General features: G+C 34.3%; 1 protein-coding gene across 1 annotated transcript; it reads right to left on the bottom strand.

Moving 5' to 3' along the window:
• Window positions 1-21,778: 21,778 nt before the first annotated feature.
• On the bottom strand, window positions 21,779-49,351 carry kel (kelch protein). The gene is made up of 13 exons (XM_069843630.1): window positions 49,163-49,351; window positions 48,607-48,753; window positions 48,290-48,515; window positions 46,723-46,898; window positions 43,559-43,655; window positions 41,519-41,675; window positions 41,319-41,428; window positions 38,159-38,271; window positions 34,223-34,400; window positions 32,967-33,107; window positions 26,909-27,023; window positions 25,124-25,264; window positions 21,779-22,421 (listed from the first exon to the last, which is right to left on the bottom strand). Exons 1-13 carry the CDS (start codon window positions 49,246-49,248, stop codon window positions 22,249-22,251), a joined length of 1,860 nt encoding a protein of 619 aa, XP_069699731.1. The 5' UTR covers window positions 49,249-49,351; the 3' UTR covers window positions 21,779-22,248.
• Window positions 49,352-72,089: the final 22,738 nt, after the last annotated feature.

Here is a 72,089-nt window from a genome sequence, read left to right as displayed (position 1 = left end):
CTGTATTGGGTTAATATACAAGCATTTGCTCATTGAATTGAATTATTCGCAACTGAAACTGTAGGCATAATATGTAGCTCAGTATCTTCATCAGAACTCTTATTACTGTGCGTCAACTATGAATAATAAATTAAATAATCATTAAGATAAAAATATCTAAACCAAAATAAAAATAATAAATAAACCAAAAACCTCCTTAAACATAAATACTATGTATAGAATAAATCTACATTCAAAGATTCTAAATCATTCCAAAAAATGCTGATAACCTTTCTGTTACATTTGTAATAAAGGTACTATAACAGTAATAAAAAATTCGTGAGCACGTGAGATTTACGTTTATGTAATGATATACAAAAACTCGTATTTATTTTCTTGTTACATGACATCTGATTGCAATTTCTTTATATACATACAGTCCTTTGGTGTTCATGTTACAAACTTTCCAAGGCTGGTTGAAAGAATCAAAAAAGCAATTTTAAAATAGCAACCCAGGTCCGAAAATATTTGGACTTTAAATTATAACTAGTAACAGGCAAAATATGAAATTTTATATTCTAAACCAGAATTTCTACGGTACTTCGTCTTGCCATTCATCTCTTCTTCATCATCACTACCCCAGAGGGAAGAGTTGGACCTTGCCATGCAAGCACTGTAGTAACATAGTCTCCGGTACATAACAGAGATTTCATCCTGGATCAATCACTTGAGCAGAAAATAATTAAAAGAGAAAAATAATTGTATTTTAAAATTTAAAGGAGCATACTTTTATTTTAAGTCTAATAAATGGTAACATTCTAGAAAGGGTTAATGAATTCAATTATCTTGGTTTCAAGCTTTCCTTTCTACCTAATCTAGATATCTCACAAAAAAATTTTAAATTCAATAAATCTGCAGGCATTATCAACAGTGTAATGAAACCTTCTTTAGTCCAGAAACATACCCGCACTCGTATGTACAAGACCTTAGCAAGACCTGTCCTTTGGTACAGCAGCGAAGCTTGAACCTTACGAAAATGCGATGAAAATAGAATTACTACCAGTGAAATGAGGTTTATGCGCCGAATAGCAGGGTACACTAAATGGGATCATAAAAGAAATGAAGACATCCTACAAGAACTGAGAATGGAACCTGTACTGCAGTATATTCATATCAAGACAACTGGCTTCACCATGTCAAGCGTATGCCTAGAACAAGGATTCCTCGAGCGATCTTGAACTACAGACCAACAGGGAAAAGATCACTGGGTCGCCTTGTGAAGAGATGGCGGGAAAAACTTTTGCAGATTGTAAAAGTCCTTCTAGGACTATCACCTGTTAGAAAGATGATGATGATAATTTAAAAAGAAAGTGTCCTTTTTGGGTGCTTTAAATACTGCAGCCCTCGAAGGCCTATTGTGTCCAATATTTTTATTTTTACTCTCCTTTATGGGATACTGTCACGTGGAGAAATTTGCAGTTTCAATTAACATACCAATATAGAAGACATCTAGTCTTAATTGATACAATGGGATGCTAAGACACTGTTCGAAAAGAAAAGAAATTTAGTAAGCAAGGAGTAGTTGGCCGGTACCAGTTGGGCCTAGTAAATATGTGATAGGATCTCTTGACTTAGCTTTCTCTGGAAAGAAAGCAATGCTAGAAATTTTTAATGCCCATTGGCTGGGTTAGTACTTGGAAACTTAGAATTCAATGGTAAACATGGCTACGATCAGATCACAGAGGATGAGTGAATTGTCTTATGCCTGTATTTTTTAAATTAATTACAATAAAAACATTGAGGTCATATAATCGCCATACTGTTTTCACTCATACTCTTTTCCGCCTAGGTACCTTTCTTGCCAAATAAGTAGGAAAAAATTCATTTATTAATTTTACATTAATACAAACATCACAAACCCAGAGTGACCTTGAAGACACTATCATTCATTTACTCTCCAGTTGTCAGAGCTGCCAACTTAGACACAAATCCTTAATAAAGAGATTACAACCTATATTTAATATTATATACAAACATAAGCTTCAATATAGCTAGTTACAAAAGAAAATTAGTGTCTCTATCTACTACTTTAAAGCATGAAATCAGATCTAATTTTAATCTACTCTTAAACTTAGTAGTTAATAACCTTGATAATAACATAACATTAACATACATTGTTAATATCAATTACATTTCTGATATTTATTTTATCATTTTTCTCACAGACTGGCAGTTACACTTCAACTGTGTCTTCATCAACTCATCCAGTATGAGTAAGTAGATAATTTGATATTTACAGAACACTGCAACACATAATGTATATTTCAACGGATTTTGTGGATCATAATTCTTTTTGCTATGTTAATAGGAATGTTTTAAGTTAATGCATCGACCAGCTGACTAAATTATCAAATGCTGGTATCACTTTTAAAGAAAAGACTTGCAAGGAATGCTGTACTATAAGAACTGGGGTTTAATTAACATTACTCGAAACTTTTCCTTGTAATTTCAGTTCAGTTTTGATATCAATACACTTTATAAAATACTGGTACCAAAAACACTTGAAAGTATCATCATTTTTTATTAGTACAAGATTCTATACAGAGTGTTTCAAGGAGAACAGTAAATATTTTAGGAGGTGATAGTATGGAATATTTGCGTAAGAAGTGTAATTATATAAACATGTGTCCAGTTTTCAATGGGTGTGGAGATACAGAACGAAGCTATGCAGCAAGGACTTTTTTTCAAAACCTGGGAAAGTGAAAAATATGCGTTGATCAAGATGGTGACTTCATGGAGAAGTACAGAAAAGTAACAAGTTTCTGTCATAACTTTGGTATGCCTCTGAAGATAGGAATTTTCTTTATATTGATATTATTTATAGTCACCTTAACTGCAAGTTCGTCTCACGATTGCTGATCTTGTTGTTACATTGAATTTCTGCAATCTATTGGCATGTCTGTGAACCATATACAACCAGTAGGGATTAAAGTTTTCCCGAAACATTACCTACAGGTTTCTAGCGGAAATGGAAGCCAATTCGGTATTTATCTTTTTAAAGGGAACCATTAAAACCTCGATCACATTGGCCACCTCTGGGATCTGAACCCAGGAATTCCCAAATGCAAATGCAGTGTTTTACCACTCTGCCACCTTGCTCGGTAGTAAAAGTTTTTAACAGTACCAGAAGGAGAAAACTGCATTAGTGGACAAGATTTGCAATTTCAATATTCCAGCAACAAATTTGCAACTTCAAGAATGAGAGAAATGATTAGTAATGCCTTGCATTTTACTTTTCGTCAACTAAATTAGAGTTCAATACCAGACGTTTAAATATACATGTATTACAATTTCCATTAATTAATTTTGAGTGGAAGGTCCCTGATTAAGATATCAGATGGTCAGATTGACAGCATAAAAATATTATGAAAAATATATTTGCAGCAAACATTGTGTACCCCATTAAATACGGAGACAGCATGTATTACGAAAATACAACTAAATATATTTACACGTTTTCATCACAATATAATTACCTCTAAGCTCGCTAATATTGTTTATACAGATCCTCAAATGCTTGCAATGAAACTCTTTGGTCAGTCATACAACATTGGGTGTCACAAATATTAGTACTTAAGTTTTCCAATCAAGATAATTTTGGAAATAAAAAAATGTCTGTGCCAAATATGGCGAGTGAAATGGGGAGATAGATCATACAGATCAATTTAAGCCACTGACAAAGGTCAGGAGTAAGAAGCTGATATCCAGAACTGCGCCTAAACATGAGTTTAATCCTTGCTTGGGCTGATTACTGGTTGGGTTTTTGTTTATGGTTCTCCCCAACTGTAAGGCGAATGTCGGGTAATTTATGGCGAATACTCGGCCTCATCTCGCCAAATACCATTTCACTATCACCAATTTTTTTTTTGTTTCTAATCACCTGGGAAATACTGTGATTGGCAAAAAGAAACTATAAGCTTTGATAACAAGGGTTGCTGTGTTCTGGGATAATAGGTAACATCACAAACACAGGTCCTTAAAATGCAGTTTCAAAAGAAGAGCACCTAATAGAGAATATAAAGTTACGTACATTATACATACAAACCTATTCTTTAACTTGCACTCTGACTCCCTCAGTAAAATGGGGCATAACATGTTTATGTTGGTTAAGGTCATATTCCTATGATTTACTTCAATATCTCGAATAGCTTCATTTGTAGTGAATCACAGGACGCAGTGCTTGGATAAAAGTACCGATACTTAAACCTGTATAACCATGTTGAGCCCCATTTGACTAGGGAGATAAAATTATAAGTCAGAGAGTAGGTTCCTATATTGAATTTACATAACATGACCATCTCTGTCACGTGCTGTTCTTCTGAGACTGCATTTTAAGAACACGCTATAAATATTAATCTTAGAATATGGGCTTTCATGGCTGGTGTCATTAGGATTGGTATTATCCGGGGTAGAGGGCCGTGGTCTGTCGGTAATGTAACCAAACGTTTTGTCTGCTACTCCAGTGAATAGCTTCAGTGGCATGGTACACTGGAGCGGAGAGATCTGCTGTGTGTATGGTTTTCCTCCCATATTAGACAAGTTACAGACTGTATCAGCAAGATACAGCACAGCATAGCTTCAAGATCCGAATCACCGAGCATAGAAGGAACTGCCGTCTAGGTCACGTGGATAGGTCAGTTGTAGCTGAGCATGCATTTAAAGAGGGGGATCACATCAGGTTCGAGGACACCGACATCCTAAGCGGTATGCCACACTTCTATGCCAGGTTACATCGGGAGGCTATTGATATATGCAAACACAAAAACAACTTTAATCGTAAGGAAGAAGGACTCAAGGTCAACAAAGCATGGTATCTGGTCCTGAGAGGCATACACACCAAACCCTTTCTCTGACAATTGAACACTACACTAGTCAATCAGAATGCTGAAGCCATCAGTGTGAACCATGGCGACGATAAGCCACAACCCTTAAATATTTACATGCTACCAGTCCCACTACCAGTCGTCCTTAGTACACACAGCAGATCTCTTTGCTCCCATGTACCACACCACTGAAGATGTCCACTGGAGTAGTGGATGAAACGTTTGGCTGCATTACCAACACACCACGGCACTCTAGCCCGGATAATACCAATCCTAACACTATGTATTGCTGTTGCACTCACACACGAAGAAGCTTCCTTTGCTCACAAAGATTACCTTCCATACTCTGATATCTCTGCAACGTGCTGGAGGGATAAGGGGACAGACTCATTTATTGGGTACATGCTTAATACTTTTACATCATAACCTTCAAGTATCAGCAAAATTTCTTTCAACTCTGCAGTATTTTCTCTTGATACCTCACATATAAGAAAGTAACATTATTATATCCGAATTTCATAAGTGATATACAGTAAAACTTCTTTTATACGTTTCACACTTGCACTTTTTTTCTGAAGTCCCGAAAAAATCCTTTTCACGTTAATTTATTTCAGTTATGTATTTTTCCTGTATATGTTTTTACACTTATAAGATTGCATTTTAAATCCCCGGAGATATGAAACGTCACTTACGCGTTCTAAATATATTTTGTTCGAAAATAGGTTTGCCGTGAAAATGTAAGAACGCAAAAATTCAATACATGTTCATTGTTAAGCTGCGGCCCACTTTGAAATTCGTGAAAATTCGATGCTGTCCATACTTGCTTCAAACAATCTTGTCTCCTGTAATGACACTGTTACTGCTTTAGAAACAGTGAAACATTTCGTAACACACCATGATGTAACTGAACAAATTATGGAAGAATTATCACAATTCGAGGACATGTTTATTCTTAGGAACAAGCAGTCCAAAACAACTGACTACTTTTTTGTAAAATAATCACATGTTATTAAATGAAGACTACACTGGAAGATCAAGGTAAGTCAATGTAGTAAATTCTCTAAATTGGAGTTTGAAATGTAATATATCAGCCAGCTTTGGCTCTAAACAGCTAAGATTTTTTTACAAATAATCTTATATTGTTCAAAATTATGTGTTATAAATTTGAGGACTGCATTATAGACTCAAAGATGGCGTAACTGTTAAGTTCTAAATTTTTCTCGTGAAAATTTTACTAACCTGACTTAACTTGTTCTCCCATATAGTTTTGAAATGCTATTTCAGATGTTATTAAATGTCATTTAAGTTATATGTATTTTTTCACTTATGGGTTTCTTCCTTCAGACCCCCAAAAAATGTATAAAGTAAGTTTTACTGTACTAGGAACATATCAGTAATATAATCAGCCAAGTGGGAAATGCAGAGGCAGAAACGAGTGGCTTTGAGCACTCTGGTAGTAAAAAATGCACATAGAGAAATGTAATATTGTCCACTCCTTAACTATTTCGTGTCAGAGAATAATTTGCGAAGAGGGACAGTAAAGTTCATTACACATTACATAAACATCAATAAAGTTTTTAATCTATCTTTACAAATATTCTCCGGGAAGAATTAATTGGACATAGTAATGTTTATTGCTGACATTCTGGTCCTTTTGACCAGCGAAGCACTGCCATTATCCTATTCAAATCCACATACAACCTTAAAGTGAAAGTCAAATGCATATGTTAAATATTCTAAGAAATTTTCATTCAAAAATACTTATAATCAAACCATTCAAGAATTACTAATTACACAACAGAGGAGTTACCATTTAAGAAATGGTACATTACTCTATAAAACATACCACACTTCATGTCATAGCGCAATTGCCAACTAAACACCAGATGACAAAACCGCAATTAACATTACACTATTATTAATAGGTACATTTCAGTTTCAATTTGGTGAGATATGAACAAATTTACAAGGACAGAATTACATAAACTGGACACAATTTACAGTAATACATACATACAAATTACACAGGAAAATTATGTCCCAAAAATGGACTTAAAAACACGTATAACACATGAGGCAACTAATTGTGCACACCTTCTATGGAATGTTTTCACTAATACAATGTACTTCATATCTTTCGTAAAAAATAAACTACTCGATAATTTATAAGTTTAAGTTTTTTGACAAGTATAACATGAGTACAGCTGAATCATGAATTTTTAAATATTATTGGTTCTTAAAAGAGAGATTAATTTTTTATTCAGAAGTAATCCGAAATGATTAATAATATCAGTGAATAATTTCTGTTTACGATGAATTTACTGTGGAAACTAGGAACTGGGATGATATCAATTTTGCAGCAGAAACAAGCATGACAGAATTTTCACACATTTATTTTGTTTCATTTTAAAATTCTGAAATACTTGATGAATTACAGTAGTGCAATAATGATTGAAGAGGCTGATAGGAACATATGTTTTTCGGTACTCTGCAGAATGAACAAATTCAACAGAGGCAATTCTCCTCAAAATATATGATTGGTTTTCAGATAATAAATTAGTATTACATTGTAACAAAACTAACATAATCCAATTTAAATCCTGCCCAAATTCAATCTCGCAAATTTCAAGCGTAATAATTAACTATAGGTCCCTAACAGAAAGAACAACAACCAAATTTCTTGGCTTAAAGAAAATACTCCCAAACTAAATTCAGCATGTTTTGCTATTACATCTATGCAAGAGGTAGTAAATACGAATACCTTAAAAACAATATACTTTACATATTCCCACTCTGTAATGAGTTTTGAAATATTCTGGGGAAATTCTACAGATAGTAACAGTACAGTGAAACCTCTCACGGACACCTTCAAGATACGGACACTCCTCATATACGGACAGATTTTTATGTCCCAACTGAAATAATATAGAAATAATGATACATTTAACTCTCGTTTACGGACATTCTAAGATACAGACAGCTGTTTCACAGTCCTCACACTTGCTTTACCTCCTGACTGCGGACAGAACTTGGATTTCAAGTCCTAATGTGTTACAAAAATGGAAAATTTAGTTTTGAGAATTATACAGAAATTCCTTAATATGAAAGTCTTAAAATTTAACTTGTTTGATGAGTCCAAGTTTTCCGCGATTGTGAAATTGTATTCGACACATGATAGGGTTAGTAGGATTATTCTCTTCACTTCAATCAGTTGTTCTGTTTCGAGAGACATGGCACCTGAACATAAAGGTTAAGTTGAAAACTGTAAATTACAGTATTGCATAACTGTAGACCTAGAATAGTACAGTGCTGTATATTCCTTTTTCGGTCTTATCTACTGTAGTTCAAAGTGCAAAGAATTCACTGTAGTATAGGCTACTGTATTTAGAATTAAATTACAGTAATATATTTCATTTAAAGCGTGAAGGGATACATAATGCATATTATAAATTTACTGTTAGATTGGAGAGCCTCCCTCCCAATAAAGGACACCTCCCAGATGCGGACAGATTGTTACTTCCCTTCGATGTCCGTAAATGAGAAGTTTTACTGTATATTCCTAAGACAAAAAGAGTAGCTAATTAGAATACCTATAGCAGGTGCGAAATCTGGGGAATTGTGTAGGACCATTTTTAAAAACTAAAAATAATGCCCATGGCTTGTCAGTATATTTGTTCATTAATAAACTTCCTCGTATGCAATCGTGAAAACTTTGTAACTAATTCAACAGTTCACAGCACAAATACTCGTCAAAAAAATAACTTTCATACTCCATCGGCAAATCTATCGTGCTGTCAAAAAGGAGTGCATTATAAGGCAATAAACACTTTTAATAGTCTTCCTATGGATATAAAAAATGAAACTCTAAACATAAGATTATTTAGGGCCAAATTAAAGAAGTGCCTAATTTCTCACGCCTTCTATTCTGTAGGTGAATTTATGACATTCAACAACAGTGCATGAATATTCCTGTTTTGTATTAAGTATCGATACTAACCCCTTGTGTTGTACTAGTATACTGTAAAACCCTTCTGTATATATTTCAACTAGACTGTGACTATGAATTAAGATTTTGTAGTACTATTAAATTTTTTTTACATGTTTCATATTCAAGATGTAAACATGGAATGTAAATAAATACAGTACAATACAACAGTGCTGTAAATCTAACAGACTCCAAAGCTGTAATTCAATCAGTTGCAATGAATCGATCAAGACAAAGAATATCATGGAAACGGGCGCCATCATTCAAAATTCTACGGAATGGATTACAGTTCACAGAGGAAATGAAATGAAATTGCTGACAAACTTGTTAAGAAAAGCATTTGCGTAGTGCAAAACCAAATTTATCTAATTCAATTAAAAAGGTAAATTTATACTAATTACAGATTTAATAAGTTCATTTTAATAAAGTTGTCATCATCCAAGTTTCCGCAGTAACTTCATTTTGTAAAATAACTTATTAAGACAACCATCAAATACTGCAATTATTAAAGTATCACACAAATATTGTCCTCCATATAGTAACGTGATGAAATCTTATACAATATTCTGGTAGCCTATACAAGTCATTGGGTGTTTGAAAAATATTTTTGAATCCAGAAGAACAGTTAAATGCCTTATTAATAAAATATAAAAAAATCTTAATTATAACTCAGTAAAAATTTCTAACCAAATGCATTGTAATATTTCAATCGTTTAGTATTTAAAGGTAAAACCTAAAAAGGTAAGTGCAAACGACATTGCCCTAATTTTCATTGGAATCCATAATAATACATATTTAATTTCTTTTAAAAATTCAACAATACCACTTGTATTAGAATATTGTCAAATTTTAATGCATTTTCTACATAATATTTTTACATGAAGTTTATATCTTCAAAAATTCAATTACAAAATGTCAGTCTAAGTAACTGTAATATTATATGTTAGAATTTCATATTTCCTTAGAATGAGTTTATCTTTAACGTAACAGTTTCTATTCAGATACAACTTAAACAGTGAGATTCAATAATTACTATAATTTAATTTAAACACAGACATGTGACCTCGATAGTTCGATACAATTAATGTACAAATGATTTGAAAGAAACATTCTTGAATATTAGATTTTGAACTGTGGGACAAAAACAATAAAAGTCAATAATTTTACAGTTTTATCCTTAGTTGTAATAAATAATAATAATAATAATAATAATAATAATAATAATAATAATAATAATAATAGGCTAATTTTATCAAAACCTATTCCAATTACCAGTAACTTATACTTGTAGTAGTGCTATTTTGTTTTAAAGTTTGTTATTAATAACATAAAAGTTTAAAGTATAAATAATGATACAAATATTCATTTTAAATTTCTTAATGTGAAACGATAATTATTTCTCTAAAATATATTTTGAATAGTATGCAAAATTTCGTCAAAATTACGATTTTTTTTCAAAGTGGATTACCGGTACCGGTATGTAAAGCGTGCCTATAGGTATCTTCTTACAATAATAAATGAAGTTGTAGGCAATAATAACGTTCGTTTTTTTCTACAAAAAGACGTTGAGACTTAATTTTTATGTTAAAGAATTTTTAAATATTTCGTGACAATTTCCATCTCAAATTGACGACAATTTTCAGTTTGGTAAATGCAAAACTTAATTACCACTCTGTATCAATTTTGGTTGGAATGTTACATAATTTGTAATAAATTCAAATACCTTCAGAGAAACTGAAAAAAATTATAATCTTTGATTTAATCCCTATCACAGTAGGTGTACTAAATTTAAATGCAATGAATTATGCTGATAATAGAAATTTTTGCTTATTCAAGCATATTAGTAAACATGTACGATTCTAACCTCACTCTCCATGAGACATATTAATTGCATTTCAATACATTATTAAAATAAAAGCATGTAAGCTACTAAAAAAAAAAGCCTACACATTTGTCCAGTTGAGCCCGGATTTATATGTAAAACGCACAGTCTACATGGTATGTTTTAAAAGTAATATTCTTTAAAAATTAAACTTCTGTCATCTATTTTACATCCTCTGGATTTTGTGTATAAATATACATTTCGGTAAGAATGTTTGACACGTACATGTTCTTTCTACAAGAAAAAGCACGCTTTTACTAATATTTGTATTGGCTATATGAAGAAAAACATACATAATAATATTAGTCTTAATTTTTTCTGTAAATATGACAATTTTAATCTTTTTTATATTTCTGTAAAGTACAGTCCTGTAAGGAAGGAAAAACCTTTTCATTACACAAAACATTCTTCAGTAACAAATCTTGTATTTCGAAGAGAACAATTTTAGAATATTTTCCATTACATATTGCAACAATAGCTGCAGTATAAGATAAATTAATGATTTCTATCCTATTATCAAAGATAAATTAAGTATTTCTCTCCTATTATCAATCATTATTAGCTTTCTGCCATTTATCGGATCTAGAGGCATATTATGATCTCGAATCATCGTTTTTAAGTTCTATCATTCTATTAGCTAGTAGGCTGTCATTTGTCTTGATACCAGTACTCCATATTATGTTCTCATTCTCATAATGTGCCAATGCCACATAAGTCAATATTTTCTTAGATATTATTGGATTAATTCCGGTTCTAATTCTTCCACTATGACTTTGTACCTTTCCTTATCCCATGAAATATAGGCAGTTATTTTTTTGATGACTCTAAGCCTCATTGCCACAGTCAAAGTTGATCTTCCTACAATTTTAGTACAGCCTTACTCTAGTACTCTGAATAACAATGCCTTTAAAATTGAATGTGTAATACTGGTTGCTTTTAAGACTGAATGTGTAATACTGGTTACTTTTACAAGATTTAAAGTTTTCGTTAAGTTTTTCCTCCCATATAAGACAAGCGGTTAAGACAAACTGTAATCTAAATATTTAAATTTATTTATTTGGATTTACAATTTATTTTAAACACTATTATAATTATTGTAAATTATAATCACAAATTAATAGCGCACATTTTAGGAATTGTTTATCCATATTTATGTGTTTGCTTTGCATACATATCTGGGCTCTATTTATCAGGCTAATGTACCATCTGTCATAAAGTAGAAGAAAACTATACATCTTTCAGATGAGAAGCAGTATTACCTTAACAAGCCTCTCATCACCATCCAACCAGAAGCTTCCAACATTGCCATATTTATTTCCCGCTGTAAATGCTTATTATTGTGGAAAGAAGTCCTGATTTTATAAATGTCACTGGTGCCACGTCGAAACGATTTTATTTCATATGAATTTTTTAAATTTATTTTTAGCTAGTAAGCAAAATGAGTACAAATTGAAAAATATACAACAATTATTTTATAAGGCAGCAAAATTCTGAACACGTATATCCAAGCTATATTTTTTTAGCTTTCGTACTTTTTATAGTGTGCAATTTTTTTATTATAATGGTGGGTACTTAACTGTTCGTCATTCATCCATATGAAGCCAGTTGTGTAGACTAATTTACCAACAGAGTCGTTGCTCAAGGTATGTCATAGGAGACTGGTCTAAACTACACTCGCAATAAGATGAGATGATGATAGAAATTTGTTGGGATGCCACAGGGAAACTGGAGCACCTGGAAGAACTCCTGTGTTGTCTGCGCCACAGGGTTGATCAATACAAATTATAAATTGTGATTATGCGAGCGATCGAACCTGGGTCCACAGGATTAAAAGTCCGTTATAACTCGTTTTGTTACCTATCATAGCTTTCGAAGTTCATCATGATGTTGGGTGGGCACAAGTCCCGTACAATGGCAGAAATTTCATGAGAAAATTCCTTGCCCCTTGAGGACTTAAACCAGTGCACATTCCATAATGCAAGTCCAGACAAGATGCCTTCGACCACAATGCTACAGTGCAGGACTAAAAAGAGGAATTAACTTATACGGAAGTTGGATAAATAAAAATCACACATTAAAATAAATCTGGCAAGACTCTTAACAATGATAGACTGAAGGTATGTGTTGAAAACAGAGGCAGACTTACAGTTTGCCAAGTAGAGTCCGCAAAACCAGGTTTCGTACCTGAAAGCAAATCGAGAAACAGACAATATGGCATAAAAAGATTAAGAAAACCTACATACAATAGAATTTATGTAGGACGACATTTTAGAACCTATGGAGCTAAATGACAGTTGTGAGCACTATGGGATGAAAATAAATGCAAACAAGACGAAGACCATGGTCACAGGAAGAAAAATAAAGAAATTAAACTTGCGAATTCTAAATGAGGCAGTAGAGCAAGTGGACAGCTTCAAATACTTGGAGTGTACTGTAAGCAGTAACATGAGCTGCTGCCAGAAAGTCAATAAGAGGACAGCAATGGCAAAGGAAGCTTTTAATAGAAAAAGGAGAATCTTCTGCGGACATCTGGAGAAAGAACTAAGGAAGAGACTAGTGAAGTGCTTTGTGTGGCATTTTATGGACAGAAACATGGACATTGCGACGAAGTGAAGAGAAACGACTAGAAGTATTTGAAATGTGGATATGTAGAAGAATGGAGTGAGTGAAATGGACAGACAATAAGAAACGAAGCTATGCTAGAAAGAAAGGGTGAAGAAAGAATGATGGTGAAACTGATCATGAAGAGAGAAAGGAATTGGCTGGGTCACTGGCTGAGAAGAAACTACATACTGAAGGATATAATGGAAGGAATGGTGAACGGGAGAAGAGTTTTGGGTGGAATAAAATATTAGAATATAGACAACATTAAGATATATGGATCATATGCGGAGACTAAAAGGAAGGTAGGAAAATAGGAAATATTGAAGAATGCTGGGTTTGCAGTGAAAGACCTGTCCTTGGGCAGAACACTATGAATGAAATGGATAATAAATTTACAAGACTATGATTACGAGGGTAATGATAACAGTGATTAAAATATCAGATAATTAACATAATTTATTTTGAAAAGAGGTGTGCGTTTAGAAAATTGTCATTGTGACACGTTTCACACTGCGCTTGCTGCCAATGGAAATGTGAGACAAAAACATGAAGTGAAAATATTGCAAAAGTATTTGCGTTTAATTGGCTGTTATGAAAACTGCTTCCCAACTGAAAAAGATTGTAGAAATATAACTTTCTACATTATTAATTCAATCTGCCATCTGTGATTGACAGCACTACTATTCAAACATTCATAGAAACATTCGATGTTTACATGAAATTCTTAAAGAATTATGAGCTACATTTCTTTCCTGAGAAAAGAATTTTGAAATTTATCAAATTCCTTCCGCATTTAAATCTTAAGTTAACAACACTTTTCTGACATATAAAACACGTTTAGAACACATCTTTACATTAATATTATCACACATGCACATACATTCAAATGTACTCATATGGCGGGTTAAATAATATTTAGGCATCAATTCTCCTTTCACAGGTCCCTTCGAAAATACGTGTAATGCAATGTGCATTCATTCAATCATACATGAACTGCCCCTCTATGAGTCTTAAATTTCGTAGATAATTACAGTCGTCATTTACAAAATAATGGCATATCGTATATAGCTAAAACAGTCTTCTAATTCCCAACAAACACGGCATAATTTATGAGATTTTGGGCTTTTACACTGTTTCAGTTGTGAAGAATCTGGGTTTTTCAATCATGTCATTTCAGAACTACTTAAAGACTTCACTATCGTGATCGAATCACTAAAACTTGATCTGTTATGCTTGGCTAGCTCAAATAATTGGACGAAGAACCAGCCAGAATAGTTCTTTGTAGAAGTATGGTTGCACGCATGCATTTAGTGTTAAAATCTGAGTACAGCCTAGAATTCTGTAGTGCTTGTAATTTGCCATAATGATGCGTCATGGGCAGCATTCATCTTGGTCACCCAATTGTCGTACTTATTTTTACACTTACATGACGTAAGTTTTATAATAAGATACATCGGAAATATATTAGAGGTGAAATTATACCAACAAACAGCAAGAAGAAACAAAGTATATCTGTTGCTGTTAACTAATGTTGAGTTTTTGGCAATAAAGCCATTAACTCTCTTGCTCTCCAATATTTCTAACATCCAGTAGATATAGAGAAAGGGCTGGACATTGCAGAAAATGATTCTGATTCATTTCTTTCTGAAGACTTGCACAATAGATAAAGTGATGAAGAAATAATTCCAGTCTTGTTCATATGTTTTGACAAAAAGTCATGCCCTGTAAATAACGGAAATAATGCAACGGCACTTTTTCTTGGAGACTCAAGAATTAAATTTTGTTATATTTTGTACATTGAGACATTCCTATCTTTTATTACTTCAAATTTCATGGAAAGGGTATGATATTACATCTTAATATTTTGAATTCATTAATCTTTTAACTGTTGGGAATGATAAAGTTGACATGAGGTTTTGTAAGGTATAATTTCCTTTCTTGGCAAGGTGGTCAGCAGCTACATTATCAGATAATCCACAATGTGCCAGTATCCATTGAAAAGTCGACCTGATTGGCGAGTTGGTATAACGCTGGACTTCTATGCCCAAGGTTGCGAGTTCGATCCCGGGCCATGTCAATGGCATTTAAGTGTGCTTAAATGCGACAGGCTCATGTCAGTAGATTTACTGGCATGTGAAAGAATTCCTGCAGGACAAAATTCCGACACATCCGGTGACACTGATATAACCTCTGCAGTTGCAAGCATCATTAAATAAAACATAACATTTAACATTCCATTGAAGAACTACCCTTTTGTTAAGCTCCATCAGATGGTGTATAATTTCCAACAATCAGGGTTTTCTTTTCGGGGGGGGGGGGACACATTGGCTGTTATTGGCTATTATAGCAATAATAGGTCCCCTATAACAGCTTGTTGAAAATAAGAGATCCAGTACAGCAAATTTTGAAGCATTTAAGAATTTAGTTATGATAACAACTTCCAGGTGTTAAAATGAAAACTAAGTGGTAAATTACCTTAGTTGACTACTTTCGCCTTCATATCAGTTATCTTCAGAACTAGTGAGGTCCTTGCTTCTTCAGCTGTGTTTGGTAGCGTGATGTCAAATAGGATGTGTGTTGTGATATTCAGTTGTATATTGAGAATGTGTTGTGAGTGGTTTTGTGTATCTATATATTTCGTATTGTTCTAGTGTATTTAATTTCTGGACTAGAACAGTATGAAATATATACACACACAAAAACACGCTCGCAACTCATCCTCAACATACAAATGAATTTCAGAACACATACCCTATTTGACTTCACACTACTGAACACAAACACACTCACAGCAAAACAACTGAAGAAATGGAAGAAGCAAGGACCTCATTAGTTCTGAGGATGACTGACATGAAGTCGAAACTAGTCAACTAAGTCAATTTAGACTTAGTTTTCATTTCAATACCTGAGAGTTTTGTTATAACTAAATTCTTAAGCGATACAAGGTGTGAAAAGTGTGTAATCAAGATGTATAAAATTTTGAAATCTCAAATAGATGACTTCGACTTCTCCATCAAGATTTGTAACTTCATAACAAATGGATTTATAAAACGGAAAAAGTAAACATGTACCGGTAGCACCAGCACCTGTTCTTCATTTTGGTTGAACAGTAGGAATTCATCAGCAAAAATATGAAGTCATACTTTGTTAGGGAATCTTCTATGAACAGTTTCGAATTTTAGAATATCTTTTTGGAGTGTCACTTTTCTTGGTATCTTCAACCGGGTTCAGATACAGTAATACTCTATTTCTATTGCTTGTGTACGGTTAGTTTAATTAATTTAGAATTTCTTTACTTGTTGGGAGATTTATCTTCTTAATTTCATGAGATTTACAGTTAACTATAAAGTTTCTTTGCTCCCAATTGCTAAATGGAAATCTGATCAATTTTTCGTATTGAATAATAGCATATCAATGGGCATCATTAATAGAGTTTTAAAACCTTCATTAGTACAAAAATCAACTCGTACTCATCTTTATCAAATAATAGCTCGACCAGTCTTATGTTATGGGAGTGAAGCGTGGAAAGGACAAAAGATGAAAGCAGACTAACAGCTTGCGAGATGAGATTCATGCACTGAACAGCTGGCTACACTAAATGAGATCGAAAGAAAAATGAAGATATCCTTCAAGAACTTAATGTGTCATCAATACTGGACTATATCTCCAGATATCAGTTAAACTGGAAGGAACACGTCTCAAGAATGGTTTCATCCAGGATCCCTAAGGCAATAATGAAGTATCGTCCAATTGGGAAATGGTCACTTGGTCGACCTATGAAAAGATGGCAAGCAAATCGTTTTTTCAGGCCGTAACAGTTCTTTTGGGACCAGCACTTAACAGGAGGATGATGATGATGATGATGATGATGATGAATAATAGCATCTTTTTTTAGTTCACATTCAATAAGAGAGAAATGAGCTATTAGTTGCATTGCAGGTATGGAAGTAGATTTGACAGCTCCTGTAATTAATCGGAGAAACAAAGGAGATAAAGAAATATGCCAAATCAACATACTGTATCATTATCATTAGGATAATAACGAGAGAAGTAAAATCTATTGTCATAGCATTACATGCAGCTACAAAAGCACTATTCTACACTGGAAGATGAGCACAACTTACAGACTGTGCAACTGTACGAAAAGTTAGCCACTTATAAACAAAATCATATGTCGTTTCAAAGAAAAAAAAAATGATGTATTTCAAAACCAAAGCAGATAAATAGTTAACAAAACATTAAAGTAGAGGAAAAGTTCAGTGACACCCTCTACAAACACAAGAGACTACATAGGTATGAAAACAAACATCAAATTAACAGAAGAGATCTCAAAATCAATGAATCTACCTGAGTTAATACTTCAGCAATAACTTAAGACTATAAACATCAGATATCCAAAAGAAACATGGATTAGAGTATACGCAGATGGATCTGCAACAAACCTCAAGAGAGGAGGAGGAATAGGACTTGACAGTGAAATATTTGCACTGTATCTAGCACTTGACTCCACAAGATCCACTATCTTTAAAACATCTCTTATATCGACAAGCCTTAAAAAATAAAATAGTTTATACTGGTGGACTCAAAATCATTACCAGAAACTAAAAATAATTATGACAAGAAACCAGAAAAATTTAGAAGTATAAAATGAGGGGCTCGGGCGTAAAATATGGTAACTGACATTTTGGTAAAAAAAAAAAAATGATATATGTAGCGTATAATATGGTATCTTACATTCTGCATCTAATGCAGTAGTTAGTTTTCCAGCATCTCAACAGATGGCACAAGTATACAGATTTTACTTTCCTGGTAACTATGCAAACTGTTGCATGTATAAATGTTTACCTACTTAATAACTTCAAAACATTAAAAGTCACTTACCATGTTTTACCCCCAAACCCCTCAAATATTAACTTCATAGAGCAGGAAAGTAATTACACAATGGATCCCCTCTCACACTGAAATATATGGGAATCAGTACGTAAATAGTTTGGCGAAAAAAGGCACAAAAGCCACAACAACAAATAACTGTAGAAAAAAGATTTTTGGAATTAAAATAGGGCATTAACAAAGAAAGACAACAAAACAAGAAAGTTCTACATGGAAATAAATAGAGTAACATCGAAAACTACACAAAATCAATAATATTACAAGCACAGAAGTCATTTACAGCATTATTTGGATTAGAAACTGGTTAAAATTGTCTCAACAAGTATCTGAATGAAATAGGAATTGGCACAAGTTATGCACCAATTGCCATAATACGAAAATCATGAATAAAGATCACTTACTACACTGTAGACAGATAAAAGCAAACGTCGACCTGGTTGGCGAGTTGGTATAACGCTGACCTTCTATGCCCAAGGTTGCGGGTTCAATCCTGGGCCAGGTCAATGGCATTTAAGTGTGCTTAAATGCGACAGGCTCATGTCAGTAGATTTACTGGCATGTAAAAGAACTCCTGCGGGACAAAATTCTGGCACATCCGGCGACGCTGATATAACCTCTGGAGTTGCAAGCGTCGTTAAATAAAACATAACATTAACATTAAAAGCAAACCTTCCAGGACTCCGTAGGAAAGCAAGACAGTTATTGCTGCAAACCAATACCTAACCACTGGAAACTAACTAGATTTCTTAGGTTAATAACTTTGCAGAGATATTACTTTCAGCATTACGTTTTTTACATTGTCATTTTCATAATTATTATAGATGTTTGTTTATATGACCTGAGTTGTAAACTATATTAAAATAGTCGCATCTCTATAAAGAAAGATTCCAGTCACTCCTTTGTCCGTTAGTTTGGGCTAGTCGAATAAGCAATCATTCCATGTTTTGAGTGATGCAACTATCATGATGGAACAAAATGTCAGAGTAATTGAAGCTTAATACATAACTGAAAAACCCAAACTCCTCTTCACATGGCATAATTTATAAACGTAGATTACTGAGTCATAATTTGTAATCTTATTTCCACATTCAATCCACTTTTCATACAATCTGATAAATGTAATATTTTTAATTACTTTTAAGTATATTTATAAGTCAGCTGCATGCAGTTGCATAGTGATATGAAAGCAAGCAGGTTGTTTCTGAGCTTGAATAACTGAAAATCTGTATGTGTGAATTTCGTCATCTGATATTGCATAACATTTAAATTTTCCACTAGGACAGCATAGTGATGATCTAAAATCTTATCTTCAGAAAAGAGAAAATAAAATTTCCTGTTCCTATATAAGCTTCTTGACCAGTACATCATAAGTCACAACCCACTAGGTTGTGTTTTCCTTTCACATTAGGCTAATTATTAATTTAAAATTTGTTTTCCTACGTTTACTTCAGGTTGCTGGCTTAGAAGAATTGTTCATTTTCTTATTTTTATGTTTTATTCAGATTAAAAAAGTTTAATTTCTGTCTACAGTAAAACCCCATTTTAACATTCCTGTTTTTTAAGGAATAATCTGTTTAGTCCCAGGCAAATTACATAAGAATGTAATTCCCGTTTTTAAGGAAACCAGTTTAAGGAAAATCCCGCTTTTAAAGAATACTTTTCGAGTGGATTTTGTGATAATGAAGCCCGAAATATCGACTCTACTTTCAATAATCAGTAGTAACATCAAATTTAATAGTGAATATCAATCAATAGTAATGCAGCACCATGCAGCAGCGTTATTCTATATCGTTCTTTATGGTCTAGCTTTGCGCGTTGCTTACACAGAGTGGTTACCGGTACTTTGCTTGCTTTATTCTCACGAGTTGTGTGGATCCTGTTCAAAGTTTATTTTGTTAGTTTATGCTGTTAATGCATCGTTATAATGGTGACTAAACAGAAGAAATTAATTATCGGACAGAAAGTGAAAATAATAAAAGATGTTGAGATTAATCCTTAAATGACACTATCGCATATGGTAAAAAAAGGGCATGGTTTGCCAACTACTGCAATATGGGGAATAATAAAGAAGAAAGAAGAAATTTTCAGTGGCGAGTTTCAGTGTGGTTTGGGTTCAACCAAACAGAAAAACATTTGTGCCTCACCATTTGAAGAGTTAGAAAATATTATAATGAAATTTATTGTAAATAATAATTGTAGGCCTAATTAAATGATTATAATATTTGGTACATAACACACATGTTAGTATTAGTTATTTTAGACTTTCAGATTCGTTAAAAAGGGATTCTACTGTAAAAGTCATATTTTTTTCTTGTAATCTGTTTTAATCTACATCTACTACCACTCTCCAGAACTTCATTTCAGTTGCTTGCATAAGAATTGAAGGGTTCAGAACAATAGTGGGCCAAGCGCCATTTACTAAAACCATAGAAAACAAGGGTTAAAATGAAGTTATTACCATAATTTGATGGAAACATATAACAAGTAATATAAAGTATACACATTAAAACTAAATGATATGTCAATCTTCATTAAACTAAGGCATTCACTTAACTTTAACCCTTGCTTTCTCCGTTTTTAATAAATGACGCTTGGCCCACTATGGCTCTGAACCCTTCAATTATGGCCATTCCAACATTTGATAGTTAGAAATTCTAGATACTGACAGGAAAATAAGAAAAAGTTGAAGCATTAGAAATGAAGTTTTAAAGAAGTATAGTAGGACACACACTTATAGATAAAAAGAACATTATTAAAACTAATTTTGAGATACAAATCTACTGAGAGGTAGATGTACACAGGTCAAGAAAGCAACAGTCAATCAGCATTGCTGATATTATCATTTCCTGCTGGCCAAAAATAGCAACTAAAAATGAGCAACAAATACAGTGTTCTACATGTTTTTAACGAAGTACTTCCGAACTTTTTCTCGTATTAACTATATTATTTTTAGAAGTTCTTTCTGAAACCATTCACAATGAATAGGCCTAACTAGTTACCGATATATAAGTTTTGTCGTTTTTTAATCTCTCTCTCATCACCATTATAGCCATGAAAATGGAATTTATTTAACACCATTGTCATTAATATCTTGAGATATCTAAAGAAATTGAACTCTTATTAGCAAATGAACATGCACTGATTTACACAATCGTAGTTCATTACTGTTTATATGCACGAAATTTAAAATCAATTTAACAATACAATCAAAACTGAAACCTTAGTTATCCAAAAATATCATACATCTTCATTCTATGTAAATTTCAGTCTCTTTAGCAACATATGTTTCTGTGGACCCTTTCGTCGATAAATTCTTGTGTGCCAAGAACAAACCAGTTTTAAAATATGTTTCCCTTTTTACATTTATATACGCATTCTAGAAACTTAACAAAAAATGAGATGAAATGCATTAAAAAGACAGTGTGTGCTAGTAACTGTGTTGCAACTGACTTGTACAGCATTACGTGACATATTTTTCAGACAAGATTTCTTCATTAACAATATTTAATTAAGAAGTCTCCACAATTATTGAATTTTTCTTTGGAGTGTTATTCCTGGGTAAGACATCAGATGTTAATTTTAACAGTTTAATTTACAATATATTTTTTTCCTTATAAGAAAATGAAAAGTATGTGTTTCCATCATATATTATGCTTATAACCATCTGAGTAAAACGTCCCAGAGTTTTCATCCTTATACATAATTAAACATACACTTGCAAAGCCTGTGTATGTAGGAACCATCAACAATATCTAAATTTACTATTTCCCTTCAATGCTTTTCAATTCATATTAATGCCCAAGAAAATGGGACAGTACTCCATTGAGCGACTACAAAGCTATTTATAATTCCCAATGAGATGGCAATAAGTACCCACGACGCAACAGCATGTCCAGTATCTGTCTTTCTCTTACACCCCCAGCATTGGTCGACCAAAGTGGAAGAAGCTTGTTGACCAGCAGCCAGCGTAGCGTCACCCCACCGGGCACTCCTCTGGATGCCTCTGTCCCAGGCTGGGCTGATCTTCACATAGGCTTGTCAATTATAGCTACCCCTGCATAGCTGCGACCGATGCCCATGGAGGAAGGCAGCATTGACCACGAATCTGTCTTGGGGTTATACACTTCAACAGACGCTAGATTGGATGTACCATCGTCTCCTCCGACCACATACAGCATACAATTAAGAGCAACAACACCTGCAAGAGGATTGGCAAGAACGTGATTACCAGTATTAATATGTGTTTGACAAAAAATGAAGCTGCTTGCTAGATGTATCATACCTCGGAGTTTATTGCAGAAGTTGTGACAGAGTGATCAGACATCCCAATTTTGGATGCTTTGTCCCAGTGTCCCAAAAACATTCTCAGTACACACAAATGTCCTGATTTTTAATATTGATGACTTGCTTATTATGATAATGACTCTACTGGGTGTTCAGTTCAAAGTGTGTCATGGCTCGCTGTATGCTGTCATGTGGCTAGTCGATGAGCCTAGAGAATTCAATCTTCCTACACTTCCGCAAAGGTGTATTACCTACAGTGCCAGAGAAGTTACCTAGAAAGTACGGCGTTCATTCTAAAGAGTACTGCCAGTAGTGGCAGGAATGTGAACTGTTTCGAAACACGTACTGAGGTGAGTTTTTTTTTTCTTACTGTCGAGATATGGGGAGAGGGTTAAGACGATTACTTACGTATTTGTTGACATTAATTTCGACGGTCAACATGGACACAGAGCATTTGATTTGTATTGTGGAATGTTGCCGTACACAACCGATGATAACAAATATCCTGCGTACGACTTGCCCGCGCAAAACACAGTTCGAAAAAGGTTATGATATTACACAGACCATACAGACCGCCATCTGTTGCTACGACATTCAAGTTATACCGTGCATGTTCTCAAGTTCAGATTGAATGCCTTGAATAATAGGCAACATAAAAGCTGAAACTCGCTTCAAATCGCTGACTCATCAACAGTGACGTCATGACACACTTTGAAATGAACACCCAGTAGTAGTTGTTGCTGGTGCAACAATAACGAAGAAGATTTGGAACATATCCTCTTAAACTGCCCTGTCACAAACATCCATAGAACTAATCTAAAATCTGCAATCCCTGTAACCTTGGACAATTCTCTCCAATACATATTGAATGCGCCTCATCTTTGGAATGTGCCTGCTGAAATATACAACAAGCATCGTGCTTTTTACCCATCATTTGTAAGAGGAAATTCATAGTGGAACACGTGTTGTCAGCAAATAGCTGGATACACTACGAAGATAGATTATTATGAGAGTAGTTGGATTTGCGCCGAATTTACAGGTATACCAACCTCCTTCGAAAAGTCAACTCCTTTCTGATTAGTAAGACCAAGAGTAAGTTAAAATAATCACATTTTAATCTAAATGTTGGCTGTTCTATGTCCAGCACTTACAGTGATGAGAATATAATCAGCAAAGTTTGTGAGCAGATAATTTCAGGTTTGGTCATTTGGTGCTATGTCTTGGTAGCATGTGCTTCTTATTCCAGTATATTTGCGAGTATAATAATTGTGAGTTTTCATTAATATACCAAAAAGAAAGTGTTCATTGAATGATAAATTTCAATAATTGTCTGTACCTTTCGAAATTAAAGTGCAAAGACAAAATAGACATTGCGTAACTCGATATTTTATATCACGGGGTGGGAGATCAGACATCAATTGACCACATAAACAAAAAGAAGCATAAAAATGAAACTTTACCATCATAGTGTAATAAAATGACGTTTTTTCAAGCCAATGGTCGCAGGAAAGTAGAATTAAAATTTGCAGCAGAAGAAGACAACTGTGCTATGTTTTGTTCTCTGATGTGTCGATTAGGATCTATGCTACCAAAAGAGTCAGAGAGGATCACTTGAAATGTATAATTTTCAAAAAATAATAACTAGGGCTAGGATTCTTAGGTAAATAAATATTTTATTTGCATAGAAACTCGTAATTGTGTTTTAAGTTTCGGACAAGGTCACCTGAGCATATATTTTAAATTTTATTTCACATAAAACAAATATTTTGAATTTTTAAATGTAAATATAAATTTTCAAATATTCACATAAAAACAAGTTTTCATCAAATAATTTTCGATAAAAACCTCATTTCAGATTAATCATCACCCAAATGTTCAATGCAGTTGCTTAGATGTGACAGTTGGCAACTCTTTCAAGAAATTGCTCTCTTACCACAAGCAATAAGAGCTACCACCACTAAAAATTATACTGTAACTAACACACATAAACACTGATATGTCATTTAGGAGTGCTTTATAAGTTATCATAACGCTGACTCATGACGCAATTATAATTTCATAAACATCAGCTGTTTCTGTTTTCGTTTCCAATCATAATCATGTCTCTAGGGAATGTATGTAGTTTCTCAATGGCCAGGGCACTCTTTTTCCCAGTACAAGCCAGTTTTATGCGATAATCGTCAGTCATTTGTGATGGACAACTTGATGAATCTCATTGTGTACTGTAATTTTTCAGCAGTTGGCGAGACAGCAAAATTTATACTGATGAATACTGCATATTGTTTATATTCACATAAAATAATTGGAACATAATTAAATATTTTTTTTCTTTTTTGTCACATATTTTCCCGATTTTTAGATCATAAAATTAAATACTTTCTCGACTTTTAGCACCTAAAAATCTCACCCCTAATAATAACATACCAATAAATTGCATTGTTCAAGCTATATCCTGTGTTATTTTGGTATTTCTAAACCTTACAGTCACTCTAAAAGAGCATGATAAAATTCGTCAGAAACAATTGCTAGACTCTGTATATAAAAAAAATCCAAAAGTAAAATAAAAAGGCAGAAATGACTTAGTGCCAGTGAAAGATAAAAGTTCACTTTACTTACCAGCATTTCTCCTGCATAAAGCCATATCTGCGACTGGTGTCCAAGTTTTATTCTCTGGGTTGTATGATTCTACACTCTTGCGGACCAAGGGTCCATCATGACCACCTACTGCGTACAAAATACCATCCAAGACACCAACTCCTACAAAAAGGAAGTTTATTAAAAATTAAAAACTAAGTATTCAAATAAATATTGCATGACATTACAGAGCTAATTCCAGAGCAAAACTTTAAAATGTTTCTCACAATATGGCAGAAAGAATATGGATCTACACAACACTACTTTAAAAGAACTTCAACTTCAGTTTCAAGTACAGCACAGTGGAGGTTTGGCTGTCATTCTTAATATTCGTTCCACAAGACTGCGGCAATTATTAAACTAATGATAATTGAAGAAATTGAAGAGGATGGGGGGAGATTTACTACTATATCTGCAATTTCATCATTATCATCATCCAACCATCTCTTTTGAGGTTGGCCAAGGGATTTTTCCCCAACAGGATTGTCTTTGGGAATCTACTGTTGGTCCTTCTGTCCATACAATTTATCCAATTTTGTTGATACTGCCAAATGTGTCCATTACAGGTTCCATATGAAGTTCCATCATGAAGTTCATTTCTCTTGTGATTAACTTTGATGTAATCTACAGCCCCTCTCATGAATCTCATTTCACAAGTTGTTATTCTGCTTACAGCCTGTTTTTTTCTTAAATCCAAGCATCATTTTCATGTGAGAGGACAGGTCTCGAGGGAATGTTGTAGAGGCATAAGCAAGATTGTTTTTGAACATGTGAAGACTTGAATACATTGTTGATAATACCAGTTGTTTTTGTGTAGTTATTAATTCTTTTTTGAAATATCACTTTCGCCTTTAAAGGCCAGATTATATCCCAAATAATTAAATTCATTCACCCTTACTAGAATTTTGTCATCTAGATAAATCTTGCTTTGACTGGGTTCTTTACCACAAAATGACATGATTTTTTTTTCAGATGAAATTTACATATTATATTGGCTACTAACTTTATGGAGATTATAAACGAAGTGTTGTAAGTTATATTCTGAAGGTGCCAGTAATGCTAGATTATTCGCAAAAAGTAAAACATTAACTTTATAACTTCTTACTGCCCTAATATGAGGAATTTACCTGGCTGACTAGTTTCGAAGTGATATTCTTCATTGTCTGAAGCCCTGTGAAGGTCTTGTGCTAACTTTTGGTTTTCTGTTGTGGTGAGGTGTGTGCTTTGAAACTGAATTGAGTGTTCAGGATGTGTTGTGAATGTGTTTTTGTATGTTTGTAAATTTCATATTGTTCTAGAATGTCAAGTTTCTGGTTTTTTGGTTGAATGTGTAGTATTTTCATGTCAGTGTCTACAGTATGTTGCTATAGTTGTAATTGGGGTTTGAGATGTGTTCTGCATAGATTGAATTGTTGTGTAGTTTGGTTATGGCTGCGATATGTTCTTTGTAATGTGTTTGAAATGATCTTCCAGTCTGTCCAATGTAGAAGTCGTTGCAACTATTGCATGATAGTTGGTATATGCCTGTTAAGTTGTATTTATTTGTGTGTCTCGTCTGTATGTTAAGATGTGTTTGTAGTGTGTTTTGTGTTCTGTATGCAATGTAATATTTATATTAATTCGTATACTGCCATATATCTACAACTTAAAATATCAAACAGAACTGTTTCACGCAACGTGAGTCTTATATCGAACTATTGGCTATGATAGATAAAAGATACAAGCAGTGAAATGCCAAGCATTTGTTTCCATTGAATTAGCCCTTACCAGCACCACTTCGCCTTGCAGACATTTCTGTTACAGGTGACCACGAATCTGTCTCTGGATTGTAACACTCCACAGAACTCAAACATTGTCTTGATGCACCATCATACCCACCAACCTAAAATAAATAATAAACAATGAAATATCTTTCTTAGTTAATTCAAATTATCATCAACATTAGCAGTAACAGTTTGAACACTAGAACGAATTGATCGATTCAAAATTGGTCATTTCAACGTCTTTTTAAATATTCTGGTACCACTGTAGTTGGATGTTCTGTATTTGCGACAAGTGGTCTGATCAATAATTATTCTTGCATTTGTGAATGATTCTGATTAGATTGTCAATGTTTAATTCTTGTTTAATTACATTGTATTTCGTCTCTTATTTAAAAGTTAGCAGAATGATACTTACTGTTTGTAAGAATACATTTCTATTATCATTTAGTATTTTTCCGTGTGCTTTATTTACTGATATACATTATAATTTTACAAAAAATTTTCTTAAATCTATGTATTATAGTTAGTGACAATATGGCGGATAGTCAGTAACAGCATACAAACCGCTCCTAGTTTAGACGTTGTTAAGAAGGTGAATATCTAGTGTTAAGTGTTAGAATAGTGCTCATCCAGTTTATAAAGTGTTACAGAATTATTGTGCTTATATACTTTGCAATCATGCCTCCGAAAATGTTAAAGTCTGAAGAAATCGAGGCTACAGTGCAGCGAGTGGTTAAAGAAACGTTTCTAGCCATGATGCAGGAGTCTGGCGCGCTGCAAACGTTAGCCAACCTTATAAAAGATGCGGTAGTGTCGGAGCTGCAGCGTAGCATAGACTTCAACTCCGAAGTTATCCAGGACCTGAAGCAGACTATTGAGCAACGGGACCGTAAAATTGGTGAACTGGAAAGAAAAGTGGACGATCTCGAACAATATCAGAGAAGACAATGTGTCAGGATCTTCGGGATCGAGGAGGAGGTTGGCGAGAATACCGACAAGCTCGTGGTGGAACTGGCAACGAACATAGGAGTGGAACTGAAGGTAGAAGATATCGACAGAAGCCACCGGGTAGGCCGCACGACTAGCGACGGTAGACCGAGGCCTATTATTGTCAAATTCTGTAGTTACAGGAAGAGAAGTGAAGTTTTTTTTAACAAAAAGAGGCTGAAGGGCTCCGGAATGACCCTGAGGGAAGATCTGACCAAGGTAAGGCATGGCCTGTTACGGGAAGCGATAGGCAAATTTGGTGTGTCTAGTGTCTGGACTATAGACGGCGTAATATTCGTTAAAGTAGGTAATGTAAAGCACCGGATAACTTGTGCTGCAGATTTGAACTTCTGAACTGTGAGCTGTTGTGCAATGTTACTTTTATTCTTCCTACTTTTTAATTTTCTTTAGTGTTAGTTTCCCAAGACTATATTATTATTATTATTATTATTATTATTATTATTATTATTATTATTATTATTTAATTATACTTTTTAATTCTTAGTCTAGGTTAGATCTACTAGCTTTTCAACTGGGTTTATATTTAGCTAAGTTAGCTAAGTTATTAATTAATAGGAAATCTTTACTTGTAGCAACTTCATATTTTTATATAACTTTTTTTTTCTTTTAAGTTGGATACCCTGATTTTTGACAGCAATAATCCGGTTGTCTCTGACAGAACATTGTACAATGACCTTCACTCACACCATTCCCCTATACCTGCTGACCAGAACCCTCTCTCTCACCCTGAAGCATTCAACATTTTAACAACAGCATTTTCCAAGAACTCTTCATCCCTTCACGTAGCCCATATTAACGCTCAGAGTTTGGTTGCACACTTTGACGAAATTCAATCCATATTCTCGAATCAGAATTTGCATGCTCTTCTCATCTCTGAATCTTGGCTCAAACCTACATTATCCTCAGCGACATTACACATAGATGGTTATACGCTATTGAGAAATGATCGTTTAAATAAACAAGGGGGCGGCGTTGCTGCATATGTCAGATCAGATCTCAATCCCAGAATAATACACACATCTCCTGGCGAGTATGCCGGAAAACCTGAAATGCTATTTGTAGAAGTATTGACAAGCTTTCAGAAATGCCTTATTTGTGTAATTTACCAACCCCCGAAGATTAACGATATTGCAGAGATCGAGAGATCGTTATTGGAATTCATCACAGATTATGAACACGTCTTAATAATGGGTGATCTTAACACAAATTTGTTAGCCTCTGATTCGAACTACACTAGACATCTATTGACCATGTTCCAGGCTCTTGATCTAGCAGTCCTTCCCCTTGAACCAACCCACCATACCCAATCTTCCGAATCCCTATTAGACTTAATTATTACGAAGAATGCAGACAAAGTACAAAAACATGGACAATGTGCGGCTTCGGGAATTTCGTACCACGATATTATTTATCTAGTATATTCTTTGAAGTGTCCCAAGCCCACACCTAAACTCATAAAGTATCGTGACTTGAAACGTATTGATGAAACCCAACTACTTGAAGACGCAATAAAGATTCCCTGGGACTCAATATGGACCTTACATACTGTTGACGAGAAACTTGTTAAACTAAATGAGTATATTATAAATTTATATGACAAGCATGCTCCTATCAAATCTAAACGCGTAAAAAGAACACCAGCACCATGGATGACTGCTGACATACGTAGTATGATTACGGACAGAAACACTGCATACAAAACGTTTAAACATGACAAGACAGAAATCTCTTATAATTATTATAAACTCTTACGTAACAGAACTACTCAAGCCATTAGAAACGCAAAACTGAGACATTTTCATAACATCTTGAAGGGGGGAGCTGACCCTTCCAAACTGTGGAGAAACTTACGGACAATTGGCTTAGGAAATCCCAGGACTCAGGTAGACAGTGTGCCAGTTTCTCTTGACGAACTAAATGACCATTTTGCAACGGTACAGTCAATAACCTTGGATACGGTCGACAAACAGCAGACAGTTAACGAATTACAAATGACTCCAATTCCGGATAGAGAAATATTTTTCTTCACTTATGTCACAGAAACTGAAGTGAGAGCGGCAATAAAACGTATTACTTCTAAAGCTGAAGGTGTGGATAATATTAGTATAATATTATTGAAGAAAATATTGGACATAATACTGCCGACATTAACACATATATTCAACGCCTCACTCATAACTTCTACCTACCCGAACCTCTGGAAGAAAGCCTTTATCCGTCCGATCCCTAAAATTAAAACCCCATTATGTGCAAATGATTTCCGTCCAATTAGTATCCTACCTGCCCTATCAAAAGCTCTGGAACGTATTGTTCACAAACAACTAATGAACTATCTAACCGAACATGCCTTACTGGACGAATACCAATCCGGGTTCAGAAATGGACATAGTACGACTACAGCACTACTAAAAGTGAATGAGGATATACGTGAAGCCACAGATGAACGTAAATTAACATTACTGACATTACTTGACTTCAGTAAGGCATTTGATACAGTTGACACGGACCTTCTATTATGTAAATTAAGACTTCTGCATCTTTCTGAAAGTTCTGTTACTTGGTTTGAATCCTACCTTCGCGAACGTCAACAATGTGTCATTGCATGCGATTATTCTTCAAGATGGTGTGTCGTGAAATCTGGAATTCAACAAGGATCAGTTCTCGGACCTTTACTCTTCATGATTTATATTAATGACGTGACTAAAATGATAAAACACTGCAAATACCATATGTATGCTGACGACTTGCAAATTTATTTGCATTTCCACCCTGATGAGACTAGTGACGCAGTAAATAAAATAAACGAAGACTTAAATTCGATTTCACTGTGGTCACACAAATTTGGATTAAGGTTAAATCCAGAGAAATCGCAAGCAATCGTAATGGGACATAATCGTCTACGAAGTACTCTTGATAGTGGTACTATACCACATATAACATTGAATGGGATTATTGTTAAATACAGTGAAACAGTTAAAAATCTTGGCATTTTTATGGATAGCGATCTAAATTGGAACACCCAAGTAACACACACTTGCAAAAAAATATTTTCTCAACTTCACTCTTTGCTTCATATGAAAGAATTTCTACCACTTAGTCTAAAAAAGAATCTTATTCAGACGCTTGTAATGCCCCATTTTGATTATTGCGATTCCTTACTAACTAATGTAAGTTCACTCTTAGCTGAGAGACTACAACGTGTTCATAATGTGTGCATACGATTCATCTGCAATACTCGTAAATTTGACCATATAACACCTTCCCTCCAGTTACTTTCATGGGTGCGTCTGAAGGAACGAAGAACAATACATTCACTGTCTCTTCTATTTAGAATCATGCATACTTCTACTCCGAATTATCTCTTATCGCGCTTTCAATTTCTTACAACTCTTCGAAACCGACATCAAGCACTTCTTTCTATCCCTCATCATAGAACGTCTCTATACTCATCCTCGTACACTGTAGAAATACCTCGTCTCTGGAATTCGCTACCTAATGATGTCAGGGACTGCCGGACTTTATCACAATTCAAAATTAAATTGGAAAATTTTGTCTTGTTTAATGCTTTTTAGATATTGCTAGAAGTGTCGATTTGTGTTTTTTTTTTTACTCCAGATTAAAATCGCAAGTTTCTTGTTTATGTTAGTTAATTAGGATACAATTAATTATACTTAATCACTCATTTAAAGTTTGTGTGACTGCAACCTGTGTATATTTTTGTGTGACTTTACTTCGTTTATAGTGTTTTTTTTTTCCTTTTTATTTCTGTTATTGTATTTGTATTCCTGGTGTTGTGGAAGAGAAGGCCTGATGGCCTTAACTACACCAGAATAAATAAATAAATAAATAAATAAATAAATAAATATTATAAAGTAAACATTTTTTATCAATTGTGTAAAAAGATCTCGCATCATAAATAATTTAAAGAAACAGTTTATTCAATTGCAATGTATCTGTTGCTCATTTGTTCACTTAAATAAACAAAAAAAAAAAATCAACATATTTTATAGCACTTTTCAGTTTAACTATAATCCTGTCAGGCTTTACATAAAACCGTATTTGCACTTTTCTTAGTTGCATTAGATACATGGATGGACTCCCATGTCGTGGAGTGGGCATTACCTACAATAATGCAAGATAATATATTATCAATGTGACACATGTTTAATTTGTTTAATTAAGTTACACTGAGATGGTGTAATTTTGTGATATCATAACAAAGTTTCAAATAAGTATTGTCTGAAATATTCAAGACGATTAAATTCTGTACTATCGTACTTGTTCCATATATCAATTTATTTTGGAGACGATATGATCCCTGACATTTACTATCGAAAATATTCGCATAATATTAGTCTCAATTTTCAGAGTATGGTGTTAAAGTCGTCTGTTTTCTGGCAATCAAACAGAATAATAGCATAGCTGTTCGTATTCATGAAAGAATATTGGGAAATTGTAGAAATGTCGACGAGAAATTGAAATCAAGTCTCTTATAGTCAACAACAAGGAAGCCATATGATTGTTCGAAAATCTTTCGGTGAACAGTTAATTTGTAGTTGTGAAGTCCCTGTGAACTAAGCAAGTATTTCTAGATAGCTATGTAATTATTTTTCACAATGCAACATGATATTCATAATGAATTTATTACATTTTTTATACTTTAATGTATCTATTCGAAGTTCTGAATTCAAATCAAGTAACTTTGGTAGCGTGAACACATATTCTATAAAAAACTGAAGGGGTGAAAATAAAATAGTCCAAAGCCACACTTTTCATAAATGTTTTCTTTTTTTTTTTTTGTGCAAGTTCATTTCTTACACATATGGGGAAGCTACTAGTAAAACAGTGTAAAAATCACTCAACAAATGTAAGTATATGCCAAAGAAATTATGATACCGCATTGCACTATAAACCATTAATATGCTCTCCTGTAAAATTTTGTCTGTGTGGCTTAGGACTATATCATTCTCACTCCTCCAATTCTTTCTTTTGTTTGATTACAGTCTATAAAGAAATACCCTACTGTTACGATATAATATAGTACATAGGCTTACAGCATAAAGAAGTCCATTCACAACACCCACACCCACACTACTTCTCCTGGTGGACATAGGGGCAATCATTCTCCATTCATGAGTTCGTGGATCATACATTTCAGCCGAGTTTAGACCTGTTGATCCATCAAATCCTCCCACCTGAAAAACGTTAATTACCAGTTACATTACATTATTCCTAAATAACAATTCAAGAAGTCCACACATTACGACATTTTAGTCACCACTAAAAATGTCGACTCATAACATAGGATTATGATGTTTTTTTTCTATTAACAATTAATTTAGTAGATGCCACTACAATACTCTCGTCAAGTGCTTAATAACTCAAACTTGCATTTTTGGACTATGGTTCTTTTTAAAAAACAAACCTTCAATTATATACCCAGGTCCTATTAATGAAATTAACAAGAAAGTTGTTCTAATAATTGTTCATATTATATAGTTCTGAATGTACAGTTTATATAATAATTGTTTATGGTAATAATAATAATGCAATTTCTATAAGTATAATGGAAGGTATATTGAGTTTATTATTTATGGCTATTGTAAGTGGTAGTTTTTATTTAAAAAAAAAAGCAAACACTGAATGCATTGCCATCGAGAATACAACAACGGACCTACTTTTAGGCTATGAGTTGACATAGTCAGAGGGGTAGATTCACATAATTGTATTGTGAATAAAAATGCTAACAACAATTCAGGAATTAAGAAAAAAAAACAGCTCTAGGAAAACAACCAATCAAGACAGTTACACAATGTATTTTGGAATAAATAAAAATGTTAGGAAAGAACCCAAGATAGGAATATATAAAACTATAATAGGAAGCACAACAAAAAATTTGGAGAAAATGAAGAAATAAAAGAGAGATTGAGTGCTACTGAAATGGGATTTTGTTAATGCTGTGGTAAAATAACATTACAAAATTATGTTAGCAAATGAGTACAATCACTTCAATTATTTATATCCTAGAAGAAAAAAAAAAACTAATACAGTAGTGACATATACAAAGGATGGAAGAATATTATTGGCCAAAGAATATGCCACAATGGACTCCTGCACAATGAAGAAGAAGAAGATCAATAAAAACTTGGAAGGATGGTATATCAGAGATGAGAGACAGAAATCTTCAAGAGGGACATTAGCAGCATTGTAGATGTTGGGAACTGGGATATGGAAAACCTTAGTGTTCACAGTACATACATATATAAGAATTCAAGTAGTTATTCACTTACACTATAACTGTAACACTTACTGCATAAATGCAATTTCCTAACACAGCTACTCCAAGTGTAGATCTCCTTGCTTCCATACTGGCACACGAAGACCATTGGTCCAGAGCAGCATCATACACGTCCACTGTTCTTACCCTGAGAGAACCATTGAAGCCACCCACTGCATACACACAGCCACCAATCATGGATAAACCAGCCCTGCACAACAACATACCATGTGTGAGGAATTTTACCGAAGTAAAATTGGTAACTATGTTTATGCTAAGTTGACTTTTGCCTGTAATTATACACAAACATCTATACAGGGTTAACCATAAGTAATATCATTAATTTCAGAGGGTTATTCTTTGAGATATTTCAAACAAAAAAGTATAATACAATTTTGCTCGTTTTTGCTTCCTTTTCGAGGTAAAAACTGTTTTGTATTAAACATTTCATAGCCTGTTTTTTTTTTAATTTATTTATTTATTTAATCTGGCAGAGCTAAGGCCAGTAGGCCTTCTCTTCCGCCCAGCCAGACTCTAATTCTAATTAAATACACTTGCTTACATAGTTATTACATTAATATCTAGATCATAAAACAACATGAAAGAAATAATGAAAATTGGATAACTAATGTTAGTGTGACAATAATAAACATTGGTAAGAAATAGTTATAATAATAATAATAATAATTATAATAATAATAATAATAATAATAATAATAATAATAATAATAATAGTAATAGTAATAATAATAATAATGAGATAATTTAGATATTTATATGTGATATATATAACAATTAAACATTGAGAAACTTGAAACAGCTATTATTGTTAACAAGAATTGTTAGAAAAATATCTCGTTAGCCTATTCTTAAATTGGTTTGATGTCTGACAGTCCCTAACATTACTCGGTAGGGAATTCCAAAGTCGAGGAACAGCCACAGTGAAAGAAGATGAATATGAGGATGTTCGGTGGGAGGGAATGGATAATATTGAGGAGTGTTGTGATCGTGTGTCTAGGTTATGATCGGTGGATAAATTTTGAAAACGAGACGCTAGACAGGAGTGGAGAAATGCAATATGTGAAAGAGAAGGGAAAGACAGTGGATTTTCCTACGATCTTCTAGACGGAGCCAGGACAACATTTCGAGGGATGGTGTTACGTGATCAGCCTGGCGAATATTGCAGACGAAATGGACGCACATATTATGAACACGTTGTAGACTCTGCGCCGAAGTAACGCTTAGGTCAGTAAACAGAATATCACAGTAATCGAAGTGGGGCATCACGAGTGTTTGCACTAACATTTTTTTCATGGAAAAGGGTAGAAAATTCTTCAAGTAGAAAATTCTTCTTTGGGAAAGCCATTGATTTAATTTCCAATATCCTCAGTCAATTTAAGAGAGCACTGTATTATGATAATAAATGATAGAAAGAATATTAGTTTTGTCCTTTAAATGTGCAGAAATTTGATCTGAACAAATGTAACATTGTAAAATTTGTTTGCAGAATGAAAATTTACATTTGTTCTGATCAAATTTCTACATATTTAAAGAACAAAACTAAAATTCTTCAGTCGTTTATTACCATAATACACTGCTCTCTTAAATTGACTGAGCATATTGAGAATTAAATCAATGGATTTCCCAAAACACACTATGAAATGTTTCATATAAACAATTTTTATCTCGAAAAGGAAGCAAAAACGAGCAAAATTGAAGACATTATTACAAAACAACCCTTGTCAAAATTGCTCTTTTTCAGGAGAACAATAAAACTAAATAGAACAACACATGTCAGTTGTTTCCGTACAACTGCTGTTTATCCTTGTAGTTATTGCACCTGACATGTGTCATTTTTGGAGTCTATAACCATTTGAAATACTAGCAAATGTGTCTTTAACTCAATTTCATTAAAAATGACTAGGGCTGTTTTTGTAATAATGTCTTCAATTGTATTATACTTTCTTGTTTAAAATATCTTGAAGAATAACCCCCTGGAATTAATTACTTTACTTATTGTTCACTCTGTATAGGTTAACTGTTTTATTATATTAATTCTTTTTGTACTATTGTATTGTACTGTATTTATTGCTACATACTATAATACACGCCACACAACCATCTGAGGAAATTTGCGTTCAGGAGCAGTCTCCATAAATAACAATTTTGTACTAAATTGGAATATAATAAAAACCCAATAAAATTACAAAATTTAATACAATATTACAAAACAGGTATTATTAAGATAAAAAAAAAGATAATCCAATCAAGAACAGAATATGTTTGAATGAATAAATATACTGATATTAAGAAAAAGATATAAAAAAGGAACATGAATACTAAACAATTAGCTTAATTTTATTCTTAAATTTATTAAAATTAAAATTACCTACGTCTGGATTTATTATCAACATACAGTTATATAACCTTGGCCCATAATTCTGGCTATGATTTAGTCCAGTGGTTGTGTACCATTTATGTTCAGCTGAAGGAAAGCCAAATTTCTTCTAGCAGAATAAACATGAGATTCTCCTTTATATTTTTGACAACTTTTATTATAATATTTTAATAATGTATATTTATATATACATATATATTTGGAAAACAAAATCGCAATAAATGAAATTTGTTGGATAATCATTTGACTTCTTCAAACAAATTTTAATTATCAGTTTTTGTAGTAATATCAATCGAGAAAATTTTTATTTTGTTGTTCCTCCCCATTTGATTATACCATATTGGATGACAGACTGAACCAAACCTTCATAAAAACTAATGGAAGAATATTTGTAGGAATTTAATGATCCAGTTTGCAATAGACTGCCATGTAGTGTAAGTGCTATCAGCAGGCAAGCTAGCACAAGCTGGCAAAGCAAATTTTTGTACTCACCTCTCTGTTCAGGCCATTGTTCACAATAATTTTATACAGTTTTAACTTCAGGACTTTGTAGTCCTGTGCATGGAACCATGAAAAATACTGTTTGTTACGAGATGTATTGAAGCGCTGTGGTAAAGGATTTTCCAGTTGAAAGTCAATGTCATCCAGTCTCCTCAAGTAGTACTCTTTGCTCTTGTCTATGTTTTTTATCTTTAACAGTTCCCACCTCCCGAAATTTATTCATAAAGTTGTATACCGTGGAATGGTGAGGAACCCTAATGATGGAGAACTGAACTCTGAACAATCTCTGAACTTGATGTGCCAACTGTTAACGTATAAGAAAACCTGTGGAATGGAGTAGGATGGGTTGAGGTAATTTGGGTATACAAAATAGCCTTTTTTAAGTTAAGAGACCCATAGCCTATTACCATGACTATTACACTTCTACTACACCATACTACTTTTGACCAATATAACGGTACAAAAGGATGTGTTTCAACCAATCATGGCTGTTTATTGCTACAATTTTATCACTTCCGTAGCATTTATTTGTTTTTATCACTTCCCTAGCATTTGTTTCTTTGTTTGCGAACATTTCAAACTGCAAATTCTTTATGCTACTATAAAACATGCTTTGAGACTTTCCTCTTTAATTTTTTACTTCATTATATTTTAAAATAACAATATTATGCAGTTTATTGGCAGAAAAATACACATCTACCAGCTACAGAAATTTTTCTGACAGTTACCATGTGGTGAACTTGCAGTTTTGTTGCTCAACATGCATTGGCAAATATATTTTTTTCTAGTTTATGTAATGCTCATAAAAATTTGGCAATATAGTAAATTATCATCATAAAGTACACTCATACACTTCAGGGAATCGTTGCAAAATGAGATTATTACTATTACATTTGCAAGGAAGCAAAAGAAAACTGGTACAATAGGCTTGCAAAACAAGTTAAAAATCTCTGTGCATCTATGTATTATTTACCTAGAGACTGACAAAAGTAGCATATGAATCTGCTTAATATATCTATATTCTAGCTTCAAGTATAATAAATTTAATCTTTGATCTTTAAAGAACTTACCTACAACGTCTTGTTGGCATTTCTGCTACCTGATACCACCTCTCTTCTTTGAAATCATAACACTCCACACTTCGAATGGCTTTAGGCGCCTGCCCACCCACAACGAGTAGTACCTAAAATTACAAATGGAATTTACGCAATCTTGTCATTTACATAATTTAAATCTATGCAACAGCTTCAAAATAACTGCTACAGTTCTTACAGGAATTTTCATAATACTTCGTTAAAATTCTAAATACAATCAATGAAGCGTTCACCTTCCTGAGTATTTTATGTAAATTATACCACCCATCATCTATGTTCAAGAAAGAGTGACGCAGAATTGGCTGATTAAACCATATCTCAGCACTACACATTTACGAAATCTGTGTTAATCTTGGAGATCCTGTATTATCATATGTAATAATTTTTATATGTATAAGCAGAATTTAGATTGGAGATTTATCCTTCGAAGAGGTGGAAAAATTCAAATATCTTGGAGCAACAGTAACAAATATAAATGACACTCGGGAGGAAATAAAACACAGAATAAATATGGGAAATGCCTGTTATTATTCGGTTGAGAAGCTTTTGTCATCTAGTCTGCTGTCAAAAAATCTGAAAGTTAGAATTTATAAAACAATTATATTACCGGTTGTTCTGTATGGCTGTGAAACTTGGACTCTCACTTTGAGAGAGGAACAGAGATGAAGAGTGTTTGAGAATAAGGTTCTTAGGAAAATATTTGGAGCTAAGAGGGACGGAGTTACAGGAGAATGGAGAAAGTTATACAACACAGAGCTGCACGCATTGTATTTTTCACCTGACATAATTAGGAACATTAAATCTAGATGTTTGAGATGGGCAGGGCATGTAGCACGTATGGGCGAATCCAGAAATGCATATAGAGTGTTAGTTGGGAGGCCGGAGGGAAAAAGACCTTTAAGGAGGCCAAGACGTAGATGGGAAGATAATATTAAAATGGATTTGAGGGAGGTGGGATATGATGGTAGAGACTGGATTAATCTTGCTCAGGATAGGGACCAATGGCGGGCTTATGTGAGGGCGGCAATGAACCTCGGGTTCCTTAAAAGCCAGTAAGTATAAGCAGAATTTAGAGAGGAAATTAAAACGCAGAATAAATTTGGGAAATGCCTGTTGTTATTCGGTTGAGAATCTTTTATCATCCAGTCTGCTCTCAAAAAGACTGAAAGTTGGAATTTATAAAACAGTTATACTATCGGCTCTTCTGCATGGTTGTGAAACTTGGACTCTCACTTAGAGAGCAAAACAGTGATTAAGGGTGTTTGAGAACAGGGTGCTTAGAAAAATATTTGGGGCTAAGAGGGATGAAGTTACAGGAGAATGGAGAAAGTTACACAACACAGAACTGCACACATTGTATTCTTCACCTAACTTAATTAGGAACATTAAATCCAGACGTTTGAGATGGACAGGACATGTACCATGTATGGGTGAATATAGAAATGCATATGGTGTTAACTGGAAGACGTGAGGGGAAAAGACCTTTGGGAAGGCAGAGGTATAAATGGGAAGATAATATTAAAATAGAGTTGAGGGAGGTGGGATATGATGGTAGGGACTGAATTAATCTTGCTCAGGATAGGGACCGATGGCGGGCTTATGTGAGGATGCCATTTGTAAGTAAGTAATAAATTATTTCATGTTGCCTATCGATTAGGTGTAACAATATGTGGGCAGTGAAAACAAGCACTAGATTCAAACAACTGTATGGCATCTGAAAGATTTGGCCAAGCAATAAACGAGGAAATAAATAATTCGACAGGCTAAGCTTCAGAACACTGAAATGAATGAAATGGCGTTCCTGTGTGTATCATTTACCTTATATATTATATTGGGTTATTTATTACAATGTCCCGCGTCGTGGCTTAAGACATCCTGCCCAGGACTCGTTACAGAATGTGCGTGGTTCGAGTCCTCTTGGGGGAAGAAATTTTCTCATGAAATTTCGGCTAGTGTATGGGACTCGTGCCCACCCAACATCGTGATGCACTTGGGGAGCTATGATAAGTAGCGAAATCAGATTGTGAATACCAGCTATAATGGCTGGGGGGATCATCGTGCTAACCACGATACCTCCATTCTGGTTAGATGATCGTCCACCTTTGCTTCAGCATGTGGGCGTGAGGCCAGCAGCCGGCTGGTCAGTCTAGGCCCTTTACAAGCTGTAGCGCCACGGATTATTATTATTATTATTATTATTATTATTATTATTATTACAATCTCAAGAGTTATCATCACCGCGGCCTCATGCTTAACATGTCGGCATCATACAATAATGTGCAGTGTGCTTTTAAAACATAATTTTGCCGACCGATTGTTGCTCTGTAGGTTTCACTCTAAGCATCATGTTGTCACGTCTACTTCCTCGATAAGAATAAGCACTAGTTTGTTATATTCTTAAATGGCTATTATTATTATTATTATTATTATTATTATTATTATTATTATTATTATTATTATTATTTCATATACAAGTACGTTGACATTCTTAACTCTTAATAATAACTCTTTAATAATAATTTTTAATCACATACCTTAATGTTCGTCCTCAGCACAAGACATTGCAACCTCGGTTTTAGTCCACGTGGATTAGACAAGTAGGTGTCATTTAATAATGGAAGCAGCTTATTGGTTGCGATATTGAAATTGAGGCAAGTGATTGGAGCGGCGACATAAGAAATTGAAAACAATAATACAATCAAATTTCAAGGACCTGCCGAATGTTATGCACGAGGCCGGTCAAAGACCTGTCAAATGTCAACCATGAGAGCGCGGCGATAATACTTTTAATTTATATTTGGCATGTTGACAGCCATAAGACTATAGCTGCAGTAACCAATGTTATAAGGTTCTGATGTTATTTACTGTAAGCATTTGAAATATTATTTTATTTTAAGGGGTTTTATACCTCTGATTGAGGTTCTGGCTAATATTATTTCTATTATCAGGCAGTACATATCTCACAACAGTACCATCAGCATTACAATCATCATATCACCACACCATTGCCATATCATCACTATCACCATCACTACCAATATCAGTGATCTACAGATTTGGCACATAACTCCATCATGAGATGTTTCAGTCAGGTGATCCGTCAAATAATCGCTAATAAATAAAAAAGTATGTTTACCTTAGGTAACCCAACAGGTTGTCTAGGTTTTGTTCTTGGTGTTTTAAATAAAATTTTCTGTTCACCTTTCAATAAATGGTACTTTAGAGCTTCAATGAGGTAATCTTTACCTGTAACAAAAATAGTTCAAGTAATGTTATTTTTCATACAGTGTCGTCATACAATAGCCATTGTCATTGTTACATTTAAAGATAACTCACATTGTAAATTTGCTTTAAGTAGTGGTTCTTCTTCCACTCTCTGTACGAGATATTCCTGCGATAAAAGAGGTAATCTAACATGTTCCATCAATTCTGCTAAATGCATTTGTCTGCTTTCCAAGTCGTGATGAACCCAGGCAATGACACACTCAAACACCTGTAATGGCAATGATGCAGTTAGAAAAGATAAGCATTAACACAAACCTGCGACGATTTTGCAGCAAGATATATTTTATGTCATTAAGGTTAAATCAAATGCCCCAATTTCGAAAATATTATCATCAGTTTTTGCGCATCACGTACAGATTTTGCACAAAACTGAGAGTTCATTAGAATCGCTGCATGTCCGACATGTACCATGTTACATTAAACTATAAATATGTCAAATCATTTGACATGTTTTACCACTGTCTATTCCTGTTTTCAGGTTGTCATGTTTTTGAACTGAGGGTAAGTTCTTCCTGTGATCCTAACTCAATAACAAACTTCTTCGTATGTAATCGTGGAAACTTTGTAATTAATTCAACAGTTCATAGCATAAATACTCGTCAAAAAATTATTTTCATACTTACTCCATCAGTAAATCTGTTGTACTATCAAAAAAGGAGTGCGTTATATGGCAGTAAAAATTTTTAATAGCCTCCCTATAGATATAAAAACTCAATCTCAAAACATAAGATTATTTAGAGCCAAATTAAAGAAGTACCTAATTTCTCACGTCTACTATTCTGTAGGTGAATTTATGGCATTCAACAACACTGCATAAATATTTATGTCTTGTATTAAGTATCAATAATAACTCCTTGTGTTGTACTAGTATATTGTAAAATTCTTCTTATATATTTCAACTAGACTGTGACTATACAGACTACACTACCCAGGCTGACTTTAAATCTAAATATAGAAACAAACTTAAACTACAAAATGAGCTGAGAATGACTATTACAGTGCTTGGAAGATAACAATAACCAGCAGGCGCTTGAATTGCAGCTGTTTTCTGGAGTAATGTACTGGTCTCTACAGTGGCATCATGGTTAAAACGTCGTGCTGCAAAGCCAGAAGGTCGAAGGTTCGATTTCTAATGAAGTCATGGATTTTCTCCATTGATCTAATACTTTCGATTAGATTTCGGATAATGAAGGATACCACTTCGAAACTAGTCAGCCATGTAAATTGCAAAAGTTAACACAGTAAAGATATCATAAAGTTATTTTGTGATTATAAATGTTAAAAGAGTGTATCGAACAATGAATAAGAAATTTCATCATGTTTTGTGGTGTTACAGGCATTTCAAAGTGTACTTAAAAACTAAAAATTGCTAAAAAAATATTTTTTTTTTCTGCATGGCAACAAAACTGGACGTGATAGGAAAAAAATGGTAAGCAGATTTTCAATTCAGCATACCAAAATTAGGATTATAGACCTGCCCAAGCCTGTGTAATCAGACACATACGTGAACAGGCAGAGTGATTTACTTAGGGAGTTTTTGGTATCATTTTGAGCAGGACTGTCTTATGATGAAAAGTGAGCATGGGCTAAAGTTATATACTAGTCGCTTTTCAACACAGTGTGATCAGTCAACTGAACTGAGTTTCAATGTAAGACTCTGTTCTCGAGAACATGTATAAATGTCCATCAACATGCATGGAGTTGGCAGTGATTATTATAGAGAAAATTCGTACTACCAATTCATATTAGTTTTTTTTTTTAAGTAATAAATGCAGTTCATCTTTTTTACGCATATATTGTATATATAAATTTTTCAGTTTTACAGGTATATATTTTTTTGTAATATAATTCATGATTTTACTGAATATTATAACAAACTATTTCCTTCTTCCGTCAACAGAAACAACGACTGACAAACATGAAATGATCTTATAGTAATTCAATAAACTGGTAAACATTTAAGTACTTGTAATAATTAAGAATTAATGCATCGAATTACACAACATTTTAGACATCATTCTATATGGAAATATATTTAAATCACAAGGAACAAGGTTGAGTTGAATACATAACAAAGAATGTATATCACACCTTTTCCTCTGAAGGAACTGTAAGCCTGTCACTGCATATTAGTTTGGAAACCTGTTGATGTGATAACGTGAGAAATTCTTCACACTCCACAACTTCCCTGAAATAAATAAACAAAGGAGGATTTCAGTTTATAAGTATGTAGTTACAGAAATGACATTCATGGAACAGGAGATCCATTCATTGCACACTTATAAAACACGAAATTATTAAAAAGTGTAACATGTCTATGATAGAGAAGTAGTCGTTGTTCTTACTACTGGATTCTAGGCCCAGGATAATGAATTTTTAAAGGTGATAAAATAGTAAGCCTAGTAGTATTTTATTTAAGCCTCATGCCATAGCACCATGGTCTAAGGCATCATGATTATGATTCACATTAGGGAATAAGCACTAGTTCGACTCCTCATGGGGAAGGAATTTTCTCATGAAATTTCGGCCAGCGTATAGGACTGGTGCCCACTCATTATCGTGATGAATTTGGGGAGATACAATAACCAGCTATAACGGCTTGGGAGATCATCATGCTGACTACATGATATCTCCGTTATGATTGGATGATCGTTCAGCTCTATTGAGGCAAGTGGACATGAGACTAACAGCTAGCTGACCGGCCTTGACCCTTCATGGGCTGTTAGTGCCACAGATGGACAGTATTTTATTTAATGTTCAGACATGTATATAGGTTAATATAAATATTGGAAAAACATACAATGCAAGTTTCTTACAATTTATATAATTATCCACATATCTTATCCAAAACAGAAGTATCATTAAATTAACTTTAAGTTGTTTTAAATCCTGAATATTATATATTTCACATTGTAAGCTGTCTTGTTTATCTCGGGGTAACATTGCTTTCAGTGCCTCAGAAATATTACTTATCTGTGAGGGTATTAAATGTCTGCCAAATTAATTGTACCAGCAAAATATATTTGGAAAATATATGAAGTTTTCAATGTAATTTATTTATTTTTTACTTATTTAATCTGGCGGAGTTAAGACCATCAGGCCTTCTCTACCACACCACCAGAATACAAATAGACATGTACAAAAAACAAATGCATAGAGAAGAGGGAAATAAGAAATAGAAATAAAATTACAGATATAAATACAAAAAGTACAAATGCAAAAAGAATGAGAGAGAGATATACTAGTAGGAAGATAAGATCTGATATTTGATAATTGATAATGGGTACAAAAGATACTAATACAGTATATTGCTTACCTAATATATTAGTGATTAAAAAAATATTAAATATCTTTAAGTAAGTAGCTGACTGTGCAAATGTAAAGCAGAACAAAACAGTAATTTCGTATTTTTGGAAACAATCTTATTTCGTATAAACCTACATCATCTGACTGATTAGGTTTCTTCTTTCTCTGTAAACTAATATTTACTCTACAGGCAAAAACTAAACCTTTGGTGCACTACATGTGATAGTAATAGTGATTAGTAAGGTTTGTACAGGGACATCATTTTATTCTTACTAACATTTTTAATATTAACCTGGCTATATCTTTGGATTAAAGGTCTAGAACCGGAAACACCGCTTGCTCCCCCTTCCACGACTGGAGTTCGATGATACTGGCGTAAAATACAAACAAATCACTTTACTAGGTATAGGAGGGAAGAAAAGTAGTTCATCCATTTATGTAAACTAGGAAATATCGCAATTTTGAGTTTGATAATTTTGATTAGGTTTTTGTTTAATCAAAATACAGTACAGTATTAACAATAAGTGTTTTTACTCACGAACTGAGCTGTCCATGTTGACGTATTCATTATGTAGTGTATATTGTACTGTTACAGCACATTAGCATACAATATAGAGAATGAAGTTAAATTGAAAAATAATTATAATATGGATATATAAACACATTTTTAAAAATGTTGGCCGTTCATTTCGATACAGGCTTCAGTTCTTTTGTGCATATTATCGCACTATAGACAATTGTACCTAATTCTAATTACCAGTTTCGTCCTTCATACGAGTAACTCATGTTGAAATAATTCTGTACCTTCTCTATAAAAGAGTACCTTACGTACTGTAAATTTAATCTTCACTTCTGCCCGATCCGAAAAGATAAAATTACTCAGAAATGCTATCTACTGTCCCTTCAAGTGGTTTTGTCGCAGGGTCGTAGAGAGGGGGGGGAGAAATCAGTTAATTATTTAATGAGACCCTTAGATTTAAGTTATTTTAAACCGTTGATATAATATTACGTAGACGTCCAATTCCTAACAGAAATTAATATTTTCAGAAAAGAGCTAAGACACCCCAGCTACTAGACTTTACAGAGGGGCGAACAGAAGCAGGTGGGGGAAACCAGGATGCGACGTAGGCAAACGTACCTGTGCGAAAATGTGATTCAATACTGAAAGATCTTTCGTCACTGGAAAACTCGAACATATTTCTGGAATGTAGGCTACTATACTCACTAACTCAGTACTGCTTACACGGCCTCGTTCTGTTTGGAGAACAGTTGGAAATTTACTAGTAGAAGGGGTGGGAGTGAAGTACATTCAAAAACTCAGATACAATAAAAATTGAAGTAAAAATAAAATGATGTCCCTGTATAAAGTACCTGTATCAGGATAGGAATCCTTGGTCTGTATGTGTTTACAAACATTAACTAGCTGTCGTGTGTCCCTCAGTCAACAGTAGTGACGACGTATATTCAGTTTCTGTACTGTTTATTTACTGATGAGGGGTGGGAAGCTAGTGGAAGGGAGTAGTGTTTACTTAGTCTGAAGCAAGTGAAGAACCTATCCTATACAGCTATAAAGACTATCCTGATACAGCTACTTTATCTGAACCTTAGTGATCAGTATTATCACTGTGAAGAAATCTGCTAAGGGTTAGAAGTTACATGATTTTTTATTTGATATGCTATATTTACCAAATCTGACAGTTTAACTCACAGTGCTCTAACACCCTTCAAATGCTGTAATACTAAAGTGGTCAAGCAGTACAACTGTGACACAGTGCAAGTATCCAAAAACCTCTCATCATGCTGAACACTGTCAAAGCCTCAAATCATACTTTCAATATAATTATGGAACAACTGTAACATCTCACAAATTTAATAATAAAGCGTTAAATAAAATTATAATCTGAATGAAATGTAAATAAAATGTGGACAAAGTCGTGGCATATACTTACGGGAAATGCTGTTCAATGTACGTTTCTGCATGACTCAACAATTCAAGACAACCATGGAGATCGGCAAATGCTCTGATTCCTAGACAGTTTGTAGGATGTAGCTGAGCTTGAAGAAAATCGCAACAAGCATCCCTCACGTCTGTAAGTTGCAACAAATTGGCCGCTGGTAACAATACCTGCAAAATGCATTAGGCTACTGTTATTTATTATTAATTGTTACACGGAACATATCACGATCATAACCAAACCACACAACAATTCAACCTAAGCAAAACACATCACAATCTTCAATCACAACTACAGCAACATAAACACTGACATGAAAATACTATACATCCAACCACAAACCAGAAACTTAACACCCTAGAACAATATGAAATTTATTTGAAGAGGTGAAAAAATTCAAAGTCGGTCTCAATAGTGCACTAGGTATAGCGCTGGCCTTCTGTGCTCGAGGCTGCGGGTTCGATCCCAGCCAAGGTCGATGGCATTTAAGTGTGCTTAAATGCGACAGGCTGATGTCAGTAGATTTACTGGCATGTAAAAGAACTCCTGCAGGACAAAATTCCAGCACACTGGTGACACTGATATAACCTTGGCAGTTGTGAGCGTCGTTAAATAAAACATAACATTTTAAATTTATATAATCAGCAGTAAAAATGCACCATACTCCATACTGCACCATCTGCATTAATAACCCTGACATCAAAATACCCCCTTCAATGTCCAATTAGGCCTATGAGTATGAAATCAGAACAAAATAATACTGGGCAACTTTCTGAATCTCTGCTGTGATGCAATACAAAAAAGGTTATCGGTACGACAAAAGTCAGCACTACTGGAAGAGTGAGGAAGTGGGGGTGGGAGGAAAAGAAAGGGCTAGAACAACCCTTCATTACTATCTTGATACCGTATGTTTCTCCTGTGGTTTCAAATTGTACTGAGGTGGCTTTAAATCTTCATTTATTAGATTTATACGTAAAACACTGAATTATCTCTTATACTTTGTCATTTAATTTAGATATCCTCAAATATCTCGTGTTTCTGTTTCTTGAAAACTGCCACAGTTCATAGAAATTTCATTTAGAACTAATTTGGCTGGAGCCAGCTTTTCTATTTTGATGTCAAAGATTCGCTTTCATATAACTTAATAGTTTTGGTACAGACATTGTTACCTTATAAATTTTAAAATCTAATCTTTTCTCAGCATCCTAGCTTTATTTTGAAAGTAGCTTACCATCTTATAACACAAGTTTGCCAATATACTTGCCGGGTATTTAAAATTTGTCAATTTTCTTTTATGATCTGTAGCCTACCATCAGCATATCAGTATTGCAATGCTGACATTCAAATTCATTAACTTTTTCGACAACCAATCCCTTTCCCTATTAGGCTACCTGCTGTTTTAAAGCTTAAATATTATTTTCCTGGAATGCTATTATATGTAAAAGAAATGTTATGTAATTGGCTACACCATAATGTCATTTATTATTACTTACCAACATCTGGTCTGTCCTATATGCTATGACACAGCTCATGATCTAAAATTATGCTAAAGTGAACATACCTGGACATTTTCTTCTGTTACATGAACTTCTGATGAGTATACATATTCTACAAGAAGTTGTAAAGCTTGAGAATCTACTCCTTGTAGTGTAATACGTTCCTGCTTGCTTTCTTCAAAACTTGTAAACATGGCATAGAAATATGGACTACAAGCTGCCAATACCATTTTATGAGCTGGCACCTCAATGCTGTCAGCAACCAACGTTACATCACATAATAGATTTTGCCTATATAAAGACATAATGCAGATATAAATATAGTACCTTTTGTTATCTTTGCAGTATTTGAATTAAACTGTATGTATTAACATACACTTACTTTCTCATTACATTCATTACATCAAATGCCCTATGTGTATGATGATGATTTCTGTATGGTGGTTTCTCCTTGCTGCTTGGTCTTGGAACATGTTTTTGAGAGCTCTCATCAAGTGAATTCTGACTGGCATAACGCAGTAGCAGACAGCTGTTACAGAATACCAAATTTAAGTAAGTAAACTGATGTAGGCCTAGTGTAAATGCAAATAGTTGAGATCAAGTATTTCATTTCATAAACGTGTAGACAAGAGATTTTCTCGAGATATCATATTGAATTAGCAGACGAATGTTATAAAATGCTGAATTTAAATAGGTAAACAATATAGCTGTAAGTTAAATGCAATGTTATTATCATAGCACTTCATTTAGTAAAATACTTAATAAAAAGATCTTCTAGAACTATGAATAAATAATTTACTTTCATTACTAACAGCACAATAATGAAGATACATAAATTTTTCTGTTTATTTTTCCATTTACAGCTTAGTTCTTTAACTTTGTGTCACCAGTTGTCAATGACGTAATTGAGTTTATTTACATTGACCAGCCTAACCTACCTTCCTTGTTTTTCGACACCATTGTCTCCTGTATTAATTTGTCCCACTGTATCCATTTCTTTAAGATAAAGTCTACTTGAAACCATGCACTGAAGTTATTATATTTATTAATATGTGTCGTTTACATTCACGTAATTATAATGTCAACTGACTTTTCTGCAATAACATTGCGGCCATCTTGTCTGTTGTGAATTTTACCACGCACAGCTTTCTCAATATGTTGCCAAACGCAGAGGGTGACTGACGAAAGCATTATAAATATGTTACGGTGTACTTCGCCCATAACGAAATAATCTTATGGCACGGAATTTGAAACTTTCATCAGGGATTACTGTTAAACAGAAACGACTGTGCAGCTATTTAGATTAGGTTATAGAATAAATTCTATTTTGGTAGTTTTATCAGGCCTGGTTATTATTTTATTTGGCGCTTGAGTAGATAATATCGACCTGCTCTTTTATTTTACTTAGAACATAAGGGAGCTTCCCTTTCATTCTACTGTACGTAAAAACAAGAAAAGGGAATAGCTCTTTTATTTCACTTACAATACAAGGGAGTTGCTCTTTTTTTTACTTACAAGATAACGTAGCTGATCTTTCATTTTACTTACAGTACAAGAGTGATTCTCTTTTATTTTGTTTAGAATGCCGGTACAAGAGAATATTTCTCTTTTATTTTACTTACTTATTGGAGATTTATCTTTCGAAGAGGTGGAAAAATTCAAATATCTTGGAGCAACAGTAACAAATACAGTATAAATGACACTCGGGAGGAAATTAAACGCAGAATAAACATGGGAAATGCGTGTTATTCGGTTGAGAAGCTTTTGTCATCTAGTCTTCTGTCAAAAAATCTTAAAGTTAGAATTTATAAAACAGTTATATTTCCGGTTGTTCTGTATGGTTGTGAAACTTGGACTCTCACTTTGAGAGAGGAACAGAGGTTAAGGGTGTTTGAGAATAAGGTTCTTAGGAAAATATTTCGGGCTAAGAGGGATGAAGTTAAAGGAGAATGGAGAAAGTTACACAACGCAGAGCTGCACGCATTGTATTCTTCACCTGACATAATTAGGAACATTAAATCCAGACGTTTGAGATGGGCAGGACATGTATGGGCGAATCCAGAAATGGATATAGAGTGCAGTCCATGAGGATTTACTTGTCTTGTCCCTTTTAGAAAGAGAAAGAATGCTCACCATCTCTCTCTACCCTCATTTATGGTGACAGCGGTATGGTCAACACCTTCCAACGACCACGAGTTAGCAGCGGCGGCACTCTCTTCCTCTTCAAATTCTGACTCTTCTCCGCCAGAAAGTTCCTCGTCCGTGTCCGTGTCGTCCAAATTTATTACGAACCGATCACTAATTTCATCTACTAGTCCGTCCTTCTCCCAATAAAGTTGTTCAACTATTTCTACGTGTTCACAGGCCTTTCTCCAATTATCTTCCGTCGCTTTTGCAAGAGCGCTCTAAAAAAAAACAATTTCACATCTTTACTTTTGAACGAAATATTATGCTTCGCAACGTCATTTTTAACCTGCCCCCATATTAATTCGTCCGCGTTTAAGTCACAAAGGTGTGGTGGTTGTCTCACTACAGTATGGGACTGTATTGTTGCAATTTGGTCGATTTCCTATGTTTTGAAATTGTCTTTTTTAGTTTTTATAAGTTCATACAATACAGGTTTCGTGGATCCTAAATAAAATTCAATGTTATTGTTACGAAGCCAGGTCTGCATTTCAGATTTCGGTGTTGATAAAATCGGTGCTTTATTGAGTTCTGTTGAATGATAGGGGGCATTGTCCATAACAATGATACTATTGAGAGGAATGTTTGGTAATAATTGATTAATGTACTGGTTCTTAAATACAGTATTGTCCATCTTCTCCTGATAGTCCTTAGTTGACTTAGATTTGTAAGTTAAAAGCGCGTTGGAAATGAAAGCTGTTGAACATCCGCCGTGTAAAATAATAAACCGCTGACGTTTTTCTATTGGGTTTTGAAGTGGGAAGTCAATTTCCTGATCATCGCTTTTCCAAACTTTGCTTTTCATATTGTTCAAATTAACCCAAGTTTCGTCTAGATAAATAACGGCGCGTCCAGTGGCGCGGAATTCTTTCATTTTTCTTAAGAATTTAAATCTCTTTAAAATAACATCTGACCTTTCCATTAAAAATTTTCTACTTGAGTATTTTTAACATCCCTAAATTTTATTTTATTCTTTTTTTAAGAATTTCTCTCAAACTCCATATGCTCCCAGTGAATAAGTTTTCCTTAATTAACGCGTCATTTATATCCTTCAAACTAGGCGAAAAATCAGTCCGATATAAAGAATAAATTACTCGTCTTATAGTGGCGGCAGAAAATGAGTCAATTGCAGTTTTCTGAGGGGTCCTGTTTGGGCATTTCTTTCCTGGAGTTTGCAGAACACTTTCACTTTCTAGAGCCTCCCTTCGTTTTTTTTTTTTTTTTTAATCCTGCTAACACTACGAGACGATATACCTGTCGCTGCAGCAGTTCTTTCGATAACACTCTACACAGATATTGCTTGCTTTCCGCATTTCAGTGCCTCATATTCTTCAGTAAAGAATTTGTGTACATTAATAATCATGTCCATACTGTCCGACTTCAAGGCTTTCCCGGGTTTCCCCATATTGACTACCATGATTATTAAAAACAAGAGCACAACGCTCATTACAATGTTTAAGATAACAGGAAAACCATGCAATTCCGAAAACATTTTGTTTAAATTGTGAATTATATTATATTAAATTGATACAAGACACACACTTACTTCACTATTCACAAAATACTACTAATCAAATGAACTCGACCAATTGTGAATTATATTATATTAAATTGATACAAGACACACACTTACTTCATTATTCACAAAATACTACTAATCAAATGAACTCGACCAACGCCAAGCCGCCACTGAGAGATCCACTAATTGGGTTTGCAAAAGTGTGTTCCAGAAGGGCTAAGGGAGAGGGAGGAAAGGGAATTCCAAGAATCCTACAAAAGAAAACCTTTTCCCCGTTACATCTGTTGACGGTCGGTAGACAAGGACAGTAGAAATCACGCCAACTTAACCCTCATGCACTGTAGTTGGGAGGCCGGAGGGTAAAAGACCTTTGGGGAGGCCGAGACGTAGGTGGGAAGATAATATTAAAATGGATTTGAGGGAGGTGGGATATGATGGTTGAGACTGGATTAATCTTGTTCAGGATAGGGACCAATGGCGGGCTTATGTGAGGGCGGCAATGAACCTCCGGGTTCCTTAAAAGCCAGTAAGTAAGTATTTTACTTACAATACAAGGGAGCAACACAAGAGAGTTGGTCTTTTGTTTTTCTTACAATACAAGAAAGCTGCTGTTTTGTTTTACTTACAATACAAGAAAGCTACTGTTTCATTTTAGTTATAAAACAAGGAAGCCACTTTTTATTTACTTACAATACAAGGGAGATGCTTTTTATTTTACTTACAATGCAACGATTCTGCTCTTTATTTTACTTAGGCCTATAACCAGTGCTGTTATGGTAATTTTTTTCTTGGCCATACGCCTCACCCCTTGTTTTTTCCTCTCTCTATCTCTCCTACTGTCATTTAATGATTTTTTTTAATATTAAAGACGAAATAATTGTTTTGCTTTACATTTTAATTGTACAACAAGTCTGATTTAAAGACACACCATGTAGCACCACCGTAGACGCACACTTGTCTCGATGAATCTTGGAGTGTGTATTTGCAGCACTTCTTGTTTTTCAACCATTATTTTATATAATTCTGGATTCCAGTGCTGCAGAGGTGAACAATTTTGTTTATGAACATCAACCAAAATACATTAGGAACAGCAAGATCTGTACAGATCTCCGCGTACAAAATTTAGGCACCCATGTGCCTTATGGCTCCATACAGATAAAATTTTCTTTTCCCCATACGACTAATTAAAAAATTGTAGGTTCCCATACAATGTATGGCCCCGTATAGCCTCCATGACAGCACTGTCTATAACATAAGGAAGTTAGGATGTCACTTAGTTATAACACAAGGAAGCTGCTTTTTTATTTTACTTTCAAAACAAAAGAACTGCTCTTTGTTTTATTTACAATACAGTTGTGGTGCTCCTTAATATAAAGAAACTTCTGTTTTATGTTAACACAAGGAAGCTGCTCTTTTATTTTACTTACGATACAAGGGAGCTGCTTTTTTATTTTATATCATTGTTAGGGTTTAGTTCATCTGAAAACTGAAGTGTATTGAACCTTGGAAACGTTTGAGTTCCCTTATCTCACTAACAATGAAAGAAACAGAAGATATAGCTCTTCTGAATAATTCTTTGTTGCTTTCTGTCCTGTTTAGAACGGAAGTTCTCATGAAAATGGAAATATACATTGTTTCTATTCCTCTCTCTCTCTCGCCCTCTCTCCTTCTTCTCCCCCCTCACTCTCTCTCTCTCTCTAGTGTTCCAATTGTATAAAAGCTGAGAAATGTTTTTTTATAAGGAAGTTTCGATTTAAGATAACAAAAGAGATTTACTGTACATACCGTACATGATCTCCATCTCCACCTATTTCCGACGATGCTTGGATACGCCACTGTATAGTACTGTTAATTACACAACTTAAAAAAAAAAAAAACAAGGATTAGGTAAATACTGAGAACAAGGAACATTCTGAGTAGGTGATTCAGACGTAACTTTCATCTAGGTCATACATCACAAATATTATCTTAGGAGAAGAAACAACAAAGAATGTATTACAATCCGATAACAGACTTGAATTGCAGCTTGTGTTTGTATTAGGAACATGTGTTGGAGAAGTAAAAAAAGAGAATGTTGGGCGAGAAATGAGTCTGTAATCAGTAAAGCAAGCAACCTTGACACACTAATTGACGGGTGTCCGAACTTCACAAAACCATGGCCCTTGCTGCAAAATTTAATGCAGAACTCCCGTTCATTCTTGTCCTTAAATACAATCAAAATGAAGACCCAGATTTGGGTCTACGTAATTTGTTTTCTGAATTCCGTTGCACGAAGTTATTGTTCAGCGACATTCAGTTCACCACAGAACTGCGCGATCTAATGACAAAATTGTTTTATCATTCTGTTTTAGTCCCTTTCACTTTAAAGATATGCAAATCATAAATAATGAGATGAGTTTTGTTTCTTATAGCTACATTTTATTGCTACATACTATAATAAAAAAATGAATACAAATAATAAACATAGCGCGTATCTGCCTGATCAAGCTCGTGTTCAGGGGCAGTTCCTATAAATAACAATTTTGTACTAAAAGACAATGTAACAAGAATTAATAACATTACAAAATTTAATACAATAATTGCCTCTGATTGAGGTTCTGGCTGATAAGTCTACATCTATTATCAGGCAGTACATCTCACTTTACGATATGACATTGTGTCAGTGGAAGAACAATTATTGTTTGTATGTATCTTAAGTCTGATTACTGTAATATGTAGCTAATCGGCGATGTATGCAATGGAGGGGGAAAGAAACTGGCCATCCTACTCCATTACCTCTTGGCCTAATCGCCTTAAAAGTGGTGCTTTCTTGGTATCACTTGTGAGGTTCAGACCTGTCTTCGGACAGTTGACTAAACAATAACAACAATATAATAATATTTACAAAACAGGAATTGCTAAGCTAAAAAGAAGGCAATGAAATCAATAACAGAATAAAATTTTGAGTAAAGAAATCAATACATTAATAATAAAAAGATACATTAATATTAAACAGTTTGCTTAACATTTTATTATTAAATTTTATTTATCAACTTAAATGCTTAAATGCAACAGCTCATGTCACTCGATTTAGTGGTATGTAAAAGAATTCCTGCGGGACACAATTCCGGCACACCGGCGACGCTGATGTAACCTCGGCAGTTATGAGTGTCGTTAAATAAACCATAATTTATTTTTTTTTTTTCAATATGAAATCAGTGACTAAATATTTGACAATAGCTGCAGAAGTTAGTATTAATGAAACATAAAAATTAGAGATAATATATTTGATGTTATAATTTTTGACGTAAATCGTCTATCATTTCGGTACACGTTGTGATGTCACATCGGAGCTCGCGGTGTCAGACTTTCGCCTTATCTAGGTTTGTTCGTAGTACTCCGTGTCTATTTCAACTAGAGCAGTGAATGATACATTGTTTGAAAGGCAAGGAATATGCGTACACGCTGAAAAATAATCATTGAAAAATCTTGAAAACTGTCAAAATGGCGGTTATGTCAAAATAACCTATCATTTTCACACTCCCAGTAGCCTATCTAAAAGTTTAATATCTTCTGAACCACTCAACATACATGTACGCTAACGAAAAAAAGCTATAATTTAAAAATATATATATATGTTTCATAAAATTTTATCTTACAGCTTCACGATGTCGAGACTAACTGCCGCACAGAAACAAGAAAACTGCCGAAAGCGGAAAGAGAAGATGGAGGAGGGTTCACAGAGGCCGAAAAAAAATCGCCAGCTTTCAACTTGTCGACGTGACGTTTTACGTAAAATTTTTAGTTCAGTAGTAGCTTGAACCCTAATGATATTTTATTTTGAACTAGGTACATTTATTTATGGATAATATAGAAGCAGTTTCTTTACTTATTGATGTTTCTTGAACCTTCTTATAGGCTAACTTTCAACGCAAGATTCTGAGATTCATTTCAAATCATCGCTTTATTTCCTTTTGTATTTTTACTGCTAAATATATGCCTAACAAATGAAAACGGTGTATGAAGCAATCAATATAATCATGAACTCTATCAAAGATATAAAGAGCAACATATAGTTCAAATAATTGAGGCAGCAACAATAAGATGGCTTGGACATTTATGGAGAACAAAGGAAACAATTTTATAAAGAAAGCTAACTTTTAGTGATCCTGAAGAAACAAGAAAAAGAGTCAAGTCAAGGGTCAGATAACTAGAGAGTATGGAACAAGAACTACGCTCTTTGGGAAGAACATAATGGAGAAGGAAAGCTACCAAGTTATATAGGCTAAACGTATACTTACAATTAAGATAGAGATAGAATTTTCAGGGAAATACTTCTCATGAAACCATTCATTTTTAGCGCGAAAATAATAAAAAAAAGATACAATTTGTCAAAATTCGATATTTTCAGTAGTCCATAGCCTTAAGGTAACCCTAGAGGTTTGAAATATTAGAGCGAGAAGTGGCATTTGAGTTCGCAATACTTATTCACGCCTATCGTAAGAGTAACTTGAATGTTATTTCTGTGCAGCATGGTTATCCATCAACACTTTTGCATTTTTAATATAGGCACTGTACAGTACATTTCCTATTCAGAGGTAACCAATAGAGCAGACGATCAATATTTGCACACACGTCAACTGTCGACACTTTGATATGATTAGATTTGCAGCTTTTTATATTAGTCTCAAATAAAACAGCACCTGTACTGACTAAACAAAACTCTTCGGTAATATAATTTGATATTGTATGATGTTATGACAGAGAAAATAGCTTGTGGATGATCAAGTATCTTTCCTTCCTAAACTGATTGCCTGGTCATTCTTCTTCACTTTCTGTTTCTTCAGATTTTTCTTTTTCTTCTTTCGCTACTTTTGTTATTTTTTCCTTCCGAAATTCTTTATTTTTCACTTTCTCATTATAGAAAGTATAAGAGAAAATGTTATGATCAGTGGCGAAAGCAGAATTTTGTCAAGGGGGAGGGTCATTATTAAAATTGTTTACAAAATATATTACCGATATTTTAAATGATGTGTATTATTATTATTATTATTATTATTATTATTATTATTATTATTAGGCCTACTAATAAAATTGTAACGTAAGTTAAAAATGCACTCTACAGTCTTCACTAAAGCCTCCCAAAATCAGAATCATTCAAAGCCACAAAGCCAATCAACGCCCTATTCCATTACAAAAACTGTCAGTTGTCTTTACCATAGTCACAGGACTCTAATTCTTTTTTTCAGGACAAACATTTTTTTTTTTGTTAATCCCGATACACCTGAACTTAAAGTAGGATCGTAGCAAGAATTACATATTTTGTAACGTGTGTAAAATAACAGAAATAAATCTAAGTACAGTAACTAAGTTTTGCTTCAAATATAAACGCTTTATGTTGCTTATAAGTAGACATACAAGGAGTAATAAATAAGTTTCCGGATTGCCCTGAATGTAGGCAACACAGAGGACGCACGTTATCTAGAAGCAGGGAAACGCCTGGAATCTATAATAAATGCATCACTTGAAAGGCAGAGAAGAAGACTAGCCATAAGGCGTATATGGAGAGATTCCAGGAAAAATCGCAACAGATTCTTGACATGTTTGCACAAAATAACGTGTGGAAGCTCAGTTCTTAAAGACAATCTAACGCTGTTCGATACATTGACTCAACAGGCATGACAACAATGATCTTCAGTGACATGCGCAAGTGTGTTAGTGGTATAATTAATATAAATGCAGTTAGAAAATATACTTACTTACTTACTTACTTTTAAGGAACCCGGAGGTTCATTGCCGCCCTCACATAAGCCCGCCATCGGTCCCTATCCTGAGCAAGATTAATCCAGTCTCTATCATCATATCCCACCTCCCTCAAATCCATTTTAATATTATCTTCCCATCTACGTCTCGGCCTCCCTAAAGGTCTTTTTCCCTCCGGCCTCCCAACTAACAATCTATATGCATTTCTGGATTCGCCCATACGTGCTACATGCCCTGCCCATCTCAAACGTCTGGATTTAATGTTCCTAATTATGTCAGGTGAAGAATACAATGCGTTCAGTTCTGTGTTGTGTAACTTTCTCCATTCTCCTGTAACTTCATCCCTCTTAGCCCAAAATATTTTCCTAAGAACCTTATTCTCAAACACCCTTAACCTATGTTCCTCTCTCAAAGTGAGTGTCCAAGTTTCACAACCATAAAGAACAACCGGTAATATAACTGTTTTATAAATTCTAACTTTCAGATTTTTTGACAGCAGACTGGATGATAAAAGCTTCTCAACCGAATAATAACAGGCATTTCCCATATTTATTCTGTGTTTAATTTCCTCCCGAGTATCATTTATATTTGTTACTGTTGCTCCAAGATATTTGAACTTCTCCACCTCTTCGAAAGATAAATTTCCAATTTTTATATTTCCATTTCGTACAATATTCTGGTCACGAGACATAATCATATACGTTGTCTTTTCGGGATTTACTTCCAAATCTATCTCTTTACTTGCTTCCAGTAAAATCCCTGTGTTTTCTCTAATCGTTTGTGGATTTTCTCCTAACATATTCACGTCATCCGCATAGACAAGCAGCTGATGTAACCTGTTCAATTCCAAACCTTCTCTGTTATCCTGGACTTTCCTAATGGCATACTCTAGAGCAAAGTTAAAAAGTAAAGGTGATAGTGCATCTCCTTGCTTTAGCCCACAGTGAATTGGAAATGCATCTGACAGAAACTGACCTATACGAACTCTGCTGTACGTTTCACTGAGATACATTTTAATTAATCGAACTAATTTCTTGGGAATACCAAATTCAATAAGAATATCATATAAAACCTCTCTCTTAACCGAGTCATATGCCTTTTTGAAATCTATGAATAACTGATGCACTGTACCCTCATACTCCCATTTTTTTCTCCATTATCTGTCGAACACAAAATATCTGGTCAATAGTTGATCTATTACGCCTAAAACCACACTGACGATCCCCAATAATTTCATCTACATATGGAGTTAATCTTCTAAAAAGGATATTCGACAAAATTTTGTACGACGTCAACAAAAGTGATATTCCTCGAAAGTTACTACAGTTAGTCTTGTCCCCCTTCTTAAAGATAGGTACGATTATGGACTCCTTCCATTGTTCTGGTACAATTTCCTTTTCCCAAATAGCAAGTACAAGCTTATAAATGTCGTTAGATAATGCGCTTCCACCCTCTTGTATTAATTCTGCTGGAATTTGATCGATACCTGGAGACTTATAATTTTTCAGATTTTCTATCGCAATTTCGACTTCAGAAAGTGTGGGTTCAGGTATAAATGTCTCAGCAGTTTGTATTTCAATTTCGTCCCGATCATTTCTATTTGGCCTATGTAATGTTATGTTTTATTTAACGACGCTCGCAACTGCAGAGGTTATATCAGCGTCGCCGGATGTGCCGGAATTTTGTCCCGCAGGAGTTCTTTTACATGCCAGTAAATCTACTGACATGAGCCTGTCGCATTTAAGCACACTTAAATGTCATCGACCTGGCCCGGGATCGAACCCGCAACCTTGGGCATAGAAGGCCAGCGCTATACCAACTCGCCAACCAGGTCGACTGGCCTATGTATATCTAGTAGTTGGCAGTTAGAAATAATAATAATAATAATAATAATAATAATGGTTTATTTAACCTGGCAGAGTTAAGGCTTTACAGCCGTCTCTAAAACTCAACCAGGAGTAAAACTGCTATACAAAAAACACTACGAAGTAAAGTACACTACAATTTTAAACACAAAATTGAAGTAGATAATCATAATATAATGTAAACAACAAGTCAGTATAAATCAGATATGATATATTGATTGCACCTTATAGGCCTATATTAATTCATTTGTATTTCCATTAGCCGAAAAATGGAATAGATTTACTTCTGCTACTTTGTATACATACAAAATACGTAAATAGTTTATTTTATTATATTACAAAGAGGGAGGATGTTCGTTAATAAACGCCTATGTACCAAATGGTAGCTATTTTCTAAATTTCTAATGCTCTATATTGTATTTTAAGTAGCCTAATTGGACATTTTACTTCATACTATGGGCCTACTTACTTTTATGAAGATTATGAATCATGGATTTCCTAGTCATATTGTCAGCATGGCAAAAGATCACCGTCCAACCGTATCTAAAAAGCTAAAAAAAAAAAAAAATAATAATAAGTGAATCCAGGTTCGATTTCCATTAAGAATAACATTTCCCACTCCCACAGAGAATGAACGAATCCTCTTCCTTTAATTTTTTCGTTACAGAAAGTATTGCGATGTTGAGAAAAACTGGTTTCCTGATTTTGACGGAAGTACACGTCCTCAGAGTCCCTTATGCCGGGAAAGTGGTTTGAACATGCCGTCTGTCTGTGGTTGGCTGTCTGTCTGTGCATCCGTCTATATACAACGATTTCTTTTAAACTATTGGGCCGACTGTCTTCATATTCAGTACTTATGAAAGAATGATAAATTGATAGCAAAGTGGGAGTAGGAATATGTGTACAGCCTACTAAATGATGGTGATGATGATGATAATAATAATAATAATTTAAACCATACTTTATAAATGAATTTAACTAATTTTTTAGGTTAGGGAGTAGAGTCGTGCAAAACCGGTTACGAAAGATAGAAGAGACATATTGCTACTGAACGCCTGGCGCTGTAGACAGTATGCGAAGCTCTTGCGTCTCGCGGAGTAGTCCAATGTTCAGTTTAACGAATGTCCGAGTCTCACTCGGGTGGACGGCTCTGGATCATGAACGACAGATAATATTGAGCCAATGAGGAGTTCCAAGAATCGTTGCAAGGTCGCGATTATCATCTTGTACTTTCAATTGATATTTCCTCCTCTCTTCCCATTAAATGATTGATTGATTGATTGATTCATTCATTAATCCAAGTAATGCAACAGCACGCACCATGAAGCTACAATCATTAGACTTAAGAGTGCTTTTATTTTTGTGAATAACTTTTTATCTCTCTAAAAACAATTTATTAGAGAAATAATAATACATCCACTTAGAATAATTAAAAGACATAGGCTATATTAACAGTTACTCTTTCAGAGGTACCCTATGTATTTTGAGCTTAAAGTATGAACGTTACAATAGTAGGCCTAAGTGTGTACATATTTGCTCTTCTATTTTGTAAGTAATTGTAATTTATTTTATTCTTGTATAGGCACCGTGCATGGGTCTCAAAATCGTACTGGTGGCGCCGCGCAGTGTCTCAATTCCTAATTAACTACAGGCTCGCAGTCATTCACTAGTCATGTGTGATATAGAAATTACATGATGCTTTCTGCCGATAAAAAGTTGTAATATTAGTAAGAATGGGTTCATTGATTCATAGTGTTCTCCCAAGGGCAGGTCTTTCACTGCAAACCCAGCAATCTGCAATCTTTAATTATTTTATAGACTCAGTGGAAAGTTCTGTACTGCTAGAGGAGTGTAAAATGTAACTACAAAGTTCCTGAAATATCAGTGAAGTTGTTTGGCATTTAAAGGGTGAACAGTCATATTACGAAAACACTGATATACTTATATTTGATGTCATGACGTGCGTAATATTTGTGTGTATAATGTCTCTATAAATTACGTATTTTAATGTGATTTAATTCTAAAAGTAATCTTAATTACACTTCCTGAATAATGGGCGACTACAAATTCTCTAAAACACAACACACAATGAACAATATCATCAACATACTACCTCTGATTGAGGTTCTGGCTGATATGTACATCTGTTATCAGGCTGTACATCTCACTTGACGATATGTGTCAGAGGAAGAACAATATTGTTTGTATGCATATGAAGTCTGACTAGAGTAATTTGTAGCTAGTCGGCGATATATGCAATGAAAGGGAAAAGGAACTGGCCACTCTACCACATGATATTCTGGCGTAGTTGCCTCATAAGTGGTGCCTTGTTGGTATCACTTGTGAGGTTCAGACTTCTCTTTGGACAGTTGAATAAACAACAAGATCAACATGCGGAAGCAGTTCAATTGTTAGTTTGTGTAAAATGTTATACTGTATATTTTAATTCGCTGAATGCACCTTTCAACATGAATTCGAACACTGGAAACGCTGTAAGTAGTTCCGACTTCTTCAGCTGTTAATTTACCATCGTGTAGATACGGTGGAGTAACAACAATGATCCCTTTATCGGAGAGGTTTGTTATTATTCCGGAAAAACCTGACTTCATCACCACCTTCTAATAAAGTCAATAATCCGCAATCAGTTGTTATGAATGTGTCACTCGATCTGCCGCGGTAGCATTTAGATTTGAAGGCCACCATCTGATCCACATTGGGTGGCTGTTCCACTTCTGAACAATTAATTGTCACTCTACATTTTTCAATATTGCAGGCATTGTTTCCTGAATACTTTCTCTGCTAGGCCAAAACCCAAAATTACAGTAACCATTGTGGATGTCAACAACATTAAAGTGGCGGTAAAAATACATCATAATTATAATTGTACGATTAACTCCGAACATCATCCTCATAGCAGAATACGACAACCCAGTTTTCATTTTAATTGGAAAATATGAGTAGACGATTTTCTTTACTAACCTTACTCTTGGACAGAATTTTTCGAAAGCTTTCGATGTGAAATTCACTAATAAAAATGGCAAAAATAGTATGTATGGTCTACATCTTGGGACGTTTCGACTATCTATGGTAGCTATTTTTGGGTTAAATGATAGAATTGAAATTATTTCTTATGATTCTACGGGTATGATTGTGTTTCAATTGGCAACAATTTTAACAATATATTCGAAACCACAAATGTCACTCCCACTAAGTGTGGTAGTTCTGTCTCATATTATATTGTAGAATAATTTCGGAAACCTTGGATTTCATTAAACATATCATCTGTTCCTGAACGCTTGTCATAACACTTCTTATGTGACTTCAGTTCGGCATGTAATGTAATAGACACTTGAGTAGACAATTCACGCAATTCAATTGTGAAAGAAAAAACAAAATCACTAAGAATGGTTTCATTTACTCCTGCCTGTACGGCTACTTCATTTTTCGAAATAACACTTGTTGAGCATTCGCCTTCCAAAAAACTTAAATTTTCATCTTTTCTTCTTCTTTATGCGTCTCTTTCGTACCTTTCCGGAGTTAGTTGAGATGAGGCAGTCTTTTTCTTGTAATCTTTCATAAAAATACTGGGAACGGTATGCTAGTTTTGGGGGTGTTCTGATCTCGTTCCCAATAAAATGAATACCGAAAATTCTTGCTGCGGGTGTTGGTTTCCAAGGTGAACCATCAGCACTTGAAATCAAGAATTAAATATCGATATGAATACATTTAAAAATAAGTATATTATTATTTATTGTTGCTAATATTATACATAATATATATGTAAAGAACTCAGTAATTATGTACTTTTTGAAATTTAAATGATAAATTCCTGTTGTTGTTAACTTAATGGTTGTTTATAAACATAATACTGTATACATTATATTTTTATATCAGGCCTAGTATATAATAATACTATGATTACAAGCAGTGTAGCCTTATTTACTTTCGTCTGCGTACTGCATGAATCCACAATTAGCGTCGTTGCGCTTGAGTTTTCTATTTTGGGAATGAATAAAAACAATATCGGTTGGTGTGTTTCTATAAGCATTACTACACTCAAGAACACAGCAATTTGCATTACCTTTCCGCTTTTTAGGATCATCCATATTTCTAATCATTTAACCTGAGATGTTAAGTATATTCATACGCTTCAAGCACAACTCTATCGCTGCTGTCCCGCAGTTAGTAACAACAGTCGCCACCAGAGGAGCTTGCACGGTGCCTATTTGTTTACATTTCAGATTTCATCTATGCATTACGCTTATTTTCTTTGTTGTTACCGGTGTCCATTAGTTGATTTATATATTAGTTATGAAGATAAATGTACCAAAGTGTCCAATGAATTGTAATCCTATTTCAAGCTAACTTAATTAATTACTTACTTATGGTTTTTAAGGAACCCGCGGGTTTATTGCTGTCCTCACATAAGCCCGCCATCAGTCCCTTTGCCGTGCAAGATTAATCCAGTCTTTATCATCATATCCCACTTCCCTCAAATCCATTTTAATATTGAGGCAACCAGAACAATCTAGCCTGGTGGCAATGTGACAATGAAAATTAGCATAATTTAATGATGTTGGCTTCAGGAAACTGCAACATGCTACAAAATTTCATTAATCTAGTAATTGATAATTGATTAAATTATTTGTCAACCCGTCACACCGTTTTCATAGTTGATCTATACTCTTCAAGTCCTAAGATTAGGCTACGCCATACTTAATTATTAAATGATGAAGGATGGATAGAACGGAGAAAAATTTTCTCCGACACCGGGACTCGAACCCGGGTTTTCAGCTCTACTTGCTGACGCTTTATCCACTAAGCCACGCCGGATTCCAGTTCCGATGCCGGGTCGAATCAATTTTACCTTTGGTGACCTACTCTCATGTACTGTGTCACAGAATATGTGACAGTGGCAGAATGTCCAAACACTATGTACAGAAGTGCACTCATTATGAGTGACTAAGTGGCCGGGATCCGACGGGATGAGCGCCGTCTTGAATCACTAAGTGATTACTTTCGAATATCATATTATTATGAAGTACCGACGTACATAATTATATTTCCGTGCAGGAATTCTGCATTACCATATGATGAAGGATGGATAGAACAGACACAGTACTGTACACGAGGTTAGGCCACCAAAAGGAAAGCTGAGAGATAGAACTTAAACTGAGGGGATTTGATCAGGCATCAGAACTGAAATCCGGTGTGGCTTAGTGGATAAAGCGTCAGCACGTAGAGCTGAAAACCCGGGTTCGAGCCCTGGTGCCGGAGAGAATTTTTCTCTGTTCTATCCATCCTTCACCATATGGTAACGCAGAATTGCTGCACGGAAATATCATATGTACTTCGGTACATCATAGTAATTAATTATTAATGCTTACGTTACTTAAATGTATGAACTTAAAAAATAATTGGAAAGGTATTTACGAGTGAATGTGTTGGAACCGGACCTTCGTCTTTTGGAAAGAGAATTTACCAGTTGAGAAACACTGGACTAGATGTCCATTTACTTGTGAATATCTGATGTTGTTTCTTATTTTCGTGGAACTGAGGATGAAATGAGGGGAAGAGTTTGGTTCTTTATAGGAGACGATGATGATGATGCTGTTGATGATGATGATAATGATGATGATAATGATGATGATGATGATGATGGAGAAGAAATATAATTGAATATTGTAATAATTGACTTGATTACGTACATCAAATGCAGAATGACAGATTTCCTGGAGGAAATAATTTATTTGATATGTCAAGGACAGAGAACTCGGATAAAACCTAGGAAAAGATAAAGATAAAACATCCAAACGTGACATAAGAAAGCAAACGTAATAGGCTTAATTACAACTTAATGCATGAAGACGACAATAATGGAGCAATGTTGGAAAGAAAATAGTATGTGCCATCATCATCACTGCCACCACAACAGTAGTTTACGATTGTTCGATTATACACAAAAGGATAAGTAAGAATGAGTCATAAGACAACTCATTCTCTTCGTTGAGACCTCAGTACAGATTGAAGAGCGCGAAAGAGGATAGCTTATTGATGTTGAACTTTGTTCTTAAGGCAGTTCGAGTGTCGACATTCATATAACATTGTCACATTCAGTTTCATCATATTATGTATTACACAATCTGATTACAAGGTATTAATTTAGAGGCCGGATTTATATACAAAACATTCATATTGCATGCAAACTAATTAAAAATATACAAACATGGCTTTATTCTATTATCATGATTGGTAATCACTTAACACATATTAATTAGTGCATACGAGTATGATTGTATATTTTAAGATATTTTATTTACATTTTCAGGCATGTTTTCCGTTTTCCTATTGCAGTATATAAATAGCATATTCTGGACATGTGATGTATATTTTATAGTATTTTCTAGATAAAAATTGGCCTATACGGACTCTGCTGTAAGTTTCACTGAGACACATTTTAATTAATCAAACTAGTTTCTTCGGAATACCAAATTCAATAATAATATTATATAAAACGTCTCTCTTAACCGAGTCATATGCCGTTTTGAAATCTATGAATAACTGATGTACTGTACCCTTATACTCCCATTTTTTCTCCAATATCTGTCGAATACAAAAAATCTGATCAATAGTCGATCTATTACGCCTAAAACCGCACTGATGATCTCCAATAATTTCATCTACGTACGGAGTTAATCTTCTCAAAAGAATATTGGACAAAATTTTGTACGACGTCAACAAAAGTGATATTCCTCGAAAGTTACCACAGTTAGTTTTGTCCCCCTTCTTAAAAATAGGTACAATTTTGGACTTCTTCCATTGTTCTGGTACAATTTCCTTTTCCCAAATACCAAGTACAAGTTTATAAATTTCGCTAGATAATGCGTTTCCATCCTCTTGTATTAATTCTGCTGGAATTTGATCGATATCTGGAGACTTGTACTTTTGCAGATTTTCTATCGCAATTTCGACTTCAGAGAGTGTGGGTTCGGGTATAAATGGCTCAGCAGTTTGTATTTGAATTTCATCCCGATCATTTCTATTTGGCCTATGAACATTTAGTAGTTGCTCAAAATAGTTTTTCCATCTGTTCAGGATTGAATGAGAGTCTGCAAGCAAGTCACCATTCTCATCCTTGATCACGTTTACCCTTGCCTGATATCCGTTTTTAAATTATAAATCTCGAATGTTTTTATTCTTACTATTTGTTTCTACATCATTCAGTTTTCCCTTCAAGTAATCTCTCTTTTTATTCCTAAGTGTACGACTTTCTTTCCGTCTTTCATTGAAATAATTATCTCTATTCTCCTCAATTGGATCCCGTAAGAATTTCAATTTTGCCTGTTTCCTTCTTTCTACTACCATGCAACAATCTTCATCAAACCACGGTTTCTTGTTCTTAGTTTCATAATAACCTATTAACATCTAACTCTTTCTCAACTTCGTCGGAACTTCCTAAAGTGGCAAACCTTTTCGAAATTTCGACCTGATAATGTTGCTTAGTTTCCTCGTCCTTTAATTTCAGAATATTGAACTTACTGATATTAATTTGTTGCTCTACTCGCTTGGCTACTGATAGCCTTTCTCTTAATTCTCCAATTACCAAATAATGGTCAGAATTACAGTCTGCCCCCCCCCCGAAAGTTCCAATGTCTACTATATTAGTATGTCTCCGTTTATCTATCAAGATGTGATATGTATATTCGGTTGTGTGTCAATCCATCTGGAGAAGTCCAAATATATTTATGTATATCCTTATGGGGAAATGTTGTACATTTGATAATTAAATTTTCTGATGTCGCAAAGTTGACTAACCTAACTCCATTGTCATTATTATTGTTATTATTATTATTATTGTTATTATTATTATTATTATTATTATTATTATTATTTATTTAATCAACATTCATAGGTTTATTTCAAGATAAAATATATAATGCTTGTTTATTAGTGTTTTATTAATGTACTTATTTACTTGTAATACTATACTTATTTTTATAATTTTAATCATATGTTGTTCCAGTGGAGCATTGATTTGTATTTAAACTTTCAAAATATTACTGATTAGAAAATGCCTGAAATATAAGAAAACAGACTTACATGCGCTTTGTCGTATCTTGAAAGAATTTTCCTGGGATCGAACAGCGGAATTTTGCAATGAAAAGCCGCTGACTGAGATATGGTTGAACCCACGATCATGTTATATAATCCACTTTTGACCTTGGACATTTAGATTAGCTAGTGAGGAAGAGACATAGGGGAAGAGCTTGAAGAGAGTGCAATCAGTGCAAGATAATAATACAGCGAACATGGATTTTATTGCGCCAGTTGTTGTCTTGCTGTTTGATTGATTTTCGCACTTGTTTCTCACAAACCTGCCGCCACGTGCTAATTAAGTGCAAAAGGAAACGCCGGTTCATATTGAGCTCAAATGCTGCAGTTTATGGATTTGTTTGCTTAACACTTCTCAAGTCATGTTTTTGCACTCTGAAACACTTTCTGCAACATTATTTGATTCTCCAACTTGCAGAAATCTATTTCGCATAGGCCTATAGTATGCTAGAGTTATAATCAGGATTGCCATCCGTCCTTCCATGACGTCAATCGGGATGCTAATTGTCCCGATTTTTGTGACTTTCATAATCTAATTCATTAAAGTAAAGATGAATGGAACGAGGTTATTGTTATCCCAATATATATAAAAAGTTATCATCATAATCCAAATACTGGCAACATACAGTAAAATGTATGCCAAAATTCTAACTACAGCCAACTCCGGTTATAGTGAACTTCTGCGGACCTTCATATTTCGTTCACTAAATCCGAAGTGTCTCTCCCCTCACCTTAAATGACAGGAATGAATGAAATTGTGAAGAAGAAAATAAAATACTATACAGTAACTAAAATAGGGTAAAGTACCCAAATAAGAGACAGTGCCCTAATAAGAGATACCTTGTTAACTTCTCCGGTATAATTTGCCATGTCTCGATAACTATGGTAAATCAATGTTTGTGCTTCTAAGGCATCGTGTTCTTTGTCTAACCTCAGTTGAAAGTAAGCAACGAAGCTGAGAGCAGGAAAAGTAATTTTTCACACTTTGAACTTTTTACTGGTTTTTGTTGAGGAAGAGAACAGCAGGTAATGTAAGCTACAACAAATGTATTATTAATTTTATAAAATTGCTGGGAAAATGTTGCATATAATAAGGTAGATTGCTAATAAGGAAGATAATAATTTATGACCTTGGGGAGCTATTTCATTTTTATTTACTCCGTTCCCTGATAAGAGATACCTAGGGTTCCTATTAAGAGATAGTATATCTTATTTAGAACCCTTATTTGGTATTATTATGATGCTCACCTTTGAGAGTTTACGAAAATCTTTAATGCTTCTAGTCATGTCAGTTTGTCTGCCAGCAACTACATAAAAACCAATGAAGGATTAATTGAACTATTAATTAAAATTAATTACGAATTAGGTCAATCATTAATTATCCATTGTCCTCAATTATTAATTACAAAAATTACTAATTGAAATGATTAAGTTATCATTATTAATGACTAAATTAATTATTCATTGAGATGACAATAATATCAATAGCTAAAGTCAATTAAAATCAGCTAGTCCGACAATATTTACCTTACTTAAAGATCAAAACATAAGTGCTTATTTCGTAAAATATTCTCTATACATTTCAAATAAAAATATTGTGTAATTATTAAAACTATTAAATTTAATTGTGATTCCTGATTTCGAAAATTTCGTTGGACCTGTGTAAATATCGCCACTACAGCCAGTGCCAGCGTTTGTGGCGCGTGTCCTTGAGTGAAAAGCCAGTCAGTGAGCACTTGTTGCCAGTGTAGCTGAGAATAGTAACATCCAAAACGTCACGTAAGCAATCTGCCAATCACAGTTGTCAGTCTTGTTGCCCACTGACTGCGTCAAAGGCAAGACACTCGCGCTTTGCTTTTCTGGGATGTGTCCTTGAGTACACTGACCAGTCCACTGACTGCTCAGTGTACTCAAGTATCAGTGGCATCTGTTGCCACTTCGACTGAGAGTGGTACCACCTCCTAAACAGATGTGACGTAAGCAGTCTGCGAGTCACAGTTGTCATCTTTAATCCCCACAGACTATGGCAAAGATAAGTTACTCGCGCTCAACGTTCTCATTACTTATTTCACGCGCCAGAAACGGTGACTTTGGTTATACCACAGTTAGGCCACAGCAGCAGAAACAACAACAACAACCACCACCTCAAGAGCCGTGAACTTCAACCAATGGGTAGTCGCATATAAAGTCATCCAGGGCAGGAAAACGAGCTATCGTAATATCAGTTCTGATCAGAAAAAAAATGATAGAGAGTTTAGATAAGGAAAATCAAAGAAAAGACGGAGCTCGCAAGAAGTTGTTCGAAAAATAAGAAAAATCACAGAAAAACTCAGTCCAAGAAGTACTGCTTAAGTTCCTCCAGTGATGAAGAATCCGATCTGGAAATGGAATTAATTAACTCTAGTGACTCGGAATACGGAGAAAATTATGATGACGGAGAGTGCTTGTTTTGCACTGAACTTTTTTTTCAGAGGACACCATGGCTCAGGGGGGAGAAATAGATTCAGTGTTCAAAATGTCGTCGTTGGGCACACGAAGACTGCAGCACTGATGATGAACCTTTCGTTTGTCCAACTTGCTCAATTCAGCGAAATAAGAATTGTGTCAATTAAAGGGGTCGGCAAAATAAGTGCAATCAACTTAAAATTAAAATATGGGGATCGAAACTTAATATTCTATCATTTTTCTTTCTCTAGCAAAATATTAACGTTAGCAATAGTAGCCTAAATAAGATTAGTACATTCATGTCCGATTTGACCGACTTTGTGTTCTTTTCGTAAACCATCTTAATTCCACTTGGAAAAATGCCAAATAAACAACAGAATTTCTGTTGAGAGGAGTTAGACCACTGTTGCACTGACCTCTTCAATTTTAAAATGTTCCTGAATTTATTAAAATATCTATATGACTTCACAATGTTATATATTGCTTCAATTTTCAGCCAAAAGATGATAATTTTTGTCCATGTTCAAAAATAAACTTAAATAACACACGTATCTCTTATTTGGAACCCCTTTTCAAAACATCAGTATTTCCCACTTCTACTTTTTTCATAATTAAAAGTAATGATAAAAACTGACTAAAATTTATATTGTAAATTCTAAAAATAGACGAAATGCTGTATGTATTCTACTAATTCAGATTAAAAATGTATATTCCCATCCTCATTTATAAGTAGTTAAAAAAAGTGTCTCTTATTTGGGTACTTTACCTTATTTCATTTTTGTGGAATGAATTACTCCATATAATTACTGTATACTGTTACTCACAGTTGATTTACTTAAACTATGCTGTCGACCCACGCCCTCTTGCGAAAGACCGCGTTCAAATGTCACTTATAATATTCGCCTTATCTTCCAAAGAAAACACTTTATGCTTCGACATTTTTATACAGTACATTCACTGTTCGAACACTAGAAACAGACTGATCAGGTAGAAATGACAAACGCTGTTATGGTGTGATTGCGTACTCAGATTTGGAATTTCCCGGGTCACTTAATGGAAACTGGGAGGGGATTGATGGAGTTTGAAATCCATCGGAATCTTACCTTCATTTATGCTCTGGACATGTCTGTCCCCTTTTAATAAAAAAAAAGGTAATTTCATTTTCCGTTGTTTCGATGCTATTCGTCTTAATGGAAATGTTTCTGAGAACAAAAGGCAATCCTTCTACTGTAGACGATTAGAAATAACAGTAGAGTAGTGTGCCTGAGAACAAAATGGCAACCCTTTGACGGTGGAGCGAGGCAAAGTCGTCACACGTTGCCTGGATTTACAGTGCAGCTCATTGTCTAGGAATCACTAATCCTACCTTTGTCCTTTGACTAAAGGTGTAAGGAACTTATAATGTTGTTCTCAACACATTGTTTCATTTTTATATAAGAAGGTCTGATTTTAGATAAGAATTTTTAAGGATAACAACTCTTGTAACTTCAATTTTTAAAGTTCACTATAACCGAAGCAAGGGTTCAATACAAACGGAAATATTAATGTACGTATTAATGTACGCGGGTGGGAACAACGATGTAGGTTCACTATAGCCGAATATTCACTACAACCGAGTTCACTATATCCAGAGTTGACTGTATACGTATAGAAACAATATCAGAGGAAATTATATCAGATGAACAACATGGATTTAAAAAAGGACGCTCAACCCAACAACTGATTGAAAAAGAGGAGAGTATAATCAAGAAACTCATACTGTTTGTGGATTACAAGAAGATATTTGATAAGGTCATAGTCCAAAGTTATGAAAAATCCTGAAAGATAAAAGTTATCCAATCCATATTATAAACGTATTACAAAGTCTGTATCACTAGCTCTAACAAATTGTTCTTTGATCACTTCAAAGAACAAAACGTGTAATTATTCCACGTAAAGGAGTTTTCACTTACACACATCTCGAACATTCCAAAAATTTGTCAAGAATTACAAACACAC

The sequence above is a fragment of the Periplaneta americana genome, chromosome 13, assembly GCF_040183065.1.
Source record: "Periplaneta americana isolate PAMFEO1 chromosome 13, P.americana_PAMFEO1_priV1, whole genome shotgun sequence".
Taxonomy (NCBI): Eukaryota; Metazoa; Arthropoda; class Insecta; order Blattodea; family Blattidae; genus Periplaneta; species Periplaneta americana.
This window is presented reverse-complemented; position numbering and strand designations above follow the sequence as displayed.

Coding starts and splice junctions, on each gene's coding strand:
- kel (XM_069843630.1), bottom strand. CDS start 49,248: ATGGTTTCAAGTAGACTTTATCTTAAAGAAATGGATACAGTGGGACAA. Junction 34,401..38,158: donor ATGCCAACAAGACGTTGTAG/GTAAGTTCTTTA, acceptor GTTGTTGTGCAG/GGCTGGTTTATCCATGATTG. Junction 33,108..34,222: donor TAGGAAATTGCATTTATGCA/GTAAGTGTTACA, acceptor AACGTTTTTCAG/GTGGGAGGATTTGATGGATC.